Below are 57727 nucleotides of genomic sequence, written 5' to 3'. Positions count from 1 at the left end.
CATTTTTCTGGTCTTCTTTTTAATGGTTAAATTTAATTTTATTAATCATGTGTAATTAATTAAAACCATGAATCTTATACAATTTGCGGTCAATTTATCAAAAGTTTAAAAAAATGACATGTTTGGGACCCTGTAAAATGTTTTTTTTTTTTTTTTTTTTTTTTTACTTTACGTTTTATTGTTACCAAATATGTTTTAGCATGTCTCTTTATTTGAATGCATAAAAACAGCTTTTATTTATTTTTACAATAGCCTTATGGAATTCTGTGTTGTGTATTTTTCTGGTTATCAGATGAAGGTATGAAATATTGATTTAATTGATCTTTTAATGAAAATTATATTTTATTTTTGTCAACAGGGATTGGAAAATGTAAAACATGGAAGAAATATTGTGTGAAAAAAAATGTATACATTTTTATTAATTGATAGTAGTAGTAGTACTAGGCACATGCATTATACTGAATGATTAATGAAGTTAAACCTGAACTTTTATTTTGACGGGTTGCCGACTTGCCGTGAATACCATTAAATTTCTGTGTATATATTTGACGCTTGTTTTACTCAAATCAGTGAAATGCTTATGAAGTGACTTTTATGCCCTCATTTAGTGAAACGGCAGACGCTAAAATCACTGCGCGTGTCAGTATTACATGTGTAGAAAACGAAACCGCGCATCCGCGCCGTTCATTCATAAAAAGACACGCAGAACATGTAGGATTCATATTTAAATAGTCTTTTGCGGCATAATATTAACAGATACTAGTCCATATCGCGACTTGATTTAAGTTTAATGACCAACTTTTGATTAACTAATTCAAACTTTGACAAATTCCGTGGAAATCATAGAGCCATACAAAATTTTAACAGTCATCATCATCATAAATCCTTTAAACTTTTTTATATTTTGATTTTTAAAAATATGTATGTTCATTTATAACACTATATTTTGTATTATACCACCTTTTCATCAAAAACTAGTTAACGCTATGCAAGGGTGTTTCTAATGCCGCGTCTATGGGAGGGACGGTAAATTTGACATTGTTCTCTCTCTCAATTTTTTCCTCTGAATGAAAGCCGTGAAAACACTTTCGTGTAGTTTTTCTTTTCTTTAGCAAATAGGAATGCAAAAAATATATTTGTGGTAACTTACTTTCCCATTCACTGCTATCGGATTTTACCCAACTATGACGACTTCCGCTATGAGAAACCCGGAAATGTGAGAAAGGTCCATCATTCATATGCTAACTATATTATTTTCACTTTTGTATAATACACATTTCACTAGAAAAATGAAATTTGTCATAATTGACTCAATGAGAAATGGCCTTTATTTTTCAGAGGACTAATGTGTACACTCTAAAAACGATGGGTTATGTTTTTTAACCCAATTGCTGGCTTATGCCTGTGTTGGGTAAAGTACGTTTTAGTGTAATCCAGCCGTTAACAATACAACCTCCCCCTCCCTCCCAGCTGAACAGTTGAGTTCAGAGCGCGGGCTTTTCTTCCTCTTCAGGAGAGAAGCAAGTCCTCAGCGCCGCCGATTTGGTGGATGTCTTCAGAGAAATTAAGGTTTGTATACGTTTTATTTAATCTATAAAGTCTTTACTGTGCTGTAAATTATTTTATTTTAGCCAACACAATCAAGGGACAAGATGTCAGTCAGCTACGTCAGCAACGGTCGTTTCACATGATGGAAACGCCTTGCATAACTGATTTTATTCGTTGTAACACTGATTCTAATTAATTCAGATATTAAAATATGCTCTTTGTAACTCTGTACACTGTAAAAAACAATTTGTTGAGTCAACTTAAAATAATTTGTTACCTGGCTGCCTTAAAATTTTAAGTTCAGTCAACTCAAAAAAAAAATTATTCAACTTGAAATGTTAAATTATACTAAGTGACAACTTAGATATCTGAGTTGAATCAACTTAAAATTTTAAGGCAGCTGGGTTACTTACCATCTGTTACGTTTAGCAAACACAAATATCTAAGTTGTTACTTAGTACAAGAAATTCGTAAAGAAATTATGGTTTTTGAGGAAAGCATTTCAGGATTTTTCTTCATATAATGGACTTGATTGGTACCCCGATTTTGAACTTCCAAAATGCAGTTTAAATGCAGCTTCAAAGGGCTCTAAACGATCCCAGCCAAGGAAGAAGGGTCTTATCTAGCAAAACGGTAGGTTATTTTTTTTTCGAAAAATACAAATTTGTATACTTTTTAAGCACAAAAGCTTGTGTAGCACAGGCTCATCGTCTGTGTACTCCAGATGCGTGTTCATTTTCAACGAATCTTTATTGTGACTCGGGAAGAACGAGTCGTCTCGGGGGAGTGATTCATTCAGTCGCGTATGCGCAACATCCTATTAGGTTCTGTACTGGAATTAGTTCACCTGTTTCGAGTCTGATACGTTCATTTTGCTGAACGAGACTCAAAGGTCAGAGTCGGTAAAATGATCCAAACTTCCCATCACTACTACGAATCACGTCTAAGTTCATCGTCTGTGTACTCCGGGTAAAAAAGGTAGAGTATGGCAAAAAACTCCATCTTACTTTCTCCTACAACTTCAGAATCGTCCGACATCGTTGTACCTTTTTGTTTGTAAACAGCGTTTGACTTTCTTTCTTAGTCTTTGCGCGTTCGCATCTGTAGTTCCGCCTACGTTTGGCGTCACCTTTCAACATGATTCAATAGTACGTGAATGCGCATCCCAGAACCTGTGCTACACGAGCTTTTGTGCTTAAGAAGTATACAAATTTTTATTTTCCGATAAAAAATGACCGATCGTTTCGCTAGATAAGACCCTTCTTCCTCAGCTGGGATTGTTTAGAGCCCTTTGAAGCTGCATTTTTAATCACATTTTGGAAGTTCAAATTGGGGCACCAATCAAGTCCATTATATGAAGAAAAATCCTGAAATGCTTTCCTCAAAAACCATAATTTCTTTACAACTGAAGACAGAAAGACATGAACATCTCGGATGACAAGGGGGTGAGTAAATTATTTCGAATTGTTGTTCTGGAAGTGGACTTCTCCTTTAACAGCAACCCAGCACCGGCTCTGATTTCAGTGAAACACCATCACGAGAATAGGTACTATTTCAGTCAAAAAAACAAACGAACAAAAAAAATGTATACACTTTAATTAAAATGTAACTTTTAAATGTACAAAAATACGTGTTAAACAATTTTAACTGTATGCATTATTGAAAGCTATGCTGAATAATTTAGTTTGTCTTAAGTTTTTGTCCATGGGTGTTTTCACTTACTGATAAATGTTCACCTTTTGATTATTACTGTTGCCTCTAGTAATTCTGTGTCTTCTTTTTTTAATTTTTAAGCTAGCAATGGTCATTTTCAACCAATATTTGTGTTAAAACAACACAGCCCCTAGTTTGTGTGATTTTTCGTTATTATTATAATTATTTTCAAATCTATTTTGAAATTTGTTTTTAACCGGAAATGTAATTTTAATCAATAGTTGAGTTAAATAAAACAACTCTGCATGTTGGGTCAAAGATTTAACCCAGTGCTAGGTTTGTCCATATTTGACCCAGCATTGGGTTGCCAAAATAACCAAAATTGGGTTGTTTTAACCCAGAATTTTTTTAGAGTGTATGTAACAGAAATCAGGCTTAATATTTGTCAATATTTTTTTTTTATTTATTAATTCTTTTACACTTTAATGATTAATGGTGTTTTTGTGTTCTGTTGTAGGCTTGAAAGCTACAGCCTCCTTTCATTGTAATTGCTTGGACAAAAACAACCAATACATTCTTCAAAACGTCTGTTTTCATTGGAGAACGTAAGTAATAAGGATTTGGAATGACATGAGTATGAGTAAATGATCACCAAAAGTAATTTAGAAAAAAATGTTTTTAACTGTGAAGTTTCATCTGGATGTAAGTTTCATCATTCATAAAACATTTTTGGATGTGTTCAGTTTTATTGTACTGTATCTTGCAGTCTTGGGAAATGCTGCCTGCTGTTGCTTGCAAATTTTTCTTGCCACGTTAGTGTCAGAATTGGACCACTGCTTCGTTAGTGCTGCTACATTAGTTGGATTATGAGAAAATCAGTGAAAAACATCAGGAAATAATTAGGTACAACTAATTAGAATGTTAATATTTTATTTGACTGTTCTATTTTTGCACTAGATGGAGATAAGCATCATCTAAATGACTGTTTCAAAAAAAGCAACACATTACAAACATGCAGTTCAGTACTTAATCCTGCCTTAAATATAATACATATACAACAATATTGCTTGCATGTAATCTAATTCCATCACCAACACAAGAGTTAATTTTAAAAAGAAAATAAAAGAAAAACATTTCACACTCAGTGTTTTCAATTCACAAGAATTCAGAGCCTTTCTCATGAACAGAGAAATGCTATCTGGTGCAGCATGTCACGATCCTTAAGAAAAATGTGAATAGGAAAAAAAAACTTTATATTGTTTAAATTGTTCTTAAAAGTCACAAAAATATGTAAAAACACAACATTACAAGGTTTCTTTATGTGTCTTATCTGTACAGATCATGCATATAAATATGTAAAAATAGGACATGTACTTCTAATAGTATCTAAATTAAACACAATTCCATAACAACAACCAAAAACCACAGAGACAAACCAGGCATCGAAAAAGCAAAGCAATATTACCAAAATGGTGTAAAATTCTACAGTATAAATCTCATTCTGTGCATGAGAAAAGCATAAGCATACACAAAAATAAATGTAATGTTTTTAAATATCTTTGCATTTTATCTGTCTGCTATATTTGCACCTATGTTGTGTTTTTTTAATCTACAACAAAATGTTTTTGTGTGTATATGTGTGATAATTACAAATATATCAATTCAAAGTGTCATACAGAGTGGCAAGTTACAAAACATGAAAATAAGGTCTACAATAAATAAATAATATTCTTTCTGTAGCACATTTTCATTATGTATTTTATGTTTTTCTTGCAAAAGCTGGAGAAAATACTTTGCTTTCTTTACTTAACATAGAATAAAACCCGCAAGAGTGACATAATTGTCACATATAAAAATATTTGGGCCTAAAAAAAATTCCACTACCAATTGTATGTGACAGTTCTGTAACAGTTTTGAGATTCTTATTGTTTCGAACTGGTACTTTTTGTTTCTGTGTACTTTGTCGTCTTAGTCACGACAGTGTGAGTTCCCTCTGTTTTAGTAATCAGATGCTCTGAGGGCATTTCATGGGTCAAAAATTCTATGCTTGGCATCTTCACATAGAAACCTCCAGAGGCTTCCTCACTGGAGCAAGGAAGAGAGGACCTGCTTCCTTTTGGAGAGCTTTCTGGTGTGATATGAAGGATGCCAGTAGAATGGGGACTGAGGGTGACCTTGGGTACTTTGAACCATGTTGTCTCTTCTCTTTCTTCACTCTTCATTACAGAGACAAATCCAGCTGATACTGTGGGCACTGGGGACTCAGATCCCTCCCGTTCTTCCAACATTTCAGTCCTTGCTTTTGAGGATACTATAGTACTAATCTTTTTAACCTCCTCACTCTTCTCAGTTGTCTTCTTGAGACCTGAGAAAGACATTTCTCCTGATATTGTCTTTGACTCCTTGCTCTCTTTGCTTTCTGCTGAGGTCTCTTTCATGAGTTTCATGCTCGTTTCCATTTCCTCTTCCTCACTTGCATCTTTTGAGTATGGTGAGAAAAACTCCAATTTAGGCAATTTAAGCTTTCCGAACACTGATTTTTCATCTTTGTCGCCATTTAGATTTGGACTTGTTCCATCATCAGACCCGCTTGGTGTTACATCAAATGATCCTCTGTGCCCAGACGAAAACGTGACTTTGGGCAATTTAAGCTTAGCAGTTTTTGACTTTCCCTCAGTTTCAACCTCATCTTCACAATACATTGCTTTCCCCTTTTCATTTGATCGAGACTTGCCAAAACTCGGCTTTATTTTGATCTTTGGCTGCTTGAGCTTCTCATTTCCAATTTCTGCACTTGCTTCACCACCTACACTAGCAGTGTTCTCTGTTTGTGGATTCACCATAACAAATACAGCTTTTGTTACTTTTGGCATATGTGGGCTTTCATACTCTACCTCAGAGTGTATGTTTATATAGTGACCTTTTCCCTGAGATGATTTGATGTTGGCGTCAGGTGAAGTTAAAGAAGGCAGAGGTATCCCAAACTTTGGAATTTTGACTTTACCTGTCTGCTCAGAAGTGTCACCTTGGGCAGTCTCGATATCAAAGTCAAGTTCGGGAATCTTTGGTGCTTGTAAATCAGCTTTCAAGTTCTCATCAGTTCCTCCTTTTAGAAATTTAGCATCCGTTTTTCCAGACTTGTTTATGTCGGTTTCTAATCCAGATACTTTTGCTTTTGGCATTCCAATATTAAATTTTGAACCTTTAAGTTTTGGCCCTTTTATTTTTTCTTTTGGTGTGGTGGATTCCAGATTAGTATCAGGAAGATCAGTCTTCTTTTTATTCTTTTTTCCTTCTCTTGATAAGCTAAGATCCAGCTCTAGATCCACATTAGGCATCCTCATCTTTTTACCCTCTTTTTGTGAATCCTTAAGACTCGCATCAGTAGAAGGATCTAGCATGTCTGCATCTGGTAATGAAACGTCTACCTGTGGTACCTTAATATCAGGCATTTTACATTGTCCACCTTCTGCTTCCACAGACACTGAAGTCTCAACATCTTTAGATTTTATTTTAGGAAGGGATATATCAACTGCTGGCATCTTTAATTTTCCACCTTCTAGTTCTGAATCAGGTGAGTGACTTTCTTCTTTGCTTCTGTGAGGTAGTGATAAATCTATCTTAGGCACTGTAATGTCAGGCATTTTTAATTTACTCCTTTTCACTCCAAATTCTAGTTCAGGATCATAATTTTCTTTTGCTTTCCCATGAGGCAATGATATATCAACACTGGGCACTGAAATTTTTGGTATTTTGAGCTTTTCACCTTTAATTTCAGTGTCAGTGCTAGATGTGTGATGTTTTGCATGTGGTAATGATATTTCCACTTCTGGCATTCTTAATTTACCCTTCTGTCCAATCTCCACGTCATGGTTATCTGTGTCACCTGTTTTTCCATGAGGAAGTGAAACGTCCACTTTAGGGATCTTGACATGGGGAAAATTTACTGTGCCCTTGCTACTATCAGTGTTTAAGTCAGAAGAGTCCACTGATTCATGAAGTTTTACCCTTGGCAAGGAAACATCCAAATCAACTTTTGGAACTGATATGTCAATTGTTGGCATCTTAGGAATTTTCAAACTGCCCTCATAACCTCTGATATCTGCTTCAGATACATCAACCTCAGTTTTAGGAAGCAATACCTCACATTCTGGAATATTTGCTGTCGGCAATGATATCTCAACTGCTGGCATTCTGACCTTTCCTCTGTTTTCCACATATCCAGGCATATCCATTTCTACATCTTTGAGCTTTGCTTTTGGAGTAGGTGTCTTAAATTTGGGGAATTTGAGCTTGTATTTGACCTTACCATCAGGACACTCTGCTTTGATTTCTGGTTTTGTAATTTCTCCAGCACCTGCTTTTATCTTTATTTCAGCCTCAGGACCAGTTATTTCAATATCCTTTTTAGATGTTTGCACTGATGGTGATGTTCTTTCCATGTCCAAATCTATAGATAAGTCAGGACTCTGTAGTTCTAGTTTGTCTCCATTTTTCAATTTTCTGCCAAATTTAGGAAGTGAAATTTTGGGCATTTTTACAGACACCTCTGGAACATCAAAACTTGCCCCAGATGATGGCCTTCCACCCTCCGCCTTAAGAAGTTCAATGTTTTCTCTATCGCTGCCCTTTCCCTTTGGAAGAGTAAAGTCTAGGTCAACTTTAGGAGCAGATATGTCAACAGTTGGTATTTTTACACTTGGCAGCTTGATGTTCCCACCCAAAGTTACCTCAGGGACATTTAAATCAATAATTTTAGTACCGGTAGCTTTGGTCTCAATATCAGAATCATGAGTCAGTTTAGGTACTGAGATGTCTATGTCTTTCTTCTCTGACCCAACTTTTAGCTCCCGATCTGTTTGTCTCAATTTTGGGAGAGAGATACCAACACTGGGCATGTGAAATCTTAAACCTTTTTTAGCATCATCATCCAGATCAAGACCCCCTTCTGTGGTTCCTGGCACAGAGATATCTAGAGAGGGCATGTGAATCTTTCCACCCTTGACATCGGGACCTTCGACATTGATTTCACCTCCTGATGGCTTTAATTTAGGCAAGGAAACATCCAGTTTAGGCATTTCAAATTTTCTTCCTTTACCTCCATGTCCTTCAATATCTACATCTCCTCCTGCTCCTCCTCCTGGCAGAGAGATATCTACAGAGGGCATCTGAAACTTTCCACCCTTGATATCAGGACCTTCAACATTGATTTCACCTCCTGATGGCTTTAATTTAGGCAAGGAAACATCCAGTTTAGGCATTTCAAATTTTCTTCCTTTACCTCCATGTCCTTCAATATCTACATCTCCTCCTGCTCCTCCTCCTGGCAGAGAGATATCTACAGAGGGCATCTGAAACTTTCCACCCTTGATATCAGGACCTTCAACATTGATTTCACCTCCTGTTGGTTTTAATTTAGGCAAGGAAACATCCAGTTTAGGCATTTCAAATTTTCTTCCTTTACCTCCATGTCCTTCAATATCTACATCTTCTCCTGCTCCTCCTCCTGGCAGAGAGATATCTACAGAGGGCATCTGAAACTTTCCACCCTTGATATCAGGACCTTCAACATTGATTTCACCTCCTGTTGGTTTTAATTTAGGCAAGGAAACATCCAGTTTAGGCATTTCAAATTTTCTTCCTTTTCCTGCATGTCCTTCAATATCTACATCCTACTGGCAAAGAGATATCTGCATGCAAATCCTACTGGCAAACAGATATCTCACAGAGGGCATGGCAAAAATTTTCTTCCTTTTCCTCTTCCTTCAATATCTACATCTTCCTATAGGGCATGTGAATCTTTCAGGACCTTCAACATTGATTTCACCTCCTGATGGTTTTAATTTAGGCAAGGAAACATCCAGTTTAGGCATTTCAAATTTTCTTCCTTTTCCTGCATGTCCTTCAATATCTACATCTCCTCCTGCTCCTCCTCCTGGCAGAGAGATATCTACAGAGGGCATGTTCAACACTGATTTTCAAATTTAGGCTTTAGGCATTTCAAATTTTCTTCCTTTTCCTGCATGTCCTTCAATATCTACATCTCCTCCTGGACATGTGAAACTTCACCCTTTATATCAGGACCTTCAACATTGATTTCACCTCCTGATGGTTTTAATTTAGGCAAGGAAACATCAAATTTAGGCATTTCAAATTTTCTTCCTTTTCCTGCATGTCCTTCAATATCTACATCTCCTCCTGCTCCTCCTCCTGGCAGAGAGATATCTACAGAGGGCATGTGAAACTTTCCACCCTTGATATCAGGACCTTCAACATTCAACATTGATTTCACCTCCTTATGGCTTTAGGCAAGGAAACATCCAGTTTAGGCATTTCAAATTTTCTTCCTTTACCTCCATGTCCTTCAATATCTACATCTCCTCCTGCTCCTCCTCCTGGCAGAGAGATATCTACAGAGGGCATGTGAATCTTTCCACCCTTTATATCAGGACCTTCAACACTGATTTCACCTCCTGATGGTTTTAATTTAGGCAAGGAAACGTCAAATTTAGGCATTTCAAATTTTCTTCCTTTTCCTGCATGTCCTTCAATATCTACATCTCCTCCTGCTCCTCCTCCTGGCAGAGAGATATCCACAGAGGGCATGTGAAACTTTCCACCCTTGATATCAGGACCTTCAACATTGATTTCACCTCCTGATGGTTTTAATTTAGGCAAGGAAACATCCAGTTTAGGCATTTCAAATTTTCTTCCTTTTCCTCCATGTCCTTCAATATCTACATCTCCTCCTGCTCCTCCTCCTGGCAGAGAGATATCTACAGAGGGCATGTGAAACTTTCCACCCTTGATATCAGGACCTTCAACATTGATTTCACCTCCTGATGGCTTTAATTTAGGCAAGGAAACATCCAGTTTAGGCATTTCAAATTTTCTTCCTTTACCTCCATGTCCTTCAATATCTACATCTCCTCCTGCTCCTCCTCCTGGCAGAGAGATATCTACAGAGGGCATGTGAAACTTTCCACCCTTGATATTGGGACCTTCAACATTGATTTCGCCTCCTGATGGTTTTAATTTAGGCAAGGAAACATCAAATTTAGGCATTTCAAATTTTCTTCCTTTTCCTGCATGTCCTTCAATATCTACATCTCCTCCTGCTCCTCCTCCTGGCAGAGAGATATCTACAGAGGGCATGTGAAACTTTCCACCCTTTATATCAGGACCTTCAACACTGATTTCACCTCCTGATGGTTTTAATTTAGGCAAGGAAACATCAAATTTAGGCATTTCAAATTTTCTTCCTTTTCCTGCATGTCCTTCAATATCTACATCTCCTCCTGCTCCTCCTCCTGGCAGAGAGATATCCACAGAGGGCATGTGAAACTTTCCACCCTTGATATCGGGACCTTCAACATTGATTTCGCCTCCTGATGGCTTTAATTTAGGCAAGGAAACATCCAGTTTAGGCATTTCAAATTTTCTTCCTTTTCCTGCATGTCCTTCAATATCTACATCTCCTCCTGCTCCTCCTCCTGGCAGAGAGATATCTACAGAGGGCATGTGAAACTTTCCACCCTTTATATCAGGACCTTCAACATTGATTTCACCTCCTGATGGCTTTAATTTAGGCAAGGAAACATCAAATTTAGGCATTTCAAATTTTCTTCCTTTTCCTGCATGTCCTTCAATATCTACATCTCCTCCTGCTCCTCCTCCTGGCAGAGAGATATCTACAGAGGGCATGTGAAACTTTCCACCCTTGATATCGGGACCTTCAACATTGATTTCGCCTCCTGATGGTTTTAATTTAGGCAAGGAAACGTCAAATTTAGGCATTTCAAATTTTCTTCCTTTTCCTGCATGTCCTTCAATATCTACATCTCCTCCTGCTCCTCCTCCTGGCAGAGAGATATCCACAGAGGGCATGTGAAACTTTCCACCCTTGATATCAGGACCTTCAACATTGATTTCACCCTCTGATGGTTTTAATTTAGGCAAGGAAACGTCAAATTTAGGCATTTCAAATTTTCTTCCTTTTCCTGCATGTCCTTCAATATCTACATCTCCTCCTGCTCCTCCTCCTGGCAGAGATATCTACAGAGGGCATGTGAAACTTTCCACCCTTTATATCAGGACCTTCAACACTGATTTCACCTCCTGATGGTTTTAATTTAGGCAAGGAAACGTCAAATTTAGGCATTTCAAATTTTCTTCCTTTACCTGCATGTCCTTCAATATCTACATCTCCTCCTGCTCCTCCTCCTGGCAGAGAGATATCTACAGAGGGCATGTGAATCTTTCCACCCTTGATATCGGGACCTTCAACATTGATTTCGCCTCCTGATGGTTTTAATTTAGGCAAGGAAACGTCAAATTTAGGCATTTCAAATTTTCTTCCTTTTCCTGCATGTCCTTCAATATCTACATCTCCTCCTGCTCCTCCTCCTGGCAGAGAGATATCTACAGAGGGCATGTGAATCTTTCCACCCTTGATATCATTGATTTCGCCTCCTGATGGTTTTAATTTAGGCAAGGAAACGTCAAATTTAGGCATTTCAAATTTTCTTCCTTTTCCTGCATGTCCTTCAATATCTACATCTCCTCCTGCTCCTCCTCCTGGCAGAGAGATATCTACAGAGGGCATGTGAATCTTTCCACCCTTGATATCGGGACCTTCAACATTGATTTCGCCTCCTGATGGTTTTAATTTAGGCAAGGAAACGTCAAATTTAGGCATTTCAAATTTTCTTCCTTTTCCTGCATGTCCTTCAATATCTACATCTCCTCCTGCTCCTCCTCCTGGCAGAGAGATATCTACAGAGGGCATGTGAAACTTTCCACCCTTGATATCAGGACCTTCAACATTGATTTCACCCTCTGATGGTTTTAATTTAGGCAAGGAAATGTCAAATTTAGGCATTTCAAATTTTCTTCCTCCATGTCCTTCAATATCTACATCTCCTCCTGCTCCTCCTCCTGGCAGAGAGATATCTACAGAGGGCATGTGAAACTTTCCACCCTTGATATCGGGACCTTTAACATTGATTTCACCCTCTGATGGTTTTAATTTAGGCAAGGAAACATCCAGTTTAGGCATTTCAAATTTTCTCCCTTTCCCTGCATGTCCTTCAATATCTATATCTGCTCCTGCTCCTGCCCTCCTCCTGGCAGAGAGATATCCACAGAGGGCATGTGAAACTTTCCACCCTTGATATCAGGACCTTCAACATTGATTTCACCTCCTGATGATTTTAGTTTAGGCAAGGAAACATCAAATTTAGGCATTTCAAATTTTCTTCCTTTTCCTGCATGTCCTTCGACTTCCACATCTCCTCCTGCTCCTCCTCCTGGCAGAGAGATATCTACAGAGGGCATGTGAATCTTTCCACCCTTGATATCGGGACCTTCAACATTAATTTCACCTCCTGACGGTTTTAATTTAGGCAAGGAAACATCCAGTTTAGGCATTTCAAATTTTCTCCCTTTCCCTGCATGTCCTTCAATATCTATATCTGCTCCTGCTCCTGCCCCTCCTCCTGGCAGAGAGATATCCACAGAGGGCATGTGAAACTTTCCACCCTTGATATCAGGACCTTCAACATTGATTTCACCTCCTGATGATTTTAGTTTAGGCAAGGAAACATCAAATTTAGGCATTTCAAATTTTCTTCCTTTTCCTGCATGTCCTTCGACTTCCACATCTCCTCCTGCTCCTCCTCCTGGCAGAGAGATATCTACAGAGGGCATGTGAATCTTTCCACCCTTGATATCGGGACCTTCAACATTAATTTCATCTCCTGACGGTTTTAATTTAGGCATTTCAAATGTTCTCCCTTTTCCTGCTTGTCCTTCAATATCTACATCTCCTCCTGCTGCTCCTCCTCCTGGCAGAGAGATATCTACAGACGGCATGTAAAACTTTCCACCCTTGATATCAGGACCTTCAACATTGATTTCACCCCCTGATGTTTTTAATTTAGGCAAGGAAACATTAAATTTAGGCATTTCAAATTTTCTTCCTTTTCCTGAACGTCCTTCAATATCTACATCTGCTCCTGCTCCTCCTGCTGGTAGAGAGATATCTACAGAGGGCATGTGAATCTGTCCGCCCTTGATATCAGGTGCTTCTATATTGACTTCTCCCTCTGAAGATTTAATTTTAGGTGAGCTAATATCAAATTTAGGCAACTGAACTTTACTTGCTCCTGTAGTTTTGCCATCAATGTCAATGTTTCCTTTAACCTTCCCTTTTGGAAGGGACATTTCAATTGATGGCATATTTAACTTTTCTCCTTGAATCTGAGGAGATTCAGCTATTATTTCTCCTTCTGGAGCTTTTAATTTTGTCAGTGAAACATCAATTTTTGGCATTTCAAACCTTCTTCCTGTTCCTTCTATATCAATGTTTGATTCAGTTTTAACTTTAGGCAAAGAAATGTCATGGGCTGGTGTATGAACTTTGCTTCCTTTTACCTCAGGTCCTACAACACTGACGTCCACATGTCTTGTTTTAATCTTTGGAAATGACAAATCAACTTGAGGCAAATGAAACTTTCCCCCCTTACTAACTCCCTTTACCTTTCCTTGTGGAAGAGAAATGTCAACAGCTGGCATATCTATCTTCCCACCCTTCACCTCCGGTCCTTCAATATTTATTTCAGTCCCTGTTGATTTTATTTGTGGTAAATTAATGTCAGATTTTGGCATTTGAAATTTGGCATTTGAGATATCAACTTTTGGCATTTCAACCTTGCCATATTTACCAGAAGGTTCCACACTAATATCTATTTCGTCTTTCCTATGTGGCAATGAAATATCAATTTCTGGCATGTGAAACTTCCTTTCGGTTCTTTGAACATCAAAATCAACATCTCCTGATTTGAGTTTAGGTAGACTTATATCAGATTCAGGAATCTGAAACTTTTCTCCTATCTCAACCTCAAGATGAATCTGTTTATCTGTTTTTCCTTTTGGTAATGAAATATCAGCTCCAGGAATGCTAAACTTTTCTACATCAGGACTTTGAGAATCAGATTTACCCTCTGGCAGTGACATTTTTAGATCAATTTTGGGCATGTCTGCTTTTCCAGAATGACCCTCGACCTCAACACCAGCATCTATTTTTCCTTTTGGTAATGTCGTATCAATGGATGGCAAAGAAATGTCGACCTCAGGCCCTTTAATATCAATGTCCACTTCTGATGTCTCCATGTTGGGCACTGCAATGTCAAGTTTAGGGAGGGAAATCATATGCTTTTGGTCCATCGATCCATCAATGTCATCTCCAAATTTTTGTTTTGCATCAAGGTTTAGAACTGGCAATGATGTGTCAGACATGGCAGTGTTGATTTTTATTCCTTTTACATTGAAGTCAGGAACTTCAACATCTTTGAATTCAGCCTTGCCCTTAGTCTTTGGGAGATGCAAGTCCAAATCCACATTTGGTGCTTTGATGTCAATCTTGGGCATTTTCAGTTTATTTCCAGATGTATCAGTTTCTTTACTTGCCTCTCCATCAATTTCATCTGAATGACGAGAAAGTCTTACCTTCGGCAGTTTGAACTTTGGGACTGTCACCTTTGTATCGGAGACATCCAGACTTGTCTTCGGCATTTTTATCTCAGGATCCTCTCCTTTTCCTTTAACACTAACCTCAAGATTAGGAACATTAGTTCCAGCTTTGCCCTGAGGCATGTTAAGATCATACTCCACTGATGGAGGCTTAAATTTGCCCTCTAGTTCTTTCACATCAAAACTGTCATTTGAAGATTTTATGTCTAACTTTGACTTTTTAATTTTAGGGAAGTTCATTCCAAATTTTGGACCTTTCATTTTGGCCTTCAGCTTTGCTCCGGTGGCCTCTCCCTCCTGTGTTGAAACATCTACATTGACATTCCCTTCACCGACAGCAGAATCCATGGCCTTCATCTTTGGAAATCTGATATTCCTCTTCTTCTTAGCACTAGTGATAACGCCCTCCAGATGTCCTGATCTGTCTCCAGTGGCCTTCCCACCTTTCCTCAACTTGAATTTGGGGAATACAAACTCAACATCAACAGGACTGAGGTCTGATCTACCAGGTGAGCCCTCAATGTCCAGCTCTGCCCGTGCTCTTGCATTTTTGTTCTCTTTCAGTCTTTTCAATCCAAATCTTCCTCCTCTCCTTTTCTTGGTTTTGAACGGTTTCACGCTTTTGACGCTCTGCAAGACAAAGGTTATCATTCCTTCTAGTTTCTACAGTTTTAAGTACTTCTGTTAAAATGAATTAACTTGAGAAATACTGTGGAAGTTCAAAAAGTAATTCTACTGTAGAGCAATATTTCAGCATGTACCATTTTTTGCATCTTGGCCTTAGGTCCTCTGAGCTCAAGATTTTGTGCACCTGGACGTATGCTGACTTCACTTCCTGGCACAGTCCTCTTCAAAAAGAAGGACACTTTGTAGGGTTCTGCACACTGAAGAATTTTTAATGCGTCCTCATATTTGACGTTATCAAAATACACCCTGGCACTTAGCAGTTGATCTCCTGCAATAACACATCATCAAAAATTATTCATAACTTACATGATTTGTCTTTGTATTCTTAGTACATCAGGAAACTAAATTAATTATGTACACCGGTATTCAGCAAGGAGATTTTGTCCATTAATGATTATAAGGTTAAAGTTGTTTCTTCTGCTTGCCTCTTCAAAGACATTGGGTCAAGTCTTTACAGTGTACAGTATTTGACATTGCACTTTGTAATGTAAAATACAGTCCCCTGGTACCTTTCTGTAGACTGAGGTGCTTCGCTGCTGGGGAGTCTTTCAAGACCTCTTTGATGAAGATGCCTTGCTCCCCTCCACCCACAACACTGTACCCACTAGCTCCAACCTCAGCCTGTGTTTCAACAACCACTTCCACAAGCTCTGACAACTGGTTGTCCTTCTCCACCTGTTCATGAAGTTTACAAAATCAACTTTATTGAGGCCTTGTAATAGCACTTTGCATGGCAATGGATAAAAATAAAATACAGTTCCTCAGAAAAACAACAGTGACACATACAGCAGCATTAGGACTAAAAGAAAAAAGTAAATATGGACAATAAATACAGGTAATAAATTAGAGATGCAGCGATTGATCATCTGCCGGTTCTGAGCCGATCTGCTTTGACGTCACACTTACGGCGACTTATAATGTATTTATGTCGTGACAGATGAAGCTTGCGTAGCTTAAAATGAGTATGTGAGAGGGACTCGTGCAGAAATCAAAACAAATAAGCGCAACAGCACTCATAGAAAGTTAAAAATACATACTGCGGTAGAAAAATATATATTTATAATATGATTTAGGTACACAACATTGCATGACCACAGTGATTCCCCAAATATCAACACGACTGCAATGTGACACTGATTTTATACAAATGTAGTTCAATAAACAAGAAGTTTAAGTTAAGCGACTTACATTTTAGACACAATATTGACAGTTTTTGCTCAATTTCGTTGCAGAAAATAGTTACAATCAAAGCCACAGCAGAACTGCTGCATGTCTCTGAGCAACACAGCAGTGTTTCGTTAATGAATCCACATTTTTGAATGATTCAGAAACCCATTCATAAAGACTAAATGGCTTACTCATTAAAACATTCTTTTGCCGCCACCTACTGGTGCTTTGGTTTTATGTTTAAAAATATCATTGCATTTTTCACAGCATTTCTTATTTGTATGTTTAAAAAATATTTAAAACATAAATTTTATAAAATTATTTCTGCATTTGAAATTTTGCAGTGTAAATGCATTTATAGAGAATATCTGTAATTGAGTCAAGAATAGTGTAATCGTAATGTTTAATAATTTTTTATTATATACATTTTTTGGAATTGAAAAAAAAAAATTATATTTTTGTTTGTATATGATGTCAGTTATACTTAATCGGCAAAAATCGGTGCATCTCTATAATAAATACAGACAATTTCACAAGGTACACAGAATAGAAACAGTTAGACAGTTAAAGGGATAGTACACCCAAAAATGAAAATTACAACATGATTTACTCACCCTCAAGCCATCTTAGGTGTATATGTGTATATACTTTCTTCTGTCAGAAGATGCAATCAAGAGTTATATTAAAAATGTCCTGGCTCTTCTAAGCTAACAAGCTGTTGAGATTTTGAAGTCCAATAAAGTTTATCCATCTATCTTGAAAAGTGCTCCAGGGGGTTAATAAAGGCCTTCTGAAGCAAGTCGATATGTTTATGTAAGAAAAATATCCATATTTAAAACTTTATAAACCCTGATCTCTAGCTTCTGCTAACTTTCGTTCACGCGTTTGCCGTTCCAGTGGATGACGTAAGACATAGTCGTAGCGAAAGCTCCTGTGAGAAGTGACAAACGTGGAAGCGCAGAGGAGAGAGTAAAACACCGGTCATGAATTAGAAGTACAAAACGAGGATTTGTAAAGAAAAATATTGGAGGATTTCAATATAAGCCAAGAGTAGACTGGTTTTCCTTTGCTGTAAAAAAAATATGTGGTTGTGGTGAGACTAGCATATTCTCACCAGAGTTTACTCTACCCTACGTCCTACGTCATCTGCAGCAACAGCACTCTTTTGTGAATGCGCATACGACAGTTAACGGAAGCTACAGATTATGGTTTATAAAGTTGCAAAGATGCAATAGGTCTTCAGAAAAAATTTTTGTTATGCTGGTTGAAAGTCTCTTCACATCCCGATTGCAATCATTAAGTTAAGTGGTCTAAATGTATGTATATATTCTGTGGAAGGCACAGGACCAAGAAATATTTGTCCAATCAAAATGTTCGGTCTGAACATTACGATAGGCTGTCGTACCTGCCATACCTCTCACACCCTGTTCGAATCTGTCTTTCTTTATGTTATTTATTTCCTTTCTGTTTGTGACCTGAGTTGGATGCATGCTTGTTGGATGCACACAGTTTTCCTATCTGGTCTGTTGAACATTTCAGCTCAGTGTTACAATGTATTGTAGTAATCTTGTCTCTGGTCATCTGGTCTGTGTGTATAGATGCGTTCAGGGGGCGTGGCTTTGGACAGCGATTTGCAGGGAGGGTGGGACGTTCGCTGTCAGTGTTACCAGGCTGTTGTCAGTTAGCATTTTCCAAGATCTCCTATTGCATCTTTAAATATGGATATTTTTCTTACACAAGCACATCGATTCACTTCAGAAAGCCTTTATTAACCCTCTGGAGCTGTGCGGAGCATTTTTTATGATGGATACATGCACCTTATTGTGCTTCAAAATCTCAACAGCCATTATAAAGCCTGGAAGAGCCAGGACATTTTTTAATATAGCTCCAACTTTATTTGTCTGAAAGATGAAAGTAATATACACCTAGGATGGATTAAGGGGTATATATATACATAAATATATACACACACACACATACACAATAGGTATACTGTATATATATATATATATATATGCATACTAGGTGATTATAATATGTACAGTATTGAAATACATTTTAAAATGTAAGTATAATTAAAATGTACAGTGATGAAGGTTGATGGTCAAACAAGTCATTTCAATTCAAAACAGATATCTATGACTTTCTAAAACCTATTAATCTTACATAACACTAATTAAGCTTTGAGAGGTACCCTTATATTTTTACATGGATGTTCATACTATATTCCACAAAGGTGTTTTTAATCATTTTGAGAGCGGTTCATATTATGGGATCTGTTGATTCTTACCTCATTTTTATTTTCTGTCTTGGGGGGTTCCTCCATATCTGTGAGGGTGGATTGTGTGTCTCTATGCAGGCTTCTCTTCTGACTCAAAACTTGTTTTAGTTCTGCATGGAGTTTTTCCTTCTGAACCTTTGAAAACACATTTGGAGTTAAGATCGAAAGAGGTCTGACATTCACATCTCCACAAGTCTGGGCTCACAGATTACATCTGTAGTACTCACAATTCGTTCTGGGCTGTCCTGCTCATCAGCAGAGATGCTGTGGTGTGTACTTAGATGAGCGCCAAAGGGAGGCCTGTCTGAGGGGGGAGAGCGTCTTTTGTTGTTTACCTATTTGTAAGGAGGCAAACAAAGCTGACATGAGATCAATAAAACAAAACAGCCATCTTTTGTTGGCTTTTAAGCTGTAGCGGTTTGACAAGTGCCAACCTACAGGTGAATCTCTGGCTTCCGGATTCCCATGACTGTCCTCTCGGTCAGAGTCTGAAATTAGAGCAGGTTTACAATGTCAGGAGCCATCAGTCAAAATGACTTGACTGTAATAATGCATTTAGGCCTATTTAGACCTATCTACAACTAAATGCATTTGAGCATACTTTTAAATACATGTTATGGAAATTTAATTTAAAACAATATGTGACCCTGGAGCACAAAACCAGTCTTAAGTAGCACAGGTTTATTTGTAGCAATAGCCAAAAATACATTGTATGGGTCAAAATGATAAATATTTCTTTTATGCCAAAAATCATTAGGATATTAAGTAAAGATCATGTTCCATGAAGATATTTTGTAAATTTCCTACTGTAAATATATCAAAACTTAATTTTTGATTAGTAATATGCATTGCTAAGAACTTCATTTGGACAACTTTAAAGGTGATTTTCTCAATATTTTGATTTTTTTGCACCCTCAGATTCCAGATTTTCAAATAGTTGTTTTAATGGAATGTTAAGTAATGGAAAACTTGTTTATTCAGGTTTCAGGTGTTGTATACATCAAAAATTGACCCTTATGACTGGTTTTGTGGTCCAGGGTCACGTATATTTAAGAGTGTTTGCGGATACTTACAGTAATTGCATCAATAAAATTAAATTGTATTATAGTTTAATAAAATATTAATATATCAAATGCAATTAGTTGAAGTTTTGACCCACTTATGTAAACTTAAGGACATCTTTATATGTAATTTTATAATTACTTGTGTTGTCTTTGAAATATGGTTTAAATGTGCTGCCGAACATACTGACAAGCATTTATTAACTTCAAATGGAATATCAATACAGTTAAAATTATAATCAAGTACTTTACATGTGCTTTAGTATGTTAATCAACACTTCAAAATAAGTGTACTTCTTTAAAGCTTTTAATTTGACACTGTTACAAAGTGCACTTTTTAAAAGTACTTTTTTTTTTTAAAGAAAAATACACTTTTAAGGTTTGAAGTACACGTGCAAATTCAATACAATCAAGCACAAGAATATTAAGAAGCATTTTATGTGATCAATTGACATTTGACCACACATCACAGTTTACAACTGGTTGTAAATGCATCTTAAATGTGTCGTGTAACCAAATGTGCTTGAATTTCGTGGGAAAGTGCACTAATTTCATGATTGAATACATCACTTGGTGTGTTGCTGCATGCTTGTGATAAGCAGAAAAACATTAAAAAAAAAGGAAAAAATGAAAAAAAGTTTGTGCTTCATGATTCACTATCCTCTTATCCTCTAACTTTTCAAACTCATTCAGTGATATTACAAGGCCTCCAGCTTTGCCTACAGTGTTAACCTACCTCACTACATCAACTGTGCTGTTATCTATGAGACTAAACAAATCCTGTTCCACCATAGAACAAGTTGCCATCAGGTTAGTAGGCCTGCAAAACGGTGTCCTCTCTCTGCATGGTTCTCATTCCTAGTTCGGCAGCGGTGTCTGGTATCAGTGTCTGTCGTAGAAGTGTGTAACCAACATTAAGAGATCTGTAGGCTAGCGAGCGGGTAATTTCTAATGGGCTCAGACACCCACACTGGATAACCTGTTACACAAGACAGGCACACATAATACTAGCAGGTGCTCTTTTATTGTGCTGTGCCAGCTGCGTACAACCGTGCTTCCTGACCTTTTCTATCTTATTTAGCACCACACATCAATAAGACTGCAAAACAAAAAAATGTGTGTAACTCACGTTACACTGTGTATCTTTTAGTGTGATTTTTATATATATTGTTAGGCCATGTGTCCACCAAAACACATTTTTTTCAATTGTTTTCAAAGAGATGGCCATGTTTTTACAAATGGTAGCCACATGACAAGGCTGTGCGCATGGTGTTTTGGTGGGACACATGGGGCAGGACAAATATTACCAACCGTCACATTGTACAATGGCTGAACAACAGTGGATAAGTAGTAAATATTGCTGATATCTTGAGTTTCCATACCAGTTTCTATACCAGAGATGACATATCTGGTATGCAATGATATTAATATGAAAAAATAATGCTTGGAAGAAGCATTTTATTTACTATGGGTCTAGCCTAATGCTACACCTCAAAAGCAGTCTCAAGTATCCACAGCTGGCAGTTTTCAAAAGAGCTGGCATATTCAACTGGCTTAAAATGCTTTGGTGTACGCATGACCTTACAGCAGAGATCGCAGATTGACAGATTACATTTAGTGTAACGTATTGTAATTTGTAACTGTAATTCCCACCCCTGTCCAGCTGGTGGCGAGTGCGCTTCAGTGTGGCAACAGAGCACAGGATCCAGAACAAAAATGAAACTGTCACAAATCTTTTGCTATGCATTTAATTATGCACACGCAAGTCTATCACGCCGCATTAAAGAGCGCCAAGACCGCATTAAAGAGCGCACATTATTTATTGCTTGAATTTCATAATGAAATGGACAGAATTTGAAATAGGAGACTTTCGTATCAAAAGTAACAAAGCTCAGAGCTTAATTAGCCTATTGTGATTTATTGTATTGGAGGTGCACTATTTAATGTTACTGTTCATTCATCAACTGAAAACAGCATAAACCAAAAGATTAATTGGGATTTAAGAATTGATATTGGTTCATAAAAATGAGAATCTATTAATATTGAGAAATATATATATTTTTTTAACCAAACCTAGTGTACTTTGTTGTTTTTAGTGGCCTCTGCTGTCACTGCAGTGTGTGGTGTTGAAAAGTGGCGCACAGTCTCTGTTCATCTGTTCTTTTTTTTGATAAATAAATAAATCTGTAAACCTATATGCATGTTCTGTAAGTTCATGATTAAAAATGTGAACAAAAATAAAAGCAATTAAAAGTGTTATTATAATTAAAATATGAAAATTAAATTTGAGGGGTAGTAACAGATTATGGCTGTATTTTTACAGCCCTGTCCGTCAAAATGACAGACATCTTACAGTCCGTCAGCCTTACACTCTCTTTTATAAAATAAAAACACTTGACACTGGTCGAAAACTTTTGAAGAATTTTGTTGTCTTTTAAAAGGAACTGGAAAAATTCTGCAAAAAAACATATTTTTATGTGCATGTCTGTGTGTCTGCAACAGTATTATTTTAGTATTTTGTATGGTTTTTATTTACATTTTTTAAATTGGTTTCAGTTTTTTTTTTCTTTTTTAGTTAGTAACTTCAGTGTTTCAACTCAAACTAATTTTAAGTTGGTTGCCATCAAAACATTTCTAATTTTCGTTTAATTTTAATAATGTTTTTCATGAAATATTTATTTATTTTAAATTATTTTAGCTAACAAAATTGTTTATAATAGTTTTAGTTTTGGTTAACTATAACGCTGGTCTGGCATAGTCTGGGATGGACTGGCCATCCATTCAGGACTATCCATTCCCTGTCTACAACCTGAAATGCTGGGAGAGACTCCAGCATCCCCTCGTTAAGACGATCGGTTTAGAAAATGGATAGATGGATGGATGGATGTCTGTATGTATATTTTTGTGTTTGTGAGTGAAAGAGGCAGCTGTTCCCTAGTGATGCTATGTGTGTCCAGAGGAGGGGACAGAGGACTGGAATGGAGCTGCACATATCAGATCTTTATATAAACACGCGCTTGGCCTGACCTACATGTGGTTGTGTAATGACAGAGCTGTTCACACTAGATCTCCTACAAATACTGCCTAGTAATAGACAAGCTGGGCACACATGAGCCAAACTCAACGGCAGTTTACGAACGTTCTGAAATTATATAATGCTTACCTGATGTGCTTGAAAAACTAAAAAGTTTGTCTGGCTTTAAGAAAAGCTCATTTATACAATTTAAAACAAGTTCAGGAGATTAATGGCTCTAGCTGATTCATGGGTACTGATGCGTAACAGAGAGAACAGTGATGGAGAGGGAAATTAAAATGTGATTTCCCTAGTTCCTTACTAAATTTGTTACATATGATCTTGAAACAGTTTTGATTTAAAGAGCTACATTTAACAAATTGTTATTTGCGTATAATATATAATAATCTGTTTTTGATTTATTGCTTTTTAAAGGATTAGTTCACTGAGTTAAAATATCCTGATAATTGACTCACTCCCATGTCATCTAAGATGTTTATATGTCTTTCTTTCCTCAGTCACAAAGAAATTTGTTTTTGAGGAAAACATACCAGGATTTTTCTCCATATAGTGGATCGGCAGGTTGAAGGTCCAAATTGCAGTTTCAATGCAGCTTCAAAGGACACGATTACAGCCGAGGAATTAAGGTCTTACCTAGCAAAACAATTGGTAATTTTCTTAAAAAAATAAGTGTATATTTTTTAACCACAAATACACATCTTGCACCCACCCAACCTCACGCATTACATAATCACTTTAAAAAGGTCAAGCATGACGTAGGCGGAAGCACCGACCCAGTGTTTACAAAGCCAACATGCAAAGAAAGTCAGACACCCTTTACCAAAAATGTAAAACAATGTAGGGTGATTTTTGAAACGGAGTACACAGACAAAAAGCGTAATGCATGAAGTCAAGCATCACAGAACTAAAGCAAGATGAGCATTGTGGTTAAAAAGTATAGAAATTTAAATTTTATATTTTATTTGGAAAATGACCAATCGTTTTACTAGATAAGACCCTAATTTCCTCGGCTGGGATCGTGTAGAGCCTTTTGAAGCTGCATTGAAACCTTCAACCCATTGGGAACCATTGAAGTCCATTATATGGATGTTTTCCTCAAAAACCTTTTTTTAGACTGAAGAAAGACATGAACATCTAAGACGACATGGGGATGAGTAAATTATCAGGAAATTTTTATTCTGGAAATGAACTAATAGGGATGGGACAATAAATCGATTCGTGGATCTTCCGAATGCATCGCCATTCTTTTTGAACGATTCTGAGCTTAGATTTTAACAGCAGTTGGCACTCTAATCTAGTTTTCATCCACACACTTAAATGCTCATGAAGAAGAGTGCTGAAGAGAACTTGTTCGTTCGGTTGAGTCATGTAATTTCACCTCGGCTCAGAATGCTTTTACGATGCGAGATTATTGTAAACACAGCCCACTTTTAATTCGCTTCAACCCTTTCAAATTGTATAAATGATTATTTTAGGTTCAAGTGTGTGTAAGGATTTAGAAACAAGCAGAGTATTGCTGTTTCTAAAGCAAGCAATGCCTCTGCTGTTCAAAACTAAGCTCAGAATCGATTTGAGAAAGAATCACGATGTGTTGGGAAAACCTTGAATCGATGCTGAATCATTTCTCGATTCGCATTGCAACGATTTATCTTGCCATCCCTATGAACTAATCCTTTAAATATTTTTATTGTATCATATTTTTTATTTGTTTCTTTATTTTTTTGGTCAGTTCATAATTCCCATACTTCCATTTATGCTATTTTTGGAGAAATGTAGAAAAAAGTCTGATTAAACAATGAGTGATAGGATATACCAGACCTTTTAAAGCACTGGATCCGTATAATGTAATTAATACAAACTGAGTTAGCATTCGATCCAAACCAACTGCCTCAACCTCCACAGTTCAATTATGTCCTATTGAACACACAAGCCAGCCACTTACAAGGACAGCAGAGGATAGAGACGTAATTCTATTGCTGTTGATTCAATACAGTCACAAGATCATTTCGTATGAGAATCGGCACTTGATAATGACACAAGACTTACAACTGGACCAATGCCTGAGCCCAGTACTTACCCACATGAGTATTTGTGAATCCCTAATCCAAACAAAGACAAAAGGATAAATATGTGTCATGAGATACAGTGGTCCAAAATAACCAATTCTAAAGGGTCACAAAAATATCCTAATTTTGTGATCCTCTGAAAAACAAACCCACGTCAAATGCTAAGTTAAGGTCACTGATGGCAGGCAATTCTCTGTTTTTAAGAAGACAATGAGGGAAAGCATTGCTGACATTCTCAGAAATGATCAGAGACTGTCTGGAGATTTAACCCAGGTGCTCAGAAGATCATTTTTGGTTCTGATTGATAATTTGATGCATGTACTAAAGTGTTCATCTCTGAAAATTCTCTTTTGTGACCGTTTGTGTATTTTGCAAAACTGAGAGCCTATTATAAAAAATAAAAGTATGACAATGTAATTTGTTCCTAATGCCAACGCAAACCAATTTCACAGGCATATCCATTAGTCTTTCAGTGAATACCTGTGTTTGTTAGCTTTGAGTTCATTTGTAAGTAAGTTCATTTGGATGTTCCTAGATGTTAATTAAATTCACTTCTATGTACTCATTTAAAAAGTACAGTTTCTGTCTTCCAGGAAAATAGACCAAACATATTGGTGACTCATCCTGTACGACTTACATTTTCTCATGATTCTTGTGCCTAGGTAAATGAGAAACAGATACATTTATTAATTATTTAAATATAGTCACTGTTATCTGTGTGGATGAAAGTAGCTTCTACAGTGGAAATGAATATATCTCTTATTCTTCGTTTGCCAAAATTGAGTATTTTTACTCAGCACGTACGTCCTGACTCAGGGGAGAAACACATGATAGATCAGCTCTCCTGAGGGTGTGTAAAGCCAAGGAGGAAATGCCTCCCTTTAAACAGGAAACTTGGATATTTACTGAGATAAAATAACAACCAACACCAAATCTGAGAGAGAAAACAGGCTAGTTGGTAGTTAGTAAGTCCAGTCAATCAAAAATTATGTCACATGCATCAGCTCTGTTACAGGAATGCATGATTACCCTTTCCCTTTGGGCTTTAATTTCCAACCTGATGATGATAATAATAATAACAACAACAGAAGAATGTGTAACTCTTTATAAATCAATCACTAATATATGCGACCCTGAACCAGTGATAAGGGTACATTTTTTGAAACTGAGTTTTATACATCATCTGAAAGCTAATAAATAAGCTATCCATTGATGGATGGTTTGTTAGGATAGGACAATATTTGCCACAGATACAACAATTTGAATATCAAAAATTAGGTTTTGATATATTTATGGTAGGAAATTTACAAAATATCTTCATGGAACATGATCTTTACTTTCGTAATAATTTATGGCATAAAAGAAAAATCGATAACTTTGACCCATACAAATACACCTGTGCTACTTACAACTAGTTTTGTGGTCCAGGGTCACATATAATTAAAAACTGCGTAAAAGCTAATTATCTTAAATTTGTAAGCTTTAATTTGTTCTAAGTATTTTACACTTGATAAGTGAACTTTGCATTTGTAATTATTCTGGAAGACTTTTCAGAAGCTGTTTTACTGTTGGCATAGCATGGTATAATTCATCCACTGCAGTATGTTACCTGAATTGTGCAATATTTGCACACCTTCATAGCATTTCATGTTCATTGTTTGTATTAAGATATAGTGTCCCCAACAGGTAAGCCACACTTCAAAAATGTCTAAATGTCATTGCATTGCATAACAAAATATTAAAACACTTTTTAAGCAAAACATTAAAGAGCTAAAAAGTTTAAATATTAAAAAGTATTTGGATGCTTTCTGCAATGACACTGCATATATAATTTTTTTTTGGGAATGCTGTGTGTAATAATTAGCTAGATAGGTTAAATACATGTGACAATCTCATCCACAACAGCTTCTTCTTCCCCTCAGAATCTGACTGGCATGCGAGAGTCTGCATATTTCAGCGGCATCACAGCCTATCTATAGCGACATCGACAAGTCTCAACTCCGAGCCCCCCGTACCCCGACCCGCTCCTCAGTGCAACGGTGTCCCATTAACACATCTGACTCCTGAAACGTGCCAGGAATGGCACTAGTATCACACACACAGACATTATTCCCATACTCATGTTGGGAGGAGCTGGCTGAGGGCTATCGCTTCCAATGAAGCACATGAAGAACACCTGCAATGTTTATCAAATCATACCAAACATCGCTGACAGAATGTACAACTCATTCCGCACTGGTTTAGAGCATAGATATTTCTTTAATTTCTCTTAATGAGAAATTAAGCATAAGTCTTAGAGATATGATTAATCTTTTCGGTTGACAGGTTACCAACACTCTTCAAAATATATTCTTTTGTTTTCAGCAGAACAAACCAATTCTTACAGGTTTGGAACAAGGATTTTCATTTTTGGGTACACTATCCCTTTAACTCCCACTATATTTCATCACATGGTGCTATCTGAACTATGGCATGCTGGGCCACAAACTCCACAGAGTACCGTGAGACTGATCTTATGACCAGGGCCGCAGCTGTCGCAACTGTGTAAGACTAATACAGGAGGCTCACACACACACACACACACTCTTTCTCTTCAGTGCCAATCAACATTTAAGTGCCCTCAGCAAGTATGAGTGACAGTACAAGGAAGAACATTAAGACGCTCAGGAAGGCTTCATCTGGTCAGCGCTCATAGTTTCTCCTATTATGAACTACTGAAAACTTGATTTAGCACAAATCACATTAAATAAATTTACAGCAGTTGCTGTCTTATCACAAAACAATGAAAAGTGCCAAAATTTTAAGAAAAACGACAAGTAATCTTCATCAGGTTTGTGCAAATCCTCCATTTACCAAGTTAAATCTACACATCTGTACTAAAGTTTAATCTGAAAGTCACTAAGAGCAAAAAACCCAACACAAGTCATCTATTACTCACCTTTATTGAGTGTTTCCTTGTGCAGAATCAATTATTCCCTTAGTAACAAACTCTCTCTTTCTCCCCCCTACTCTCGGCCAGCTTATTCTCTGACTGACGCGCACTGACAGGGACATTTGCAGTAATATTATGGTCTCTGTTAGAGGAGGCGGTCAGCAATCCAATTGGATGAAACCAGTGGGATGCCCCATATACAGAGGGTGGGAGAGCAGGGAGGGAGCGGGAACGGGAGGTGAGGTCCCAGAGTAGCGTCTCAGTTGCCAGTCTTTATACGGACACGAACTATTTACTATCATAACACAGAGGAATATGAGTCTGGACTGATGGTAAGTTCGAGTCATGTCGAAAAGATCGTATTTGCGTGTTGAACGGACAATAACGTCACCGCAAAGTCGTAATTTCGAGCGGGAAACTCTGAACTTTATTTATAGATATAGATTTCCGAATTGTGGGTGTGTCAGTGAGAAAACGTCAGACGCCGTAGATGCAGCGTTTGACAATAAATGTATTAATGATTATGAAATATATACATATATATACAGTCAAACTAAAATAAAACCTAATTATATAATATAACCTAAATATGAATAAAAACTACAACAGCACACGTACGTCTGCAATATGTCTGTTAACGATCGCTTGATCTTGAAAGCTTCTGCGGTGTACAAACATCTGACAGACCTCTGTAAGATGTTTTACATAGATTCTAAATCATAAACATCTTAAAGTCACCTAATGAATGTCTATTTGACGTCTGATAAGAAACATCCTATAGACGTATTGCAGATGAGCAAACAGTAAAAAAATACGTCTTGCAGATGTAAATGCAGACGTCAAATAGACGTCTATGTGATGCATTTGTGCTATCAGGGATAGTATCTCCATGTTACTAAAATAACACTGGTTGGGAGTTGTATTTTCAAACATTTTCATATTGATGAATATTGATCGCTTTCATTCATTGCTTAATTTATTTAATTGTTCTTAAGATCTTTTAAAAGTTTTATATTTACCTTCATAAAACTTGCAGAAACCCTGGCACTTAACACCTTCATAAAATAAATACACTGGGTTATTTCAACCCAACTTTGGTCAAATATGGACTAACCCAACTAAGATTAAAATTTTCAATTAAATTTTTAACCTAAAAGTTGGGTTAGTCCATATTTAACCCAAAACTGTGTTGAAACAACCTAGCATTTAATGAGTGTAAATACATGAAAAAACAAAAACCTGATGCACATTTTTTTATTCATCAGTAGAAGTATCATTTGTAGAAGTTTTTATAAAATCTGCTGATTTTTTTTTTTTCAAAAAATATGTCAATCGCATTCATGCTCCAACCAAAGTGATTCAAGCACACCTGATGTTGTAATTACGACTTTCCAACTCATAAATAGTTCCCAGTAGGACTGAATGCAGATTTATGTCAATCAGTAACAAGCAAACAAAACTACTCAAACAAACAAAATCCAAACATCTGGAAAAGTGAAAAGAAATAGTAATGAGGTATTTTTGGATCTCTAAAGACAAAAACAAGACAGAATGGTAAGCCCATGTTTTTATTCTGAGGGAAAATTACAGTTTCACTTTTTTGAGGTCTGGCAGCTGTTGTCTCGCGCTTAACACAGACTTAAGGATAGTGCTTGCACAAGTAGCTTTCTATCCAGCAGTGAGGAGTGTCTGCTTGTTTTTTGGGCAACCTGCCCGTGTTGAAACCGAGCCGGGGTGGTGCCCAAACAACTCTAACAGGTCACAAGACACTGCCAAAATTCATTATCCCCACAGCGTGACATGCAGGTGGATCGACAGGGTCAAAATAGCACTTAAAGCCTCTAGCCGGGTACCCGGCAGTCGGGATGTTCACATTGTTGTAATGCCTGCATTGTTTAAATACATAAAAGTAGGATAAGCAGAATAATGCTAGGATAGGCATTTGAATGAGCTGGGGCGGCTTCCCTGGCACAAGGTGAGGTGTCCAGTTTAGTTGCGAATGCACCTATCAGCAGAACAGACAGCCAAAAATCTAGAGCAGACAGCTGGCTGTAGATGTCATGTGACACTGATGGACTAACAGACAGGCAATGTGATCACATGACAAAGCAAACCAGAGAGAAGAAAACTGTATGTTTGTGTATGTTGTCACACAATTTTATACAATATATTAAGTCTTTGACATTGATTAATCGCTGCAAAATCCAGTTCAGGATAAGCAAATGTAGATCTGACATACTTCCTTTCTTTCTCAGATAAGCTGTTACAAATATTTGAAAGAAGAAATCTGCCATCTCAAACACTTCCTTTTAAAACTTCACCTTCCTTTTAAAATTATTTATAGCTGACAAGCTGGAGGGCAGATGAATTAAATGAGTTCAAAATATGGATCATTAATTGATACTTCATCACAATTAAGTACAAATAGAGGTTAATAAATCATTTAAATAACTGAATTCAAAACTTGATTTTGAGCAGATGTTGCCGTTTTTATTGTGTTCTTCTGACATTAAAAATTGCTAAATACTAGATTATTATTAATCATTAACTCTGTCCTCAGTTTCACTTTTCATTAGTCATATTTAATACCAACTTAACAAAAAAAACCCAGATCTATCCCTAGTGAAAAATAAATATACAAAAATGTATTTAAAATACATTTATTTTAACTAAATATACTACATTTACATATTATGTACTTAATAAAAATACCCTGCAATTATACTTTTAGTACTAAACTATTTAAAGTCTGCTTAATTGAAACAACTAATTTTGTACTTAATGCACTTCAATTGTGTGGAAGTAGTGCTGAAGTCCAACTAAAGAGATACCTAAGTATATTTGATTGTGCTAAAGTGGAACTATTGCAAGTGTACTTTAGGTACACTTTAAATATTTTGCATTTAAAAACTGATATTATTTAAAGATAAAAACATATTTTAGGGTTAATATTAAGAAATGTGCATTGTGCACAAGTAGTACTCCAAATGAAGTTTAACTACTACTAAATATGTTAATAGTGAAAAATGCATTTTAAAACTATTACTTTTTTACTAGGGTTAATGACATCTTCCACAAGGAAGTGACATTATTTTCAGCAGGAAAACAAAACAAACACCAGTAAATAAAGTAGCTTGTAAAATTCTGTGATGTTTTGTGATATTTATTGGTTTATGTCATTTACAAAAACATACTATTTGATATAATTACAAAAAGTTGTATAATAACCAATTTCAATTAAGTAATGATTAAAAACATCAAAGTTACCTTTAACTTAACTAATTAGCTAACTCTCAATTCCTCACTGAGCAATAGCTTAACTCTTTTTTTCTGATTTCTTTCTTGATTTTCTTGTCATTGTAAATAATTCAAGTAATAATTAGCAACATTAAAGTAAAAATATAAAATTGAAATGCACTTAAATAACAAGTCATCTTAAAAACGTACTTGTTATGTTAATAATGTACTTAAGTGTCAACTGAATGTAATGTTTCCAGACACTTGTGTGTTAAATGAAAATGTGTTTTAGTAAGACAAAAAACTGAACTGGTTTGATTTAAGGAGAAGTCTGAAAATGCCACCAAAGCCACTGCTGATCCAGATCCAACAGTATATCACTGGATCCACTAAAATGAGCTTATAAAAGACATGAAATGTAACCACTATTTTTTCTAACTTCCAGCATATAAAATTAGTTATGTACTACAGCCACACACTTCTAACTGCAGTTTTCCGACCATTTAGGCATTATGCTGATAATAAGCCCATTATACACTAATGACATCTGTAAGTGTCTACTCTAAATCCCATCTTCATTTACAAGAGCATTAAAATGGTTAATAGTGCTTGACAAAAGTAATGTAAGGAAGGTTAAACAGCAACAAAATAACACTGAACTTCTGATCCTTTATATACTAACTAAATGGACCGTTATCATAGCAAATATTTAAGACATGCAGTTCCTTGTGAAAAAGAAGTATGCTTTAGCATACTTTTAAAAACAGTACTTGTTATAGAAATAATATACTTTAAAAAGAATATTCTTAAGTGTGAACTGAATGTAATGTTTTCAACACTTGATTGCATGTTAGTTACAATTAAATGAACGCATATTATACACTGTAAAAAACTATTTGTTGAGTCAACTTAAACTAATTTGTTACCAGGCTGCCTTTAAAATTTTAAGCTCAGTCAACTCAAAAAGTCAACTTGAAATGTTAAGTTGTACAACTTAAGTGAAAACTTGCATATTTGAGTTGATTCAGCTTCAAATTTTAAGGCAGCTGGGTAACAAGCCCAGGTTTTAAGTTTAACAAAATTTTTATGTTAGTCAACTAAAATATTACAACTTAACATTTCAAGTTGATTAAACTTACTTGAGTTGACTGAACTTTAAAATTTAAGGCAGCAGGGTAACAAAATATTATAATTTGACTCAACAAATTGTATATTTTTTTACAGTGTAGTTTGATATTGATATTAAATACACTGTTGAACACAGGAGTGCTTTTTAAAATCTTTTTAAGTATGACTTAAGTACCAACAAGCATTTATGGTGAACTAAAATATACTTTATTAAACATTTGTAATGATGAAGTCACTTTAAACAATATAAGTACATTTAAAATATATTGTCTTACACTGCCCTCCAAAAGTTTGGAAACGCCCTAGAAAAGTGGGGTTTTGGACTATATTGGCATGAATCCTTTTTAATTTGTGATAATTTTGCACTGATAAGGGACAACACAAACTACAAAAACATATTTTATTACATAAACAGTTTATACATAGAAAAAACGTAAATTTTCGATTCATCAAAATATCCACCATTAGCAGCTATTAAAGCTCTGCATAATCTGGGCCTAAATTCATTGTATTCTAAACTTAATTGATAATCAATTGTTGAAGCTATTAAGGTGTGCTGATCCAAAAATCTTTTAAAAACCTGGGCCGAGTTTAAACCAGTAACCAGGCATCACAACTGGCAAAGGGGCATGTCTGACTTTGACATGTATATATTGCCATTACTATGTAATCAAAATGAAACTTATTATTGCTGGTTTTCAATGATAATGTCAAGTTACCTTAATGTATTTGCACCAAAAAATGATAAGGATTTATGCTGATATCGTCCAAAACCACACTTTGCCAGGGGTGTTTCCAAACTTTTGGAGGGCAGAAATAACACACTACAGTACTTTACATGTGCTTTAGTATGTTAGTCAGCACATCTAACAAGTGTACTTCTTTAAAGCATGGCAAAAGATTATTAAAACAATGATTTAAAATGTACTTTAAAGCTTTTAATTTGACATTATTACAATGTGCACTACTTAAAAGTGTACTTAAGTGTGTTAAGACACATTGTTATTAAATGACTGTCTTTAAGTGCACTTAAGAGGCCTTTTATTTTATTAGTATTATAGTGTTTTAAAAAATACAGTTTTATGATCCAAAACATTCAATACAGTTAAGCACACTTCTTTTTCACAAGCGATGTTGTCAGCAAACCCACCTGCATCTGAAGAGGGTGTCCAGGTGACACGGAAGATCGCTCGAAGACACTCACACATGGCAGATGACAAGATACACGCTCACGCACACTAAACACGCATCACATGCACCACTGATACTGGTCAGACCTCGGGCCGGGTACTGTGAGCAGATCACTTCCAGCGAGCATGAAGTGGAAACGGTCACTGACTCGGGAAGAGAGGGCAAACGGATACAGGAGGGGGTCAGGGGTAGACACAGAGAGTGTGAATTTGGGTTTCTTTGTTGGGGGGCATGTTGGTGTCAAACGTGAACGAGAATGCACTAGAGGAAAAAAAACAAGAGAAGGATGGACAGAGGCCGACAACAGGGAGACAGGACAGAATGCTGCATTAGCTGGCACTGAGAGTCAGCAGTTTGCGGCCCCCTGACTAAAGCTCCTGTCTTTTGTTCATCAGTGCCGTGGCTTTAGTCCCGGCCCAACAGGGCCTTGTTATCGGGCTTAGTAAGAAACAGCTATCAGGGCTTCTGTCAGACAGAGCTCAACAGCTCCCACAATATAATTAAAAGAAAAACACATTCCCTCACTCGCAGTCACAAACAGGCCCGGACAGGCACAGGCCGCCCACTGCCATTCAGTCTCAGATTGAAGAGGCAAGGGCCTACATCCATGAAGGCAGAGCTGTCAAAGGATATTTCCACATGATTGTAGTTATTTTAAAATGGATAGATCCAGTCCTGATTGGTCAAAAAACTTAATTTGTAGTGCATATTTTTTGTGCATAGGGCTGCTGTGTTAAGACACTTAATTGCATGTTATTTATAATTACATGAGAATGTACAGTTGAGGTCATACGTTTACATACACCTTGCAGAATCTGCAAAATGTTAATTATTTTAACAAAATAAGAGGGATCATACAAAATGCCAATATATTTACACATAGTCCACAATAGAAAATAATAGTTGATTTTATAAAAATGATCCTGTTTATATACGCTTGATTCTTACTACTGTGTTGTAACCTGAATGATCCACAGATGCATAGGTTGCGTTAACCGAAAATTCTCCGTCATTGACGGAATTTTTTTTAACAGTGATGGTGTTGTGCCCATTTTCGACCCCCTGCCAAATTATTACCCCCTCTCATTGAAATTGCTACCTGATTGCCTAATCCTAACCCCTCCCCCTCACCTAATCCTAAACCTACCAATAGTAGGGGGGTAGTAATCTGGCAGGGGTCGGAATTCGGCACAACAACAGAAAAATCTGAAGGCCGTCTGTCATTCTGACAGATTACACTGAGGGTGATCGATTGTAAACTGTACCTGCAATCCCACCCCTGTCCAGTTGGTGGCGAGTGCGCCAAATATGACGGGTGGAAATAGATTATGATGGAATTTTTAGGACCAACTAAACAAAAAAACACAGCTGTGCCTCAGTCAGGTAACAACACAGTATTAAGAATCAAGCACATGTAAACTTTTGAACAATGTCATTTTTATAAATTCAACTATTATTTTCTCTTGTGGTCTATATGTAAATGTGAAATATCTTAGTGAAATATCTTATTCAGGTCAGAACTAAATAAATAAATAAATAATTTGCATTTTATATGTTCCCTCTAATTTTGTTAAAATAATTAACATTTTGCAGATTCTGCAAGGTGTATGTAAACTTTTGACCTCAACTGTATATTAAATGCAGTTAGTTTAATCTGAGTCCTTTTTTTTTTTTTTTTTTTTACTTTTTTTACTTCTGTTGTCTTTGAAATATTGTTCAATTGTACTGCTGGACAAGCATTTATGGTAAACTAAACATAGAGTTATATGTGATGTATTTAATTTGTAATTAAACATTTGTAATGATGAAGTTGCAGTTTATTACTTTAAAATATTATAAAGTTTAACTGTAATATTACTGTATTAAGTACTTCCCATGTGCTTTAGTATGTTGGTCAACACATCAAAGTAAGTGTACTTCTTTAAAACACCTTACAGTGAAAATGTATGACATTATTACAAAATGCAGTTATTAAAAGTCTACTTATGTGTTAAGAAACTCATTAAACATTAATACATTCACAATGTATAACATGACTTCCCTTTTATGACAATATAATTTTTTGATGTTTATAATTGGAACAGTGTGTTTGTGTGGTAATAATGGATTTCTTCATCCAAGGCAAAACTAAAGCAGTTTTGTAATACCCCAAAAATGCGCATGTGGCATATTATGAACAAACAGCCTTCCAAACATTTTCTGGATGAAGAAGCTTGAATAATCTTCATTTTTCACGCATTAGAACCACAGACTCCAGGCTCATATTTCATTTGAGATACAGTGTTTGTAAACATATTTATAATTCACATGCCATAACTTTATTATTCTACTGTGTTGAACTCAAAGCCTTCTAACTGCACTAAAAATACTTCATCTGCTGTGCAGATCAAAAAAAAAAAAAAAAGTATTCAAAGTATGCTGTTTAACTGTTCAAATCAAGTTTATTCATGAACAGAAATTGAATCAAATGGTTATTTATAGCGTTGCTCCACTTTGATGAAAGCAAGTCACTCAGTGGACTGTCTTTATAGCCTTTACCTGTAAACCAAAGCTCACTCACTAACAAATGATCAAAACTATTCAGCAGCACAAGGACTGCACAGCAAATGCATTTATTTAACAGGAAAATTTATTTACACTGGTATTCTTGTATATTAAATATTACATTCTTCTAGTAAATCAAAATTAAGGGTTTATCCCTAATACATATGTAATATAAACAGCTACTTCCTTGTCTTTATAAAAGCTGACTTCTGATCTGTTCTCATTGGGCGTCCTGAAATAAAAAAAAAAAAAAAAAAAATAGACAAATATTGTTACTGATTAATTATGAATAACAGATAAAAAAAAATAATGAGGTAATACACTACCAGTCAAAAGTTTCTTATGCTTCAAGGCTGCATTCCTTTGATCAAAAATACAGTAAAAACAGTAATAATGTGAAATATTGTTTTCAAATAAGTTTTTGAATATATTTTAAAATACATTTTTATTCCTGTGATGTAAAGCTGCATTTTCAGCATCATTACTCCAGTCTTCAGTGTCACATGATCCTTCAGAATCATTCTAATATGCTGATTTACTGCTCAAGATATATTTATTATTATTTTAGCAGGGATGTATTACATTGATTAAAAGTGGCAGTAAATACATTTTTAATTTTACAAAAGCTTTCCATTCAAATAAATGCTGTTCTTTTGAACTTACTATTCATAAAAGAATCACAATTTCCACAAAAATATTAAGCAGCACAACTGTTTTCAAATTAATAATAATGGTAAGTGATTAGGAATTCAACAGTTAATAATAATGTTTCTTGAGCAGCAAATCAGCATATTATGATTTTTGAAGGATCATGTGACAATGAAGACTAGAGTAATGATGCTGAAAATTCAGCTCTGCATCGCAAGAATAAATTCAATTTTAAAATATATGAAAACAGAAAACAGTTATTTGAAATTGTAATAATATTTCAGAATTTTACTATTTTCGTTCAAATAAAAGGTTACTTGGTGAGCATAAGAGACTTCCTCCAAAATCATAATTATTTCAAACTTTTGACCGGTAGTGTATATCATTTATCAAAAGTACACACGTCAATTAGGCCCCCAATTTAGATTAGAATCTCTCATAGCGTCATTTTGAGGGTGTATGACAACATCACACCTCCACCCATCTTCCCATGGGTGCCGCACACACCCACTCTCTCCAGAACACACACAAACACACACTGGTGCTGTCGATGCGACCCCGGGAGAGGAGTTTGAGCCTGTTACAGACGCTCTGCGAGGTTTGGAGGTCTCACACACCCTCGTCAAATCACACATTTTGGTTTGGGGGGGCATTTTGTTATTACAGGGGGACACAGCTATAAAATTACAGTACAAATTTATATATACAAATTATAAAATAAATCACAAATTATAATGGCATGCGTTATAAACAAGATATAAAAGTCTAACCAAAACAAATTTAAGAAACAGACAAATTATAAAAAAAAAACACAATTTATAATGGCATTAGTTATAAACAACATATAAAACGCTAACCACAACAAATTTAAGAAACAGACAATAATAAAATAAAACACAAATTATAATGGCAAAGAAAGAGACAAATGATAAAATAAAACACAAATTATTATGGCATTCGTAATAGACAACATATACAAATCTAACCAAAACAAATTTAAAGAGAAACTGCACCGATACATCTCTCATTCTACACGAATACAAATATTTCCCACGAGAGGCTCCGGCGCAATCGCTTACATTTTTTCCCTTATAGTAGCGGAAACAGCTTACTATGTAATGTTTGGTCGTGTAGATAAGAATAAGACATTATTCGGAATTGTAAAAGGTTTAGAGCGTGCAGATGAAACGCGGTCATGTTAGCTTATTTTCGGAGCCTGCTGTTTGGGAACGCAGATGTGGAGTTAATTAAAACAAGGCACTTCGACTAGACTTTGCTCAAGCATTTTTGAATGACAAAACTAGCATTTCAGATGCTGTGCAAACAGATCGGTTCGTTGGTTAGTCCAGTTATGCTGTTGCATCGCAAAGTTACATGTATTTTTTAAATGCGGATTAAGGTGTTTCCATCGTTTATGCATGTTTTCTTACCGGATAAGAATTTTAACCACTTAGTTGAGAGCATACGTTTTTTACGCGCATTTTTAGAATTTATGCACATCTTGGCGTTTCCATCCAGCTTTTTTAATGCAATATACCAAAACGTGCATAAAATAGGTGGATGGAAACACTGAGTTATTAGCTTCTGATTATTGGTTCTTCAGGCTAAATGATTTGTTTGGCAATATTTAATGCTAGATCAGAACAATTGATGTTTTTCGTTATCAATAGTAAGTTCGCTCGTGATCATGTGCAGGGATGCCAATAACTCCCCCTTGGCGACAGGTCGGATGATAATTAAAGTGCAAGAGATTTCGTAGTCACATAGACAGAAATTTAATGCTTCCAAAATAGTGTAGATGCTAACATAGAAGCGTTCCCGTAGTAAAATGTTCGATAATTAATAAAAACGTTGGCTAGATGAATAAAATCAGTCAATGTCAGCATAAAACGTGCACAGTAAAGGAAAAGTTCACTTCCAGAAGAAGAAATTACATATAATGTACTCACCCCCTTGTCATCCAAGATGTTCGTGTATTGATTTCTTCAGTCGATAAGAAATTGTTTCTTGAGGAGAAAATTGCAGAAATTATCTCCATATAGTGGACTTAAATGGTGCCCCCAAGTTTGAACGTCCAAAATGCAGTGTAATTGCAGCTTCAAATGGCTCTAAACAATCTCAGAAGGGTCTTAAATATCAAAACCGTTGGTCATTTTCGAAAACAAATTGACAATTTATATACTTTTTAACCTCAAACGCTTGTCTTGTCTAAATCTGCGTTTTTTTCTGGTTCAATATGGTCAATACAGTTAGGGTATGTCGAAAAACTTCCATTTCATGTTCTCCCTCAACTTCAAAATCGTCCTATACCGCTGTTTTACCTTTTTTGTTAAGGGTGTTTGATCTTCTTTGCATGTTCTCTTTGCAAAGACTGTGTCAGTACTTCTGCAGCGATGTAGGATGATTTCGAAATTATTTTTGAAATACGATTGGAGTTTTTCGACATACCCTAACTGTCTTGAGCCAGAATACAGAGTTCAGGCAGAGCAAGACAAGACGAGTGTTTGAGATTAAAAAGTGTTTAAATTGTATTTTGTTTATGAAAATAACTGATCGTTTTGCTAGATAAGACCCTTCTTCCTCAGGTTTAAAATCGTCCTTCATCGCTGCAGAAGTACCGACTCAGTGCTTACAAAGTGAACATGCAAAGAAGATCAAACACCCTTTACCAAAAAAAAAAAAAAAAAAAAAGGGTAAAACAGCGATGTTTGACGTTGAGGAAGAAAATGAGACATACCCTAACTGTATAACCCTGGATTACACAGACTACGCATGCGCGTCGCAAAAACGAGACAGAGGAGCATTGGATATTAAAAAAAAGTACATAAACTGTCAATTTGTTTCGAAAATGAACGATCGTTTAGCTAAATAACACCCTTTTTCCTCGGCTGGGATCGTTTAGAGGCATTTGAAGCTGCATTTATACTGCATTTTGGAAGTTCAAACTTGGGGGAACCATTTAAATCCATAATATGGAGAAAAAAATCTGGAATGTTTTTCTTCAAAAAACATAATTTCTTTACGACTGAAGAAAGAAAGACATAAACATCTTGGACGACAAGGGATAAGTAAATTATTTGTAAATGTTTGTTCTGGAACTGAACTTCTCCTTTAAATCAGCTTTAAATTATACAATAACAAGTAGAATTGTCCATAATATGCTGATTTGGTGCTAAGTTATTATATATGATCAATTAATAATGGTTATTATTATCGATGTTGAAAACAATTGTGTAACAGCATTTATTTTAAATATCTTTTGTAACATTATAAATCTTTATTGTCACTTTTGACCAATTAAATGCATAATTTCCTTGTAATCTCAAGTACCTCAAAGTTTTGAAATGTAGTGTATCATGGTTTTCACAAAAATATTAGGCAGCACAACTGTTTCAACATCGATAATAAAAGGAAATGTTTGTTGAGCAGCAAATCAGCATATTAGAATGATTTCTGAAGGATCTTGTGACTGATAACTGGAGTAATGATGCTGAAAATTCAGCTTTGATCACAGGAATAAATTACACTTTAAAATATATTCACATAGAAAGCAGTTATTTTAAATCGCAATAATATCTCACAATCTTACTGATTTTACTTTATCAAATAAATGGTGAACATAAGAGACTTTTCTCAAGGGCATTAAAAAATGTAATTACTTCAAACTTTTGAGTGGTAGTGTATGTGTATAAATACACAGATCCACAGTGGTCTGGAAACTGGAGTGGTAATTTATTCCAGAAGTAATTTCATAGTAGCAATAGTGACTTGTTGATTTATTTAGGGTGGACTGTAGACACAGCAAAGAGGCTGATAAAACACACGCACATCTTCCGTTTTAACTGAAATTACAGAATGAATAGTCAATTCTGTGATCTCTGAGACGTCATGGAGTTCCAAAAGCCTCAATGAAATCATATCAGTAATTGTTACAAGTTACAGACAATTTAAAAAGGAGGGTAATGCTCCTCATGTGTATAAACACAGGACGTCCTTGCAGTGACCCTCAGCTTCCGTGGTGGTGCCCAGTCACAGACACACCCTGACTGACCACGTACAGCGGCACGGCTGGCTATGCTCCACAGCAAAATAAACAGGCCGGTCCTGTTACTGTGAGAAAATTGTGTTCTTTAGTCTTTATATGGACAATTTTAACCATTTTAAACTTACCTGAAATGATATGATGTAGGATGTAGCATACTGACAGCCAACTGTACGTTATGCCTAATGCAAAACAGACTCAGACTCAGAATACAGAGTAAATGATTACATTTAGTTAATATTCCCCTATGAAAAAGAAGCACACTTTAAAGAGTATTTATTAAGGAATTAATATATGATATAAAAGAATATACCTAAGTGTAACTGAACATAATGTTTTATGACACTCAACTGAATTTAACAATGTATTATAGTTCAAATTTATTTTAAGAGGGTTAAAAAAAATCTTTTCAAGTAGGGCTTCAGTACAAATAGGGCTTCTGTACTGCAGTCTACTGAGGATTTATGCTTTCATTTAGCCTTGTATGTCATGTTTTTAATATACATTTGTAATAATGAAGTTTATGAAGTTGATTTGGTTCATTTAAAAATTTTACAAGAAATATCGAACAACACACTACAGTTCAAATTATAATCAAGTACTTCACATGTGCTTTTAGTATGTTGGTCACTTCAAAATAGTTTTAAAGCACAAAAAAGATCAAATTAATCCATACTCTAAGTAAACTTTAGTTGTCTTTTATTTCATTAATATTATATTATCTGCAATTTTTAATAAACTTTTGAGATTTGAAGTACACTACATGTGCACATTAAGCATACTTTTTCTCACAAAGGTAGCCTACATTCTGAAAATCGTTTTGTAGCAATAAAATGGTATGTAAAACATTAAAATGTTACATAAAAAAGGAAATATGTAAAATACTTTTTAACTATATATTTGTAACAATTATCAAGTATTAAAATCGTTAATGGAATCTAAACTGTTAAAGCAATTTATAACTGGCCTGAAGGGGTCAGATTTGTGAATTAGGCCTACATACTGCCCTCTGGTGTAAAGTTATGTGCTGGACAAAAGAAAATAATCTTGAATAAACTGTGTGTGTGTGTGTGTGCACCTGGTATTTATCACGTTATGGGGACCAAATGTCCCCACAAGGATAGTAATACCAGTAAATTTTGACCTTGTGGGGACATTTGTGAGGTCCCCATGAGGAAACAGATTTATAAATCATGCAGAATGAGTTTTTTTGAGAAAGTAAACGTGTGCACAGTCTCCTGTGAGGGCTAGGTTTAGGTGTAGGGCGATAGAAAATACACTTTGTACAGTATAAAAACCATTACGCCTATGGAATGTCCCCATAAAACATGTAAACACAACATGTGTGTGTGTGTGTGTTTCCATACTATATATATCCATATATATGATGTTAGTAATAGAGGCAGAAATATGTAGCTTACGAATTACACACTGGCTATAAAAATACGCAAATTTTACACTGAATGTAAAATTTGTGCATTAAAATAAATAAATAAAATAATGAGCAATACCCATTTACTGCTGTCAGATTAAATGAAATGAGCTACAACACTCATATAACACTTAGACCCATTGTGTAATGTTTATTATTTTCCATGTGTTAACTATAACAGTAAATTATTTAAGAATGATCTTGGAGGCGTTCATACCCAATGCAGGAATGAAAAAGCATGTATATAGATGTCCTAAGACATTCACCGCCATCTTCAGCTCCTTGTTACGCCAGGCAGGGAGCGCTGTGCCTCCACAGACATTCACATTTTTTCCAAGTGTTCCGTAAAGTCCCGCCCTCGATTCATCACGGTTTGCTTTGGTTGGCAAAACTCTATGAACGACATCTTAACTGTCCAATCACAGACTACACATAACCCGTATTAGCCAATCGTACAAAAGCAGGCGTGACGTGTTGGTAAAAAAAAAAAAGAACGCACAGAAAAAGGTTCACGAGAGGTGTCTATTTATGGGAATACAGCCAATAAAATAGATATAATAATTAATGCTATTGGTTAGTACCGTTTATGTTAGGTAGAGTTGACAGTAAGCAAGCGACCACAGAGTTTAAAAATACAATATAATAGAATGAACATACCATTAACGCAATTTTACATTGCAAATGAGAGCATATTGAGTTTGTTCTAAAACATAAGGAAAAATGATAAAGAAGAGTGAGTGTGTTGAAAGGGTGTGTAGGTATGATTTGACTTTTAAAGGATTACTCAACTTCCTAAATAAAATATTTCTGATAATTTACTCACCATGTCATTCAAAATGTTAAAGTCTTGCTTTCTTTAGTCGCAAAGAAATTATGTTTTTTGAGGAAAACATTCCAGGATTTTTCTCCATATAACGTAGTGGACTTCAATGGTGCTCAACGGATTGAAGGTTAAAAATGCTATTTTAGTGCAGCTTCAATTATTATTATTATTATTATTATTATTATTATTAATTTGCAATTTATATACATTTTAACCTCAAATACTGCTCGTCTAATTCTGCAATGCGCATGCGTACTCGGTGCCAGGGTTGCCAGGCTATCCCAACAACACCTGCCCAGTTGCTACTCAAAACTAGCCCAATTGCGTTTCGAGGGAGGTTCCCCATTAAAAATTGTGTTCCGGGGGATAAAATACACTTTTTTTGTTGGGGTTTCCCTGGTATATTCCCATTTCAGGGGTTAAATATGTCGTTATTAGCGGTCTCTTCAACCCGCAGACATCAAAAACAACCCGCAGCAACAGTGTTGAAGTAGCCCAATTCCACAGGAAAACCGTGGACTTGGCAACACTGATCGGTGCACTCCTGTTCAAGACAGTTAGGGTAGGTCGAAAAACTCCCTTCTCATTTTCTCCTCCAACTTCAAAATCGTCCTACATCGCTGCAGATGTACCGACCTAGTGTACAAAGTGAACATGCAAAGAAGGTCAAGCGGCCTTTACAAAAAAGTTAAAACAGCGATGTAGCATGATTTTGAAGTTGGAGCAGAAAATGAGATGGGAGTTTTTCAACATACCCTAACTGTCTTTAACCGCCATGCACAGAGTACGCATCGCAGAGCTAGCATTCGAGGTTAAAAAGTATATAAATTGTACATTTAAAAAAAAAAAAAGATCATTTTGCTAGACAAGACGCCTATTCCTCATCTGGGATCGTGTAGAACCCTTTAAAGCTGCACTGAAACTGCATTTTTAACCTTAAATCGGTCAAGCAACACTAAGGTTTACTACATAGAGAAAAACCTGGAATGTTTTCCTTAAAAAATAATGTACTTCTTTGTGACTGTAGAAAGAAAGACATGGGGGTGAGTAAATTATCATGACATTTTTATTCTGGAAGTGAACTAATCCTTTAATTTCATAGCATGTGTTACCTGTCTCTTAAATCATTTGAAATAACCTGGGCCTTTATAAATGTTTTGTTTAAAGGAAGTGCAGGAACATCCATAATTATTTTCAGAATCGCATACATTCTATGCTACTACAAAAAATGTTGCAGTACTAACCAAATGACATTAAAACAGTCATATGAAAAATGTAAAATGACTTAGAAATGATTAGAAAACAGTTGCATTATATCAAGTGTTTGTTTATTTGTAACAGTTTACACTTTCATAAAACACACAGTTCCCAAAAAATGTTTTAATGTTCACAGCCAATAAAGTGTGCTTATTTTCAAAATTAAAAAAAGTTAAAGTTTAAAAACGACTCACACATCCCTCATTATTGCTCACTATTCCTCTTTATAAATGATAAACATGTCTGGAAATGACTCGTCATCATGAACGCCATGACATTTTCACTTCCAGATTTAAAGAAATCATTAAAAACCCCCTGCAAATCCTGAAGTAAAAACTCTGCTGGGAGGACAAGACATCAATTGCGTTCAGACATGCAAGAATGCCTTCGGAGACAATCATGACAACAGACCGGTTATTAATCCCATAATAAGTTTCTTGAATGAGTTGGATCTGATTTTTAAAAAACATGAATACTGTTGAGATGATTTTTTAAATGCAGCAATTATGAAATCACTTTAGAAGGAGAAAGAAGCTATGATTGACATACTGAATCAATGATTTTTCCTGAGAAACTAGGTTAACAATTAAAAGGAAGGTGTTTTTGTTAAGAGGTATTGCATGTTATTTAAAAACATTCTGTGCAAAATATATGCAGCTGGTCAGAGTGGCATAATTGTTTTTGAAAAAATGTTTTTATGAGTGCAAAAGTAGCTCATGGTAAGATAGTCCGGAAAGCGGAGTCCAGAAATGGTGCTTAACTCTACACTATACATGCCCAGAATACCATCCACCAGCAAATTGAACAGTGTTTTGCGCTCTCCAGCGCCCCCTGCAGTGTGAAGGCCACAGCACAGGCAGAGCTGTGCCTAGCAAATGTCTTTGCGATTGGTTCTGTGGTTGATGTCAGTGCTGTACGAAGACTCCCAGTCTCTCTCAAACACTGCCTGCAGCTGCTCCTGGACTGTAGGGCTTATGGACTGAGCTGAAGTTTGGTTCACCACTAATGCAGATCCAGCTGTGTTCACAAAGTAGTCACCTGACCAGTTGGATGTACCTGGAAAGTATGGAGGCAGAAAGTATAGCATTTAACTATAAACAAAACTTTCTGGTCATTCAGGTCTTTAGAAGATAAATTGTGAAGGGTTTAGGTGTTTGAGAAATGCCATAGGAAGAACAGAATGTAAAAACGAAAAGTAATAGAAAAAATGAGTTGTACCTATGTAAGCAACTTTATCTGTCACCATGTACTTGTTATGGTTGACTCTGGCATAGGGAATTTGTTTCTGTCGAGGGTTGGTAGGCACAGTAAAAAGCCTCTGTGAAAGGAAAATATGGTTTGTATTAGGTCATTGCAGACATATTCTGCTTTTTCATTCAGCAAGCACATATCAAATTTATCCAGAAGTGCAAGTTAAAGGAGAAGTCCACTTCCAGAACAACAATTCACAAATAATTTACTCACCCCCTTGTCATCCAAGATGTTCATGTCTGTCTTCAATCGTGAAGAAATCATGGTTTTTGAGGAAAACATTTTGATTTTTCCTCCATATAATGGACTTAATTGGTGCCCTGATTTTAAACTTCCAAAATGTAGTTTAAATGCAGCTTCAAAGGGCTCTAAATGATCCCAGCCGAGGAAGAAGGGTCTTATCTAGCGAAACGATCTGTCATTTTTTCGGAAAATAAGAATTTGTATACTTTTTAAGCACAAAAGCTTGTGAAGCACAGGCTCTGGGATGCGCGTTCACGATGGTACATACTATTGAATCACTTCGAAAGGTCACACGTAAGTCAATAGCTGTTTACAAACAAAAAGGTACAATGATGTCGAACGATTCTGAAGTTATAGGAAAAAATAAGATGTTTTTCGCCATACTCTACCTTTTTGAGCCGGAGTACACAGACGATGAACTTAGACATGATTCGTAGTAGTGATGGGAAGTTCGGATCATTTTACAGACTTGGACCTTTGAGTCTCGTTCAGCAAAATGAACAAACCTTTTTCTGAGTAATTTTGTTAATTTTAGCAAAACATAATTAAAATGTTACGTGTTACTTCCTTAACACATCTACTGCTTACACAAACATTGATCACACTACAAACAAGATAAAACTATAATGCTATAAGAAACAGAAAAGATTCATTCATTGTTTACCTGGGTGTTTAGTCTATGATTAGCTCACCTCACCACTTATCTGACAAGTTTTCGGGTTTGAGTCGTTCGTTCATCACGTGACAGCCCCATAAGATGAACGAACGACTCGTAACAGGTGAACTAATTCCAGTACAGAACCTAATAGGATGTTGTGCATATGCGACTGAGAGACGACTCGTTCTTCCCGAGTCACATTAAAGATTTGTTCAGAACGACCCATCAATAATTCGTAGCATCATGGACGCGCATCCCAGAACCTGTGCTACACAAGCTTTTGTGCTTAAAAAGTACACAAATTTTTACTTTTCTGAAAAAAGTGACAGATCATTTCGCTAAATAAGACCCTTCTTCCTCAGCTGGGATCATTTAGAGCCCTCTGAAGCTGCATTTAAACTGCATTCTGGAAGTTCAAAATTGGGGCACCAATGAAGTCCATTACATGGAGAAAAGTCCTGAAATGCTTTTCTCAAAAACCATCATTTCTTCACGACTGAAGACAGAAAGATATGAACATCTTGGATGACAAGGGGGTGAGTAAATTATTGTTGTTATGGAAGTGGACTTCTCCTTTAAGAGATTTATGTTACAAATGATTCCTAGTGGAAATAAATGCTGTTCTTTTGAACTTTCTATTCATCAAGAATGCTAAAAGCAATGGTTGTTTCTTTTAAAACCCTTTTAAAACCATTTTAAAAATCTAATCGACAGCAGACTTCAATAAGAGTGTGTATGCAATGTGCATAAATGCAATGCAACATTATCACGGCCTCTGAGGTAATATATCACAACAGACAACAAAACTCGTCAAGAACTCCTCTAACGGCACTTACCACTTGAACGTCCAGCTTGCTCTTGTCCTGTAAGGAAGCGAGTGAGCGAAGGAAAGGGATCATGATGGGGTTGGTGCTGTCCCAACAACTGATCAGCAGACGCACACGAACACTACGCTCATAAGCCACACGCCGCAGCTGGGTATCAATATCTGCCCAGTACCTGTGGGAAATCAGGGACAGCCAGGGTTAAACGTGATCATGGGCATTAAAGAGTTAAGATAAGTTCACTTCCAGAACAAAAATTTGACAAATAATGTACTCACCTCTTGTCATCCAAAATGTTCATGTCTTTCTTTCAGTTGTAAAGAAATTATGTTTTTTTAAGAAAACATTTCAGGATTTTTTTCCATATAGTGGACTTCACTGGTGCCTTGAGTTTTAACTTAGCTTCAAACGATCCCAAATGCGGTTGTAAACAATCCCCACGAGGAAGAAGGGTCTTATACAGCAAAACAATCGGTTATTTTCATAAAAATAATACAATTTATATACTTTTTTCAATGTCGAACAATCGTCATGTCTTGCTCTGCCTGAACTGTTTTTTTCCGGTTCATGACAGTTAGGGTATGTCGAAAAACTCCCATCTCATGTTCTCCCTCAACTTCAAAATCGTCCTATATTGTTGTTTTACCTTTTTTGTTAAGGGTGTTTGATCTTCTTTGCATGTTCACTTTGCAAAGACTGGGTCAGTACTTCTGCAGCGATGTAGGATGATTTTGAAATGATTTTTGAAGTTGAGAGAGAAAATATAGAAAATATATGGAGTTTTTCGACATACCCTAACTGTCTTGAGCCAGAATACACAGAGTTCAGGGAGAGAAAGGCAAGAGAAGCGTTTGAGATTAAGAAGTATTTAAATTGTATTTTTATAATAAAAATAACCGATTGTTTCACTAGATAAGACCCTTCTTCCTTGGTTGGGATCATTTACAACCGCATTTGAGATCGTTTGAAGCCACTTTTAAACTGCATTTTGGAAGTTCAAACTCGGGGCACCATATCAGTCCATTATATGGAGAAAAATCCTGAAATGTTTCCCTCAAAAAACATAATTTCTTTAAGACTGAAGAAAGAAAGACATGAACATCTTGGATGATAAGGGGGTGAGTACACTACCTGTAAATTTTTGTTCTGGAAGTGGACTTCTTTAAACTTTGAAGGTTAAAAATGTGTAATGATCAGACAACTGAGACCATTTTGCTCATGTAAACACTGCCATTCAAAAGTTTGGGATTTTTAATGTTTTATTTTTTTTTAATTAAACTGTTTTATTACATTTTTTTTATTAATTTTAAAATGTTTTTGTTATTTATGTTTGCTCAAAGTTCCATGTATTTGATCAAAAATACAGAAAAAGTAATATTGCAATTTAAAATAACAGTTTTCTATTTTAATAATCTTTAAAATATAATTTATTCCAGTGATGCAACGCTGAATTCAGAAATCAGAAATCATTCTGATACACAATAAACACAAACCTTTTTTGGACTGGGGAGGAACTTTTAAGCTTCCTCACGATATGCCAATTAAACTAAATGTTTCAAAAAGCCTATGATAAGCAGATTTCATAATGAAGATAGGTGACTTTAGGCCGAATGGTTAAGAAACGTATGCGTGAAGGAGGAGGTGGGGAATATAAAAGACCTTTTGTGACTGGAGTATTCCATAGTGGGCAGATAGTTCATCACAGCAATGTAGACAAACTGCTGGGCATCAGCAATCACACTGAGGACTGACTGCAGGTCTGGAGTCCGGCCTTCAGCGCACAGTGAAGGAGGAGAGCTCTGTGACAGAGAGAGAGGAAAACTTCCTCAATAATGCCAAACAAAACTGCAGTCAGCTCAGCAAACGCCACCACAACAAGGAACAACGAAAGCCACAAAAATTCCAAAGGCATTGACAGGTATACACAGTGTTAGATTCAGTGCATTGGTTTTATTCCCTTTTATGATTGAGCTTGATTTATTCAGTTTGCCAGTTCTTTCTTACTGATAGATAGACGCTGGAATCGGTCCCATTGAGTGACAGCTGCATGGGTGTGTCCTTATTGTACAGGGTGGAGTATTTTTCAGGCCACTGTGCAGGGACAGTCTTGGTCTGACTCAGGTACCAATAAGCCTCGAAGATCTTCCCGAGATCCTTAGCAAGACAGCTGCAGTCATACACAACCGCACCCAACTCCTTTACCTGAGCAGAGCCAACATATCAGATATAGGAAACATACACAACACTACTGAGATCCTATTTAGATGTGAAATATATGGAGTATTGGTGCTATTTCGGATTATTTAAAGTCTGATTATTTAGAAAGGTACTAGCACATCCACTACATACATATATACACTACAATTAAAGATTTTTAATGTTTTTTAATGAACTCACTGAAGGTGCATTTATTTAATAAAAAATACAGTAAAACAGTAATATTATGAAATATTATTACAAATTTAAATTGTAATTTGTTCCTGTGATCAAAGCTGAATTTTCAGCATCATCACTCCAGTCTTCAGTGTCACATGATCCTTCAGAAATCATTTCTAATATGCTGATTGGCTTGATCTGCTTAATGTTTTTATAAAATTGTGATACATTTTTTCAGGATGATCAATTGAATACATTCTTGCTGAAAAAAAGTTTTAATTTTAATAAAAAAAATAATCCCTAATATCATAAAAAATAAAATACACTACCAGTCAACAGTTTTTGAACAGTAAGATTTTTAATATTTTTTAAAGAAGTCTCTTTTGCTCATCAAGCCTGCATTTATTTGATCGAAAGTACAGCAAAAACAGTAAAACTTAAAATATTTTAAAATATAACTTTAAATATATTTTAAAATATAATTTATTCCTGTTATTTCAAAGCTGAATTTTTAGCATCATTACTCCAGACACATGATCCTTCAGAAATCATTCTAATTTCTGATTGCCTTGTTCTGCTAAGTATTTGTATTAAATTGTGCTACATTTCTTCAGGATGAATTAAAAAAAAAAAAAAAAAAAAAAAAAGCTTAACAGAACAGCATTTATTTAAAATATCAGTTTGTGTTATTTTTTTTTTTTTTTTTTGATCAATTTAATGCATTTCTACTGAAGATCCAAAGTACAGCAAAACAAATTTAGCAATATTTACTATTTAAAAGAACTGTTTTCTATTTCAATATATTTTAAAATATAATTTATTCCTGTGATTTCAAAGCTGAATTTTAAGCATCATTACTCCAGACACACAATCCTTCAGAAATCATTCTAATATTCTGATTTGCTGGTCAAAAAACATTTATTATTATTATGTTAAAAACAGCTGAGTAGAATTTTTCAGGTTTCTTTGATGAACACAAAGTACAAAAGAACAGCATTTATCTCAAATAAAAATCATTGTCACATTATAAATGTCTTCATCATTACTTTTGATCAATTTAAAGCAATTTTATCTAAATAAAAGTATTAATTTCTATAATTTCTTTCCCCAAAAAAAAGAAAAGCTTTTGAATGGTATAGTGTATAAAGTTACAAAAGCATTTATTTCAGATAAATGCTGATCTTTGGATCTTTCTATTCAAAGAATCCTGAAGAAAAATGTACTCAACTGTTTTAAATATTGATAATAATAATAAAAATTATAAATGTTTCTTGAACAGCAAATCAGCATATTAGAATGATTTCTGAAGGATCATGTGACACTGAAGACTGAAGTAAAGATGTTGAAAATGTAGCTTTGATCATAGGAATAAATACATTTTAAAATATATCCAAATAGAAAGTAGTTATTTTAATTAGTAAATATATTTCACAATATTACTGCCTTTGGGGTATTTTCGATCAAACAAATGCAGGCTTGGTGAGCAGAAAAGACTTCTTTAAAAACATTAAAAATCTTACTGTTCAAAAACCTTTGATTGTTAGTGTATTTCTACTATCTAGCTAAGGAAAAAATGACAAAAAATATGACTGACCTGCGTTAGTGACCTCCAATCCATATTAGCACTTCCTATGTAAATGTGCTTCTTATCCACGATCCAGAATTTAGTATGCAGAACACCTGACGTCAGCTCTCGCATATTCACCATCCGCACATCAGCTCCTGTAGAAAGTGAGGCATTATTTAATATGTGCCGATATACTTTGTTATTTTTACGTGGCTGTTATATATATCAACATCGAGTTGACCCACCGGAATCAGTCAGGAACTTAATGTCATCCATGGGTTTTCTTTCCGATGGTTTATCGACTGCAATGCGGACAGACACTTTCCCCGAGAGCTGCCCTAATTCCTGCAGAATCTGCTCACCCTAGAATGAACAGATCACTTGGGTAAGATGACACTAACACAGCCTATTTTTCAGTGAGAATTCAGCAAACTTCACATCCAAACCTGATTAGCCGTGGCCTCGTGTGTGTGCGTGTCATCATTGGTCAGAGTCCAGTAAAAAGAGGCGATGTCCAGACTGCTTTGAGCACCAGATATAAGGTTGAGCCAGGCTTCATATATGGACTGGTGAGTGGTTGAGGAGTTAAACACCAGTCCCTCAGGAATACTCTCCACTAAAACAATCCTGTAAATGACACATACATAAGCAATAGAGGGCAACAAAGCTACAAATGCAGACTTCATTGAAAATGCAGATGTGAAACTGTGGTTGACCTCACTTACCAGTCGACCACTAAAAGACTCAAAAACATAGTGACATGTGACAGAATTATAAGTGACTCAAATAATGTTCCTGAGGTGGGCATCTACCTGCAGGGATCAGTACAGGTTTCTCTTATTAGAAAATGCTCCTGCCGTCCAGATGATTTGGAGGAGGAGGATGTTGTCGTGGGAACAAGCAGGCTTTGGAGTGACAGGAGTATCAACAATACTGTGGTTACACTGGTGAGGATGATCAGACACCTGTAATACTAACCACAGATATGGACACATTCAAAAACCTTGAGCAACAACAGAGATATAAGAGGTAGAGAGCTTATTATTACCAAAACAAATTAGGAGTTCATTTGCAAAAATTGATTTTTCAACTGCAGTTGGATTATTTTGATAAGGTAAAATATAACTAAAGAATACAGCTAACTAACACAATAAAAACATGATAACATCATAAAAAAAAACATGAGTTTTGAAAATTTAAAAAAAAATGGAGTTATCTGTTTTTGCAAATAAACTCTTCAAATACTAACAATCCAATTATCCAGCTGATTACACAGATTCTTATAAAATAAATGGGACATGTAATATGAATTATTTTATCAAGTAGGAAGAAACAGAGCATGTAGTGAAACATGAGGTATAACGTAACTAAGAGTAATTATACAAAATATATCGGTACAAAATCTGTTACTGGCTGATATTAGGGATTATTTTTTGATTTAACAGCATTGATATTGGGCATATATCAGCTCATACTGTATATTTAACTGTCCTAAGATTTTCAAAATGAGTTATGCATTGGCTGTTTGTGATCATTTCTGTAACTTTTTTTTTTAAATGAAAGCATTTAAAATAATTTCTTTATAGTAGTAACAATAAAATTATGCACATTTTTGGGATTTTAGGTTATTTAGATCTTGTTTAAATCTTTTTTGTGTTAATTTCTCCATTTCACTACCATTTCAATAAGCAAACTCACAAACCTTTGGAACTACACTGCAGTAAAAATCCTTATTTCTATTTAAAATGTTTATTTCTATAATTTCTATTAATTCAAACAAAGAAAACATGAGAATGTATCGTGCATTTGATGGCCATCTGCTAAAAAAAAAATCTAAACAATGTGACTTCATATCAGGTCAAAAAATAGTTATGATGCTATGACCACTTTGAAGAAACCATTTTTGTTACAGAAAAAAAAAGCAAGTGAGAGCAAGGTTATATTGTGTTACCTTGTAAGATACACTGTTACAATTTTCATGTGTCAAACACAACTATGCAAAAAAGCATCTTTTGCATTTATTCTTGGGCATGTGACTCTGGACTACAAAACCAGTCTTAGGTAGCACAGGTATATTTGTAGCAGTAGCCAAAAATACATTGTATGGGTCAAAATTACCAATTTTTCGTTTATGCCAAAAATTATTAGGATATTAAGTAAAGATCATGTTCCATGAAACTATTTGGAAATTTCCTACCATAAATATAAAAAAACATAATTTTTGATTCGTAATATGCATTACTAAGATCTTAATTTGGACAACTTTAAAGGCGATTTTCTCAATATTTAGATTCGAGATTTTCAAACAGTTTTATCTCGGCCAAATATGGTCCTTTTCTAACCAACCATACATCAATGGAAAGCCTATTTATTCAGCTTTCAGATATATTGTATAAACCTCCATTTAAAAATTGGACCCTTATGACTGCTTTTGTGGTCCAGGGTCACAAATAATTATTATTGGAATGCCATGATCATGATCAGTGTTGGGGAGTAACTAGTTACATGTAATGTTACAAAATAAATGTAATTGTAATTATTTACAGTTACTGAGAAAAATGTGTAATTAAATTACAGTTACTTTTGAAAAATGCTAGTGATTACAAAGGGGATTACATCTGAATTTTTTCACACACCCACCCCCACTTACAGACTGAATTGACTTCTTTCATAAATTGCATTGACTGCTCTAAAATGAGACACCAATGTTTCAGGAGTTTAGGACACAGAATAGGACACATGCTTATTCGATAACTGTTTTATTTCCTATTTGGGTTTATGCATAAACTTTATTTTTTAAGATTGTTTTTCCAAGGCATTGTTAGATGCTAGTGTTTTCTGTCATAACTGTGCAAACATTTGATTTCAAACCCAGTATCATAGCTATTAAACTATTTCTTGTTATGATGTTATTTATGTTATGATCTTGTTATGACATATAGCGCAAGTGCGCTCACGGTGACCCAAGTTCGATTCCCGTCTCGAGGTCCTTTGCCGATCCCGCTCCCCTCTCTCCTCCCAGCTCTTTCCTGTCCTCTCTCTACTGTCCTATCACAATAAAAGGCATAAAAAGCCAAAAAAAAAAAAAAAAAAAAAAAAAAAAAAAAAAAAAAAAAAAAAAAAAAAAAAAGTCTGAATTTGTGGTGGCTGTGCTTTAAATTAAATTATTACACCGCTCAGGCTCATTCGGGGCAACTTAAGTCAGTGCTATATGCTTGGTAATTTTTCTTGGCGGAAGCTTTGAGTTTGGTTAGCTAATAAAATATTAAAGCTTAATTCAATATTATGTGGACAATTTCTTAATTCTGTCATCCTGGTATCGTGGACTTGCTCTACTGTTTCATACAAACGCAGCTGCTGCCATTTTTTTGTTTTGTTTTTTTGTACACTGTAATGGATTATAAGATAACTAACAAACTAGTACTACTACTTAATTATTTATGTGGTGAAATGTTGTGTAAGAAAACTGGTATGACTGCACTGTATCCCTAAAATGTCTAGTTTGAACTTGCCGTTTGCTAGCAACTGATTTCTTCATGGAAGCTTTGCGTTCAAATATTTCAACTCAGATCAGTGTTTCGTGTCTAATAATTTTGACGCAAAACATCTAAATAATCTATCAAGCAGCTGTGTAATAAGTGAGGTAATGTACATTCAGTCAGTTGTTATCGCAAAATAAAAATGTATATTATCCCTTACTTATTATAATCTTTATTCAAGTGATAAAGGATTTTGAAAGTCTGACAGTAATCAGTGTTGAGTGCTACTGTAAGGTTAACTCTGCCTGATTTAAATGTTTCAAAATAATTAACAATTGAAAATAATAGAAATTTAGAAAAGTAATCAAAAAGTAATTAAAAGTAATAAGTTACATTACTTAAAAAAAAAAAAAAATGAAAAGTTACACTACTTATTACATTTTAAATCAAGTAACTTGTAATCTGTAACCTATTACATTTCCAAAGTAACCTTCCCAACACTGATCATGATAGACTGATTTAATACCTTTTGTGAGCCAAGATGTGTTTCTCCTCTGCTTAGCTCCACGTCAACCATCTTGATCAAAACATGAAAACAAAAAGAACTGTAATTAATTAAACATATTGTCTTAAGATTGCACAAAATCTTTTCAAATTAAAACCACTAGATAAAGCAAATTTAAGGTGCATTGAAGAATCAGAATCAATTCTAATCATGGAATGTATAACATACCTTTTCGTATGGAATATCTGACTTCATTGTGTTGAGTTTCACCAGCGTCTTACGAGAAAATACAAATTCTATAAAATGAAAGATGAGTTAGTCTTGCTGTAAGGGATCTGTGTTCATGTAAGCATGTAAACTGGACGTTTGTGTTTGTGCCATTCATTGTTCTGTCTCCTGTGTTCTATAGACACAGGCTTTTTGCCAGCTCATTATACCGAAAGAGCCAGACGTCAGCATTAGTGATTACAGACTGAACAGCTAGGTGACTGACACATGAGTCTTGATGAGCTTGGCAAATCTTTCACACGCAGTGAGCGCTGAGGGATATCATCTGATTTAAAAGTGGAAGTGTTTTTGAAGACGCAGAGAAAATGAAGAAATGTAGATGCTGTGCACAGTTATGAGAGTCATGAGCACAGGGGTCACGTGACTGAGCTTCCTGATAGTAACGTGATCTAGTTATGCGTTTTCTGTAATAGTCTGTGATGTGCTGAAAAACCTGTTGCACACAAACTTTGATCATAAAACTTAGCTTTTAAAGGGCTCACCCAAAAATGACTTCTGTCACTGACTACTTACCACCATGTCGTTCCAAACCTGTAAGACTTTTTTGATGAAATCTGAGAGCTTTCTGACCCCTGCACAGACAGCAACACAACTGACACGATCAAGGCCCAGAAAGGTAGCAAGGACATCATTAAAATAGTCCACACGTATGCATTGAATACTCCCGTGAACACGTGACACAGAAGAGAAGAAACTGTTGAATAAAGTCGTTATTTTTGTTTTCTTTGAGCACAAAAAGCATTTTTGTAGTTTCATAAAATTACAGTTGAACCACTGATGTCACATGGACTATTTTATTGATGTCCTCCTTACTACCTTTCTGGGCCTTGAACATGCCAGTTGCATTGCTGTCTATGCAGGGTCAGAAAGCTCTTGGATTTCTTAGATCTTAAGAAAGCAGAATAATGTGGATTTTTTATTTTTATTTTGTAATTGTGCCTTTGATCGATTACATAATTGTGGCATCTGTAACGATTAGAAATCTGATTAATTGTACAGCCCTAGTTTGGAACGACATGAAAGTTAGTAATTAATGATAGAATTTTTATTTTTGGGTTAACTAACCCCTTAAATATAATCTTAATGAGACATTTTATAGGAAAATAAAGAGCGAAAATTACATGAATATTATGTAAGTAGTCTGATATACTGTTACAAAGATTTCACTGAAATAATAAACTACATCATTATTGTTTACAATATTATTTCACATGTCAGGCTTTACAGGGTTAATAACGAAGAACAAAAGTTTCAAACTTTGATATATTTCATATATTCACTATATTTCACTCTTTCAGACGCTTTTTTTACTGTAGAAGTGAGTAAACAAGAACATGGTCTCTTGAGCAAAATAAGTCCTCACATGAGTCCTGAAAATACTTCCATAATAAAAAAAAACATACTATGCAACCTTAAAAGAATGATTCAACCTACAAACGAGGTCAAGACGAGTGTGACTGATGACAAAACTTTACCGGCTGAAATATCCTTTTAACTAAGATTTGTGAATGCCATCGAAAAAATTGCAAATGCACTGTAACATTGTACTACTGGCATATATAACCTGCCTAATAAACCGTATCTCTAACTCTAGTGAGCTGGTTACCAAGATAGCGTCTTTGGGACGCGCCTATGTAGCCCAAAAATGCCGTCTAGATAGGCAGCTCACTAGTGTTTGACACACAGCCATGGTCTATTTTTGCTTCCGTGAGTGTAATGTACACACAGCAAAGAACACATTTATAGTTGTTGTATACTGAATGCGCACACATAACCTTTATAAACACGCAACTTCAAGGAAACGTTAAGAAAAGGTATAGGAAATAAAAGACATACCTGTGATCTAACAGCTTACAAAGTAAACCATCCCGTCTGAGACACAGCGGTAAATCAGCTATCAGTGAGCTCTATTTACAGACGAAAACAAGTGCTCTCTGTCAAAAATAACGAGGTGAAATCAGTGTAAACAATGACTGCAGTTTACTGTTTGCAGTACACACTGTTGTTGTTCTTGAGCTCGTAGCGAGTACACTGTATCGGGTTTGTAAGTCACGTGATCACATTTTAAGTAACCTATGGGGGAAAGCCATGAAAGTGACGTAGGCTGTTAAAATTCACTTCAGTTTTATAAAAGATTATGTTGATAAAAGGTTTTTTTTTTGGAACCAGAAACAATATGACATCGGTTAATTTATTATTTAAATCGTAATCGAGTATTTTCGAAGGTCATGCTTAGTTGTGCTTTTTCTTGGGCTACATTATTTTATTTAGTA

At 35.6% G+C, this 57727-nt stretch overlaps 2 protein-coding genes across 2 annotated transcripts; both read right to left on the bottom strand.

The window, feature by feature from the left end:
* Positions 1-4114: 4114 nt before the first annotated feature.
* On the bottom strand, positions 4115-28099 carry prx (periaxin). Its single transcript, XM_051134681.1, has 13 exons — positions 27968-28099; positions 19307-19356; positions 19096-19203; positions 18878-19003; positions 15930-16095; positions 15495-15688; positions 12756-15363; positions 12384-12566; positions 11299-12195; positions 10935-11117; positions 10038-10751; positions 9555-9854; positions 4115-8848 (listed from the first exon to the last, which is right to left on the bottom strand). Exons 4-13 carry the CDS (start codon positions 18911-18913, stop codon positions 5124-5126), a joined length of 9006 nt encoding a protein of 3001 aa, XP_050990638.1. The 5' UTR covers positions 18914-19003; positions 19096-19203; positions 19307-19356; positions 27968-28099; the 3' UTR covers positions 4115-5123.
* Positions 28100-44317: 16218 nt separating this feature from the next.
* pld3 (phospholipase D family, member 3) lies at positions 44318-57497 on the bottom strand. The gene is made up of 12 exons (XM_051134675.1): positions 57291-57497; positions 55395-55462; positions 55188-55238; positions 51995-52155; positions 51629-51809; positions 51428-51545; positions 51210-51337; positions 49244-49441; positions 48899-49038; positions 47252-47414; positions 45482-45581; positions 44318-45319 (listed from the first exon to the last, which is right to left on the bottom strand). The coding sequence occupies exons 2-12, from the start codon at positions 55419-55421 to the stop codon at positions 45132-45134; spliced, it is 1455 nt and encodes a 484-aa protein (XP_050990632.1). The 5' UTR covers positions 55422-55462; positions 57291-57497; the 3' UTR covers positions 44318-45131.
* Positions 57498-57727: the final 230 nt, after the last annotated feature.

This window comes from Labeo rohita, chromosome 18 (assembly GCF_022985175.1).
Source record: "Labeo rohita strain BAU-BD-2019 chromosome 18, IGBB_LRoh.1.0, whole genome shotgun sequence".
Taxonomy (NCBI): domain Eukaryota; kingdom Metazoa; phylum Chordata; class Actinopteri; order Cypriniformes; family Cyprinidae; genus Labeo; species Labeo rohita.
This window is presented reverse-complemented; position numbering and strand designations above follow the sequence as displayed.

What these genes read in the sequence shown, in the direction of transcription:
- prx (XM_051134681.1), bottom strand. Translation starts at nt 18,913, where the DNA reads ATGGAGGAACCCCCCAAGACAGAAAATAAAAATGAG. An exon ending in AGACAGAAAATAAAAATGAG is followed by an intron (nt 16,096 to 18,877) that starts GTAAGAATCAAC and finishes CTTCATGAACAG; the next exon opens with GTGGAGAAGGACAACCAGTT. An exon ending in AGGTGAAATCAATGTTGAAG is followed by an intron (nt 12,196 to 12,383) that starts GTCCTGATATCA and finishes TCAATGTTAAAG; the next exon opens with GTCCCGATATCAAGGGTGGA.
- pld3 (XM_051134675.1), bottom strand. Translation starts at nt 55,421, where the DNA reads ATGAAGTCAGATATTCCATACGAAAAG. An exon ending in TAAGTTCCTGACTGATTCCG is followed by an intron (nt 51,338 to 51,427) that starts GTGGGTCAACTC and finishes CACTTTCTACAG; the next exon opens with GAGCTGATGTGCGGATGGTG. An exon ending in ATTCCAGCGTCTATCTATCA is followed by an intron (nt 49,039 to 49,243) that starts GTAAGAAAGAAC and finishes TCTCTGTCACAG; the next exon opens with AGCTCTCCTCCTTCACTGTG.